The following is a 72,089-nucleotide window of genomic DNA, read 5'->3' as shown; positions in this document are numbered from 1 at the left end:
CATGAACGTATTTGTTTCAAAATATAATTATCGGTGGAATTAAAAGATAATATCAAATGATTGAATTATCAGATACATTGAATGATGATTACGAGTCCCTATTGAGAGGTCCACTTTGATTTAGGAAACCTTTCCATTTTAACGATATTCGGAAAATAATGATAAAGTAATTTTCAAGTAAGGACAATGTATTCATTAACGAGAGTTAGTCAAGAGGTTAGTGGAGATTCTTGTTAATTTTCAAAAGCATGTTTTGCAGTGATTGACTCGTGTCTCTTGGCAACTTAATTATTTAGTTTTCATAATATTAAGTAACACTTGATTCGATTGATATTTAAATATGTCATCTAGGATGTTTGGTAAACGTTGGCGCATAAACGAATTACGCCAAGTTAAGTTTTAAAGTATAAACGATACGTGTTATAATATTTTCTAAACTAATTTAAAACGAACCTTAAAATATAATTAGTTTTGAAAAACTAAATATTATATTATTACATAAATATTTTTTTTACATACAATAAGTGTAAGTTTGTATTTTAAAAGAAAATATATTCATATTTTACAAAGTAATAAAAACCTTATCATATAACGTTTAATTTAAAATAATATATTTTAATAAACAACGAGACATTGATTTATAGAAGCAAATGACCACAACACTCAAATGATTAAGATATGTTTTGAGTGATATAGTTTACTAATACTCTAAGTCTATATTTTGTGAAGGGTACAAAACACGAAACATAAAATACCAGTTTTCTCCGCGTACTAAACGTCGTTCGAAAAACTGAAAATGGGACATGAGTCGAGTGTCATTGTACAAGTCATCAAAATTAAGTTTACAAGTTAACTAGGTATGTAAATTTAATATAATATTTAATTAATTATAAAGATTAATATATATATAAATTATATTATATATTAAAAAGTGTCGGCAACGTTTAGATCATGGATATGAGCTGGACAAAGGGGCCATGCGATCCTTTGCAACCATGCGATCACAAGGTTAGGTGGGGAGGCTCCAATCCTTTAAATGTCGAACGTTTTGCATTTCTGATTCATTTTCACTTCCTCTCTCGATCTCTCTATATTTATATTTATAATTATTAATATTAATATTAATATTAATATTAATATTATTATTATTATTAAGATTATTAATATTAATCTTATTATTATTAGTATTAGTATTATTTGGAGCGATATTATTAGTATTATACATAAAATACTACGACGAGGTTCTGCTCGCGTGATTTCAAAATGAGTTTTTCGAGTGGGATAGGGCTAAGGAAATTATGGGTTATAGCTATGGAGGTGATGGGTAATGTTCGAGGGTATGGTCGTGAGATCAATCTAGTATTTATCATCTCTGTTGCGTCTACGTACTTTTCCTTCAATATTGAATCTCAATATTGATACGTGAGCATTCATGACTTAACTTTTATATATTATTAGTGTATCCCTGACTAGTGCTCTAGTAGTTATGTTTATGCATGCTTATATGATTAATTTTGTCGTTAAATAGCTTATGATAGATTATGAATTAGATACATATGCGATTGAGTTAAGGTATATGATATGCATGTCGTTGGAAAGCTGGCGAAAAATTAATAACTTTTCATTTAGAAAGTGTGTGATTTCGATGAATGGATTAAAATATATCGTCAATTGAATTATCTATAATTTTAAAGTATTATTGTTAAAATGATTATTGTTATCGTTATCGTTATCGTTATCGTCGTTATTATCGTTATTATTTTTATCATCTAATAATCAATATTATTATTATTATTATTATGATTATGATTATTATTATTATTATTAATATAATTAATATTTTTATCAAAACTATCATTTTATTATTTTTATCATCATTATTTTTATTAAAAGTATCATTAATATTAAAACTATCATTTTTATTAAAATTATCATTTTTAATAGAAATATCATTGTTATTATAAAATATCATTATTATTATCATTCTAGTATTATCATTATTAAAAATTTATCATTTTGAATAGAATTATTACTTTTATAAAATATTATTATTATTACAGTTAATATTAAAAAGTATCGTTATTATTAAGATTATCATGATTAGAATTACCATTTTATCATAATTAATATCATCATTAGTAAATATAAATATTGTTATTATTATTATTATTATTATTATTATTATTATTATTATTATTATTATTATTATTATTTTATTATTATTATTAAAAATAATTAATATTATTATTATAAAATAGTGCAACTTTACTTATTATTATTATTATCAATATTATTTTATCAAATATGTGATACAAAGATATTTTCACCATACGTAATATAATTACATTAATAGTACAAACTACTATATATTTATGATTTTGAGTAAATTATATAAATTTTATTACTTGAGAAATATAAAAATATATTTTTATCATAAATAAAATTTAATATAACTTTTTATTTATTAATAAATGGTTTGTATTATTTACTATAATAAAATCTGATAGATATATTTAAATATATAAAACGACTATATTTATGTTATACAATTTTTGGAAGTCATTTTGGTCAAGATGACTTTTGTTGACTTTTGCATATTAGTCTCGAGCATTAGGATTGTGATACACTACGACTTGACCTAAATTGTTAGACAGTTATTGACCAAATATATATATATATATATATATATATATATATATATATATATATATATATATATATATATATATATATATATATATATATATATATAATTAATATAGGTTCGTGAATCCGAGGTCAACCTTGCACTTGTTCAAAGACGTCATATGTATTTTTACTACGAAATACAGTATAGTGAGTTTCATTACTCCCTTTTATTATATTTTTGGGACTGAGAATGCATGCGCTGCTTTTATAAATATTTTACGAAATAGACACAAGTAATCGAAACTACATTCTATGGTTGGATTATCGAAATCGAATATGCCCCTTTTTAGCTTGGTAGCCTAAGAATTGGTGTTTATGATAATTGCCACCAATTGACGCGAATCCTAAAGATAGATCTATGGACCTCGACACGTCCCATTCGGGTTACGAATGCTTTAGTACTTCGATTATCATGTCCGATGAGAGTCCCGGAATGATGGGGATATTCTATATGCATCCTGTTAGTTCGGTTATCAAGCGTTCACCATATGAATGATTTTAAATTCGCGGGTTACGCATGTTATTTTGTACTCGGGTTACGTGTACAATTAAATATATGGAAATCTTGTGGTCTATTAAAATGATAAAAATGATTGTTTATGATAAAATAATGAACTCACCAACCTTTTGGTTAACACTTGAAAGCATGTTTATTCTCAGGTATTAAAGAAATCTTCCGCTGTGCATTTGCTCATTTCAAAGATATTACTTGGAGCCATTCATTGCATATTTCAAAAGACGTTGCATTCAAGTCGTTGAGTTCAATAAAGATTATTATTTAGTAAATGACAGATTAGGTCATTTATAGTTTGGATATTATGAAATGGTATGCATGCCTGTCATCTTTCGATGTAATGAAAGTTGTCTTTTAAAAACGAATGCAATGTTTGTAAAATGTATCATATAGAGGTCAAATACCTCGCAATGTATTCATATGTTATTGTATTCGTCCTTATGGATTAGGACGGGTCGTCTCATTTAAGAGGTCTCAATATATTATCGATTGTCTCGGTTTCCACTTGGGGTGTGTTCGGCGGTTATATAGTCGAATCCAAAGATGCAAAGAGTTTAAAATGAGTCCCATATTGAACATAGATGAGTTTTCAAAGGTCCAACCCTATGGACCAACGATTGCTCAAATTTTCCAGATTCACTCGATTGGAGTTAAATGGGTTATCCCTTCGAATGCTCGTCCATTGATTTTGTTAATTTAATTGCAGGTCTTTTGGTGATGTGATTTATGTTGATCCAAGCTCTACAGGGTTAAAACACACGCTGAGTCAATCTTTGCTTTGGTGGCCTATTCATCAATACGTAAAGGTGTTTACCTCTCCAAACACAATCTTGTTACATTTGTGTCCAGGAGTTTAATGAAAGAGTTACGATTGAAGCCATCTTCTAATGATTTAATTGAAGAATAAAACTCTCTTCTGAGTTGTAATGGGTACCCTGCTGCTTATGATTCTGATACAAATGAATGAAGAGAGTGAACCTGTAATTGTCATTACCAGCCCGTCACCGGCGGTGGGTTTATCTCTGGAGGAGATTACTCCATTAAAGCTACCGGAATCAGTGACTGCTCAAAAGATTGTTGAAAAAAGTTGCTGTTCAAAATAGAGATCTCCACCTTTCACTAGAGAAGGTACAAAATGCTATTTCCAACCAAAAACTCAAAAGTAAAGCTAAAACAGTTTCCATTACTCCTTTTCCTAAACTTGACAATATGCTCCAAAGTCCTGTTTCTTCTGCTTGTGTTCAAGGGTCATTTTCAGCCGATCATAATAGAAATATATTAACTTTTATGAAAAAGAATTTCCATCTCTTTCTCCTAAAAAGTCCATTAATTAAATCACTCACTGTTAATTAACATAAGAATCAATGTTTTGATAGTGGGTGTCCAAGTTTCTGTGATGTGATCCGTAAGAGAGGTGGAGATGTGAAACTTGTTAATAACTCAAATCTTGTTTCCAATCAATGTCTAAAAAACAAAACTGTTACTGGTGTACAAGATGGGCCAGATTTTAATGGTAATAAATCACCCATCTTTGATACAATCAGTGAGATTAAAGTCAGTGGAGCTATTGGTTCTTCGTCTGTTATTCCAAAGACTAATAGTCCTTATTGTTCAATTTTATGCACCTCAAATTGAGTTTGGCGGTTTCAAATTCTGGTTCATGGTACAGTGTTAAGGTTTTTTTTATGCTTCAATTGACGCTTCAAATGTAATTGATGTGGGGTTTGAGTGAGCAAATGTAATTGGTTTGGTTGTGTTGTGACTAATGCAACTTGATTGGGGTAATGGGGTTTTAACTCGACCACTTGGTAGTCTTTGACATTTTCGAATTTTAGCCCTCCATGCATAAAGTAACAGCTGAGTGATGTACTTATATTAATTTGAAAATTGTTTTGTATAATGTTATGGTTACAGAGAAAGTATTCAAGTTAATTTCTACTTACATACCTTCATGTACTTTAATCATGACTTCAATCCTTATTATATTGCAGGGCAACCGACGTATACATTGATTTGTTGATTTTGACGGCGTCCTTAAATGAAAGATAAAACGACTACAACATTTGGTATTTATTCTAACACAAATCTTTAATATAATTGAGTCACATTAACATATATATATCACTTTATTCACTTTGTATTATAACAAATAGCTTGTGTAGATGTAAGAATTAATAGCTTGTGTAGATGTAAGAATTACAAGTGAAGTAGAACAAATGGCACGGGTCGATACGGGTAAAACACAGTACATCAGCTGCGATGAAGCTGTGAAGCTTTCTTCAGGGTCTAATAAATCCTCAAAAAATGCTCATCGCTCTGTATCGGGATCACAATGTAAGTCTGTTGGAGTATGATACAAATTCAAAGCGAGCGGAAGCATTTTTAAAACTTTACAAAATCATACTCTTCCACGGATCATTGTACAAAACTTTAGCAAACAAAACAAAATTAACGAAATTAAACAAGAGAAGATTAAAATACAACCTTTGTAGCCTTTTGAAGATCGAATCTGAAAAACCCAAAGAAGAGTTCCTCTAAACGGTAGACACCCAAAGTTACAACCTTGTTTCAATCTATACCTTCTACTTAACGGATCTTTTCTTTTTCCTTATTTCCACCAAAACCGAACCCAATTATAGATCTCAAGTATTTTGGTTAAAAGAGAAAGAGAAATATCATTTTGTATGTGTGTTTTTGTGTCTCAAGTTTCTATATCTTTTCAATACCAAGATTTAGTATTATATAGAATTAAAATTGATACAATAATACATATAATACAAATATAAAGATTTGGAAAGATTTTGAAAGATTTTCAAAATCAAATCTTTATATAAAATAAGATTTACAAATCAAATCAAATCTTATTTATATCAAATCAAATCTTATATATTATATAAAATATGATTATAGTACAAATCTTTATATAAAATAAGATTTATAAATCAAATCAAATCTTATTTATATCAAATCAAATCTTATATATTATATAAAATATGATTTGCAAAATCTAATCAAATCTTTACATATTTAGATTTGTAAGTATATGTACACACATAAAAAAAAAACTTACTTAATTTATTAAACCATTAACTAATGATTAATAAATTAATTTCCGATTAGAAGGTATATCAAACAATTTACGATTGGTCTTTGTGTGTGACCGAATAGGATAAATGGACTTTTATGTTTTAATGTCATGGGCATATCTTCGGAATATATGTACCACGGTCAAACCACGGTCGAACCATAGCCAACCCGAGAACATATTTCCAACAGACTCCCACTTGCACTGACATTAATAATATTGGCTAGTCTTAAAAACACCATGTGTAACAACTAGTCTGCTACGTTACACTCCTATATTTTGATTTATATCAATCATCCTTTTGTTCTAGATATCTTTATGAACGTGTGACATGGTTAAGTGTCAATCATCATCGTTCAAGATTATATTTCCCGATAGAGATTTGTGGTGATCAAATAGACTGCTATTGCATCAATTCAGTCGTAGCATGGCCATGCATTTAATGCAGCACAAATCAACGAGGGGCCCATAGATATCGCTTCAACTTGCTATGAGAAGAAGGAACAAATTGCTTCAACTGTATAGACATCCACCACATCCCATATTGTACCTGATCTGCACCCTTATGACTGGCATTTACGCACAGCTTTAAATACAGGTCAAAGTAGAATATAGTTTGTGTCAGGATTCCTCATACATATCCACTCTAGGATAAATGATATTGCCATCTTAGAGCTTACTTGTGACTTAAAACCATGAAGTAGCATCTAAGTGTGATCATTCCAGAACCTTGAATCAACTATCAAGTTCCTCATGAATGTAGTTTCATATAAGCCTATATTACTACACTTCATAGCAGCCTTAATTCAATTCTCTCTTCCTTAGAGAATGACCGACTGTGGAAGTTTATGAAATAATATTCGTTGGAAGTTAAAACATGCAAAATGAAACATGGCAATATACAATGAAATGATCGCATCGTGCGTATAATATAATCTCAATATATTAATCATCAGATTAATTGCAACATATATTATTGCCCAATGTTTAAAGTTTCAAACTTAACATAATAAATACAATCAAACTTTATCATCAATGACACGAATGCCAATAGACATGCTATGAGCATCATGCTTAGTCTGTGGCAAAGGCTTGGTGAAAGGATCAGCCAAGTTCTTAGTCGTGTCTACTCTACTTAATAATATGTCATTTTCTGCTACAAGTTGACGGATGTAATGGTACTTTCTGAGTATATGCCGTGTGCGCTTTTGTGACCTCGGTTCTTGAGCCAAGACAACCGCACTCACATTGTCGCATAAAATCTCAACAGGATCATGGATTGTAGGAACCACTCCTAGATCCCCGATGAATTTCTTTATCCACATGGCCTCTTTAGCAGCTTCATTTACCGCTATATACTCGGCTTCTGTCATAGAATCAGCAATAGTACTTTGCTTGCCACTTCTCCATGTGACGGCTCCACCGTTCAACATAAATACAAATCCTGATTGTGAAGAGCAATCATCTCTATCTGATTGGAAACTAGCATCTGAGTATCCTTTGACGCTCAGCTCGTCATTCCCACCATAGACTAAGAACATCTATTTGGTCCTCCTAAGATTCTTTAGAATGTTCTTGACTACTATCTAATGAGCTTCACCAGGATTGGCCTGATAACGACTAGTCATGCTTAGTGCATACGACACGTCAGGTCTAGTGCATATCATCGCATACATGATCGATCCTATAACTGAAGCATATGGAGTACGACTCATGGTAGCTGACTCCAAGTCAGAATTAGGACATTGAGACTTGCTCAATATCATTCCAGGGTTCATAGGAACGCACCCTTTCTTAGAGTTATGCATACCGAATTTCTTCAGTATCTTATCTATATATGCACTTTGGTTTAGCCCAATTAATCTCCTTGACCTATCTCGATAGATCTTTATTCCCAAAATATATGATGCATCTCCTATGTCTTTCATGGAGAAACATTTCCCTAGCCAAGCTTTGACATCTTTCAGTGTCGGGATATCGTTTCCCATGAGTAATATGTCATCGACATATAGTACAAGGAAGACTACAACACTCCCACTAGACCTAACATAGACACATGGCTCATCTTCGCCTCTAATAAAACCAAATTCTTTGATATTCTCATTAAAGCAAAGATTCCAGGTACGAGAAGCTTGTTTAAGTCCATAAATGGACCTTTTAAGCTTGCACACACTATTAGGATACTTAGGATGTACATAACCCTCAGGTTGTGTCATAAACACATCCTCTGTTAGTTTACCATTAAGGAAAGCTGTTTTTACATCCATTTGCCATATCTCATAGTCATAAAATGTAGCTATGGCAAGAAGTATTCTAATGGATTTCAACATAGCTACTGGTGAAAAAGTTTCATCATAGTCTACACCATATTGTTGCGTGTAACCCTTAGCCACCAGTCTGGCTTTGAATGTGTGTACATTTCCATCCATATCGATCTTCTTCTTGAAGACCCACTTACACCCAATAGTTTTAATACCTGGTATATGATCAATCAAGATCCAGACTTGATTATCATGCATGGATTGGATCTAGTTGTCCATAGCCTCCTTCCATTTGGTAGACTCGGGGCCTGTCATCGCTTCCTGATAGGTAATAGGTTCATCAGAATCTATATTTTCGTCATCACCCTCAAATATGTGTAAACTATATTTCTTTGGTGTTCGACGCACTCTATCAGATCTACGTATGGGTGGTGGCTGTATGTCAGTTTCTCTTTCAATTGCAGGCTCGTCGACCTCTTGAGGAGAATCGGTTCCAATATCGGTTTCCATGTCGGTTGATTCTTGAATTTCTTCAAGGTCAATTTTGCTCTCACTGGTTCCTTTCGATATGAGATCCTTTTCAAGGAAGACTCCCCTTCGAGACACAAAGACTTTGTTCTCAGTAGGGTTGTAAAACAAATATCCAAAAGAATCAGTCGGGTAACCAACAAATAAACACTTTTCAGATCTGGGTTCAAGTTTATCTTGAGCTTCACGATGAACGTAAGCCTCGCAACCCCAGATTCTTAGATATGAGAGAGACACAGTTTTACCATGCCATATCTCATAAGGTGTTTTGGAAACTTTCTTGGTTGGGATGAGGTTAAGGATCCTTGCGGCAGTTTGTAGGGCGTAACCCCAAAAACTGATTGGAAGCATTGTGCGGCTCATCATGGATCGAACCATATCAAGTAATGTTCGATTCCTCCTTTCAGCCACACCATTATGTTGTGGTGTTCTAGGAGGAGCTAATTGTGAGATTATCCCACAACCCCGTAGATGATCACGAAATTCATCATTAAGATATTCACCACCTCTATCAGATCGGAGAATCTTAATTCTTTTGTTCAGTTGATTTTCTACTTCGTTTTGGTATGCCTTGAACACTCCAAAAGTTTCAGACTTTTGTTTAATTAAATAAACATAGCCATATCTACTGAAGTCATCAGTAAATGTAACAAAGTATCGTTCCTTGTGTCTAGTAGGCGATCTGAACGGACCGCACACATCAGTGTGTACCAACCCCAACAGATCCTTTGCCCGTTCACAGCTTCCTATGAAAGGTACCTTTGTCATTTTTCCTGATAAGCAAGATTCGCATTCATCATACGATATTATATCAAATGATTCTAGAATTCCATCTGACTGGAGTTTGGCTATGCGTTTCTTGTTTATGTGGCCTAAACGACAATGCCATAGATACGTTTTATCCAAAACATCTTTGGATGAATCAACATTGTAGATTAAACTATCATTTAGCTTTGCTGTGGTTTCTAAGATGCCTTTACAAGGACTAGCCTTGAAATAAAACATCCCATTTTTGTGAACAAGTATTGATCCATTATCAAAACTAAAATTAAAACCGTCATTAAATAAAGCATCAAAAGATATAATGTTTCTTGCTATTTCGGCACTGTAGCAAACATTAGATAAAACAATACATAAACCAGAATCAAAAGAAAGCTTGTATTCTCCAATCATGTCAACAGAGGCAACATTCTTATTCCCCATGATTAGATTAAGCTCCCCGGTCTTCAGCTTCCTACTTCTTGTGAGTCCCTGCACATTTGTACAAATGTGAGTACCACATCCCGTGTCCAATACCCAGGAATTAGAAATAGTAGTATTGTTTAGTTCAATCATGAACAAACCTGAAGGTACGGCGACTCCCTTAGCCCGTAGTTCATTAAGTTCCTTCAAGTACTTAGTACAATTGCGCCTCCAATGTCCTTTATCCCCACAATGAAAGCATATTGCTTTTTCAGGAGACTTGGTTTGCGGGATCTTTGAAGTAGAAGAGTTAGCAATGCTCTTAGGTTTAGGTTTGAAGTTGGACGTGCCAACCTTACCCTTGCCCTTGTTCTTGCCCTTTGCTTTGTTTTTCTTCTTCTTAATCCCACCTTCACGAATGGCTAGAACGGTAGTTGCGGGTTTAGCTTTGGCCATGTTAGCCTCAGCGGTTTTTAACATGCCATGGAGCTCCATGATTGTTTTCTCCATATTGTTCATATTATAGTTCATAATGAATCCTTCATATGCACTAGTCAGCGAGTTCAGGATAAAATCCGTTGCAAGCTCCTGACTTATGGAAAAACCAAGGCGCTCCAACCGATCTATGTACCCTTTCATTTGTAGTACATGGACACTAACACTACTTCCCATTGCCATTTTGCAAGATACGAGAGCTTTCACGGTGTCAAACCTTTCTTGCTTTGCTTGTTGTTGGAACATGTCCTTGAGTTGGTTAAGCATGTCATATGACCCTAAGCTCTCCATGCCCTTTTGGAGCTCTGGAGATATGGTCGCCAACATCAAGCATGCTACCTCATTAGACTCGGAATGCCGTTTTTCAAACTCGTCCCTAGCCGCTTGAGTAGCTCTCGATCCGGGTTCTGTCGGTACGGGTTCCTCAATAGCCCTGATCTTTCCTTCCATCCTAAGAGCAATTCTTAGGTTGCGAAGCCAGTCCATGTAGTTCAAACCCGTAAGCTTGTCCTTTTCGAGGAGCCCTTTAAGGCAGAAATTAGTGATTGATGACGGAGTAGGATTTGTGTTTGTTGCAGACATCTGTCATATTTTTATTTATAAAGTAAGCTGTATTAGTTAGTTTGATATGTTTAAACCTTGTTAAGATAATTACCCAAGTGTATTTAATATTCAAACAATTATAATTAACAAGGCTAAGATCCATATTTCACTTATGTTTACGACGGGTTCGCCGCGGATCGCCAACCATAAGCTATTTAGGTAGGTAACTATATTACCAATTTCATCCATTATGAAATTCTTAGGTTTTGCGGGATTTAGTGATAATCAATTATTTCACTTGGCATGTTTAATCCCTTCTACGCTAATCCTTCCTCGTGGCGGGTTTGCCGCAAACCACGATTTCAGATTGTAAACCGTCCGTGATAGATACACGTGAAATCCGGCCCAAGACTCTCGGGTATCGCGAAATTCACCTCACCCTTCCCAACACCCAATTAAACTCCGGCCCAAGACTCTCGGGTATCGCGAACTCTAACAGGTAGAAGGTTCGGATGTGTGTACTACTCATGGATAGCGTAAAGTTTACATTTAAAACGGGTTTTTATTTTCTTTTAGCAAAAGTAGTTTACACCATTTTAAAACATTTGCTAATTATGTATTGCGTGTTGCGTTTGTTAAACTAATTTTAACCAAACCGTTTTATATGATTATTGTCCCTTTTGTTTTTTTTTAAAAACATTTTCTAGCTAGCATGGCATAGACAAATAATAAAACAATAATAATCATGACACGCAATTATCGGTAGTATGCCTCGAGTCCTATGCATTTTTCCGGTGAGCCAACACACGGAAAAACATGGTCAACTAGGGACATAACCTTGTGTGAGAATTGACTCCCACTAAAACCGCCATCTCCATTATATGCTCGGATGGGCCGCCTTGTGAACATCGTCTTCTTGATTTCAATCTTGGTTGCATTATCTTACAAAATAACTATTCTATTTTCTATACTATTACAAATACAATATAAATAGAAAGACGACATGCAAGTCGTTTAATAAATTATTAAATTCATCCCGAATAAATAATAAATTAAATCATACAACCAAACATCCACACAAGGGTCTTATTGAGGCAAATACTACCGATTTCATACAACAATCACATACATAACAAATGGAGTGCCAACCGTCCATTTTCATATAACATGTTTCGATAAGGATTAATTTAAACAACACTTAATGGCACTTATAATATTCAATCCTTGTTTACATAACATATGTATGTAAACCCACTTCATATTTTGTAAGTATGATTTTCATGCCAAAACCATCCAAATAAACATATTAAGTGAATCAAAACATGTTGGAGATTTATTCACTTTACCAAAGCATAAAGTCTAAAATTAATAATTTTAATTTTCTCATTTCATGTAAAACATGAAAAGAATTCATGTACTTTATTTTTCTAAACATTGAATCTTTAATAGTCAACATGCAAGTTACCATTAAAATTTTCGGATTTTGGCAGATTTATACATGTAACTTTAAATGGTCATATCTTACTCATTTCTAATCCGTTTTCGATGAATTTTTTTTTCAAATTTAAGTTCTTTCAGTTAGCTTTCAAATGCAATTGGTCTCATACAATAATATTGAGTTTAAAGCCCCGAAACAGTCCATCAAATACGGACTGTCCAGGCTGAAAAAAATTTCTTAAATGAAAAAAAATGAATTTAACCCATTTTACATTTTGCCAAAATCTAAGATTCAAATTAGTATTTAGGAAACATAAAACATAAATCATGATATTTGTTTTGCATGTTTGTTATGCATGATCATCTCCAAGAATCATGCACAACGCATCCATCAAAACTAAATATCATAAGAAAAGTTTGCTAAAACTTGTACAAGATGGCTCGGATACCACTGTTAGAGTATGATACAAATTCAAAGCGAGCGGAAGCATTTTTAAAACTTTACAAAATCATACTCTTCCACGGATCATTGTACAAAACTTTAGCAAACAAAACAAAATTAACGAAATTAAACAAGAGAAGATTAAAATACAACCTTTGTAGCCTTTTGAAGATCGAATCTGAAAAACCCAAAGAAGAGTTCCTCTAAACGGTAGACACCCAAAGTTTCAACCTTGTTTCAATCTATACCTTCTACTTAACGGATCTTTTCTTTTTCCTTATTTCCACCAAAACCGAACCCAATTATAGATCTCAAGTATTTTGGTTAAAAGAGAACGAGAAATATCATTTTGTATGTGTGTTTTTGTATCTCAAGTTTCTATATCTTTTCAATACCAAGATTTGGTATTATATAGAATTAAAATTGATACAATAATACATATAATACAAATATAAAGATTTGGAAAGATTTTGAAAGATTTTCAAAATCAAATCTTTATATAAAATAAGATTTACAAATCAAATCAAATCTTATTTATATCAAATCAAATCTTATATATTATATAAAATATGATTATAGTACAAATCTTTATATAAAATAAGATTTATAAATCAAATCAAATCTTATTTATATCAAATCAAATCTTATATATTATATAAAATATGATTTGCAAAATCTAATCAAATCTCTACATATTTAGATTTGTAAGTATATGTACACACATAAAAAAAAATTACTTAATTTATTAAACCATTAACTAATGATTAATAAATTAATTTCCGATTAGAAGGTATATCAAACAATTTACGATTGGCCTTTGTGTGTGACCGAATAGGATAAATGGACTTTTATGTTTTAATGTCATGGGCATATCTTCGGAATATATGTACCACGGTCAAACCACGGTCGAACCATAGCCAACCCGAGAACATATTTCCAACAAAGTCGCCACATCAGCGGACACCTATTAAATCACCACCCCATAATCGGATTCAACAGTCAACTGGCCCTAGAGGTGAAAATCCTTCTCTAAAAAATATGACGTTATGTCAGGTACTATTTAGTCGTGTCATCTCTCTTATTAGAAAATAAAATAATTGATGATCAATTTGGTTAAAAGTTGCTGTTGTTAAACCCTTGTTAACTTGGAATAATGGAGAACACTAAAATGATGAATAATTAACTTCTCCTTTTGTTCAATAGGATGCAACATCTTATAAGTTCCTTCTTTCTATATATTTGATGTTTCTTTTTATGTGGGCTATATACGCAGGCAAAGGTTGCGTAAATGGTCAAAACGGGTTCAGCTAAACGAATTACTTTAATAAAATAACGAGAAATTTTAATTCAACATTGTATGAGTTATAAATGAAATTCGACCAACTTTCAACATGTTCATCTTTTTTTTTTTTTTTTTTTTTTTTTTGACATCAGTTTGGAATCTCTCTGGGGGGACTTAACCACCCACATGTTCATTTCCCGTAGTTGTTGCATAACCCGCCCCCAACTACTGCCCTGGAGGAAACCCGGACCAATCCAAGGGCATGGCCGGTAAAACCCCCCTCCCCGCTGCCCCCGAACGAAACGAAAGGCGACCTGGGTGGATACTTCAGGTCAAGGGATAACATTGAGTGCAATGTTGCACCACAGCGGAGTCGAACTTCTAAGAGAGGCAGACCACTACCAACTGAGCTACAAAACAGACAATTAAACCTACTAATAAACATAATAAGTTTATACTGTTATATGTATTTTAACATATAGCTAATCATGTTTTTTATTGCTTTCTTACAACTGTATTGGAAGTTTACTCACCAACTAATTATCTTTGCATTTTAGGTTTCTCAATTATTACAAAAATGTGCCATCTTTGATTTAATTGTAATTGCTAATTCAGTTATGTACACTTTTGAATTTCAGAAACGAGGTCTACCTTACGCGCATAAATTCCTGTACCTTGATCAAGAATACAAGATGCAGGTTCCCCAAGAAGCTGAAAACTTGATTTCTACTGAAGATGTACGAGTTGTAAAATAAGGTTGGTCACGATTTACGTACTGAAGATGCAAGACATATGAGAAGTTAAATATCATTTTATCAAAATTTTTATTGTGTTTTAGGATTTCGTATTATTATTTTTTATGGAAGTTATTGCTTCATTTCGATACTTTGTTTTGAAGAGTTTTGATGCTTGATTGGTGCTAGTTGAGGAATTTCATAGTTGCTTACTAGAGGTTGTGCTTTGTGTTGATACTCGGTGATTTTGGACCTTCTAGAAGCTTGTTGTGAAGTTTTTGAATGATGGATGAAGATTTAGTATTAGGCTTGAGTTTGATGGTTTTGAGTGGAGTTTGTTGAGGATGTGAAGAAGCTTGTGGTTTGTGAAAGTTTGAATGTGAAGATTGTTGAAATGACTTGAAGACAATTCCTTGAAGGTCAAAGTTGGTCAAAGTATTGGAAGTCAAAGTTCAAAGATGTGGAAGTTGATGATTGATGAAATTGTGTGAAGAAGCATTAAGGTTGAAGTGGTTTAAAGATTGTGAGGTTTTGAAGATTGACAAAAGTTATTGAGGGAATTCATTGAAGTTTGTTAAGTCATTTGGGATTGTGCTTGAAGATTGAAAGTTGAAAATGACCATGCTTGAAATTGCAAGATTGTATTAGTCAAAGTAGGTCAACATTTGTGAAGAATTGGTTAAGTTTAGGCTTACTTGAATACAAGCAAGGTTTAAGTGTGGGGGATTTGATATCGCTCGAATTACACATATTTATCCTCATGATATCTTTCTCCATTTGTTCGTTTTGAAGGATTTATCGATCTTAAGTGATAGTTTTTGGTTAGAAGATGGTTCAAGGCAAAAATAGTCCAAAGTCCAAATTTATGCAAAATATTCAAGACTTGAGCCTAAGAAATGAACCAAGTGAAGTTTTGGAGTGAAAAAGAAGTTCCAGGGTCAAAAGCGGCGCTCCTAAGGTCAAAAGCAGCGCTCCTATTTGCTAAAACGAGTATTAAAAAGTCAGTGACCAAAAGCGGCACTCTAAGCCTCAAAAGCGGCGCTTTCAGGTCAAAAGCGGGGTTCCTGTCTATTGCGGCGCACCCAAAAGCGGCGCTCCTACCCCTATTGCGGCGCTCCTGATGCTGATTCAGTCCAAAAATTCAGCCGACCTATAAAAGCATATTTAGGGTTTTTGAGTAGGAGAGCTGCACTTTTGCTGCGCTCGTGAGTTGCTCTTTAGTGAAGTTTTAGATAAATGTTATCGTTCATTTAAGTTTTTTGACTTGGTAACTGTGCCAAGTTCTTCTCACCGGTGATTCCTTTCATCCCCCATACACCACCACTTTACACCTCTTCAATCGCCTGCTTCACCTTCCACATTTATTACCTTTCCATTTTCAGCCTTTATTTTCAGATTTACACAACACAACTATGTATTTTTCCTCTAAAATTTCACCTAACAAAAGAAAGCGTAATTTTGGGTCTCCCTTAACGCTTCCTCCGGTTAACTCGTCGGCCACACTTCCACCTACTCAACCTTTAAGCTTTGGCGATTTCATTAACCCTATCCTCAACGATTCTTTCTCCGATGACGATTCTCCTCCTGGTTACTCTAGATCTGGTCACCACGGGTTCGTCAAAAATACGAATGGAGGCTACATTGCAACCTAGGTTACGAAGTCTGATACTCCTGATGATATTGGTCTGCATTGCTGTACGGTCTTTGTTGGTAGGATTGAGACAACTGTTACTAAAAAGATGATTGAATCCTTTTTCGGTAAAATCGGTACAATATTGGAAGTGAAGTTTTGGATGGCTATAAGGTACTGCTTCACACAAAAGATGTGTAGACAGCTGTTTCATCTTTAAATGGTTCCAAATATTTTGGACGACCAATTTTTGTCGGTTGGCCAATGAAGAGTAATAGAGTTCTTAATGGGCGTGATCGCTTGCTATCTCAACCCAAGTTAAGGTGCAAGATTTCTTTAAACTCGAAGGTCACCAATTTGTTGCAGTTTTCAGTGTTGTTGATCAATTATGTTTTAATTGAAGACATAAAGGTATCAAGTTTCTTTATTTTTTTCTAAATCTCATGTTGTGACGCCCCGTACCAAAACATCATGTACGGACCATCAACAACAGGATCATTACAAGGTTAAGTACTATATGCGTTTTCAAAAAGAGTTTGCATTCATAATTAAAAGTGATGTCAAACCAACATCGAAAGTTTTACAATTCAAAAGTATGCTTCACTAAGTAGAAGCAATAAATAAGTGTATGTGACCACAAAGGTCGTTACAAGTCATAATTCAAAAGTACAAATGTTTGAATACAAAGTAAAGTAGTTCATGCGTTGACAACTCTAAGCAGCGGGTGTCTACAGCACAAACTAGTACACGGCGGAAGCAACCTCAAGCACCTGAGAAATACATGCTTAAAAATGTCAACACAAAGGTTGGTAAGCTATAGTTTAAGTATAACAGTAATGTAAGTAGGCCACGAGATTTCAGTGCTACAACGAGCGTTTCAAAAGTATGTAAAAGTATATGCTTAACCGTGGGCACTTGGTAACTAACTTAACGTTTAAAATACCCCCTGAAAGTACACTTGGCGAGTGCGTATGTTTACGAAGTATTAAACACTCGTTAAATGCTAGCGCTACTAGCCCGAGTGGGGATGTCAAACCCTATGGATCCATATCTAAGATTCGCGTTCACCGGTTCATAAACCAATGATTAAACGTTACCGAGCTAAAGGGAATATTTCTGCCGTTATATAACCCACACATATATAAAGTTTAAGTACTCGTGCCTAGTATGTAAAACATAAAATCTGCATGTATTCTCAGTTCCCAAAACAAGTTAAAGTAAAAAGGGAATGCTATAACTCACAATGATAATGTAGTCGTAAAGTCGGTTCGGAAAAGGTGTGCAAGTAATCGGTCCGAAGGTCCTCAACCTAAGGCAAATAGTAATAAGTCAGTAAATCATCTTAATAGGTTTAAAAGTATGTAATTAAGGTCATAAGGGTCATCATCAATCATCATCAAACAAAAGGTAACAAGTAAGGTTCGTTCATGAACGAAGTTTAAAACAAAGGCTGACTTGGATCAGTCACCACGGCGTCACCACGGCCTCTACACAAACTGAACAGAGGTGAGACCAGTGGCTATGGCTCCGTATATGAGTCGTTTAGGTGTGGTAAAAATTCCAGAAGCTAACTCGTCTTCATTTGACCGTGGCGACGGTATAAGTGCGAGTAGGTCTGAAATTTCTGCACAACGTTAAAGGACCTAGTGACGATCGGAGGGCCATAAATCCTAAACCGTAACTCGGATGAAGACGAGTCTTATATGAAAAATTATCTACTCGAAAAGTTCTATCTAAAAATCAAGGTTAGAACAGTCCAGGTCTACTGGTCTGTTCCAGAAACATCAGATCATTAGGTATAGGATAGAAACAGTAAGTTTAAAGGGTTCCGGTGGTCTTGGTGCTTGATGTTCATCATGGTTCTCATCCTTGATGCATATAGCTTCAAGTGTACAACTCATTGATGTATCTACATCATCTTAACCAAGTCTTGACCATCATAACCCTAGTGCAAGTCTAAGACATGAAGCACAACTCACTTAAGAGTTGCATGTAGTTTGATGAACCAAAGTTACATCAAAGTCTTAGGTTTGACACTTTCATGAACTATAAGACTAATAATAAGTTACAAACTTGAAAATGAACTTATGAAATCAAGATCTTAAAATGTAGAACATAGTTCTTAGTTAGATCTTGAAGATCCAAGACTCAAAAGTCTAGATCTACCATGAGTGTACCAAGTTATAATTAAAAGTTTCATTTACATGTTCTTGAACTCTTAAAGTTAACTTTAAGTTCAAGATTAATGAGATCAAAGTTAACTAGTAACATTTGACCAAATACAACCAACAACATGAAATTAAAAGTGCAAGTAAAAGAAGTAACAAACTAATTTAAACAAGTAATTAGTTCATTGTTGTTCATACTTTAAAGATTCAAACCAAAGTTTGATCTTTAGAAAGTAAACTTTGAAGTTTATTTCATGAGCTTCAAGTATGTCTTTAATCAACACAAGAACTTTATAATCTTTGAACAAGTATTAAGTGAAGATCATAAACTAGAGAGTTTATGTCTTGTATGTTCTTGAAGATTCAAGATAAAAGAAGAATTAAACTAAGAAGTTTGATTCTTGTAAACTAGTAAGTAAATAATAACAAGTAACAAAGTAACAACAACTAATCACTACAACAATTAACAACAAAGAACAAAGATGATGATGATTTAAGGGTGATATATATATATATATATATATATATATATATATATATATATATATATATATATATATATATATATATATATATATATATATATATATATATATATATATATATATATATATATAAAAGTGGCGGTTTTAATCAAGAAAGAAGAAGGAGAAGTTGTTCATAATACTTACAAGTAAAGAGAGAAAAAAGAGAGAAAGTATTGCAAGTAGTGTGTGTTTGTTTGAATGAGAGAAATGAGAAATGAAGTAATGAGCAAAAGTGAACCAAAACACTCCATAAGGAGCATCTTGGCTGACGGTTTGGAGCTTGGGAGGGAGGAGGGATTTGTTTGTTGGTCTCTTACATGAAAAGCTTACAAAAGGTGGTTAATGAATGGGGTCTCATGGGGATAACAAGCTAACTAGATTCTTAATGGTTCAAACTAACTAGTTACTCTCTAAGTAATACTTACACTTTGAAAGAGTGGGCTAACTAAGTCCACTTAAATGGTAGGGTGGGCTCATAAGCCCAAGTCATGAGTCCATTACACTAATTCAAAGCCCAAGTTCAATAATTCACAAGTTAAACCAATTAAAGCCCAAGTAACTAACTATTAGTCTTAGTTACTTAAAATGATTAATAAAACTTAATCATGAATGCAAATAATATCTAGAAATATTATTCGTGAAGTTTCGTGTGTCACAAAGACGTTCCGGGCTCTTAAAAGTCAAGTACGGGCAATCAAGGCAACATGTAAATGTAATAACATACATTTGTATAATCACACGTATTAATAATAATAATTATTAATAAATAACGTTGGAAAAACCAGGGTCGTTACACATGTTTCTATGATCTGTAAGTTCAGTTTGTTCGGTCGCATATGGTTTTGTGGAGATTCGGCTAGTTTTATTAATCTGTTAAACAATTGTTCTGGTGAGATTTTATGGGTTCTGATTTTCGAGCTGTTAGCCAATGTGTATTTTAGGTTCGTATGGCTTGAGATTTCTGTATTTCGGTGACATGTGCGTCCAATGTAAACACAAATGTCGTGGCATGTTTAATAGGGGAGGTATTGTCGGTTGCTAAAATTACTTCGGAATTAGGTAATTTATGCTCTTCATATGTGTTTGTCAAGACGTTGAATCTAAAACACTTACATCATCTGGTTGTCGTGGATGTTCAGGATGATTTGCGCTAGGCTATCACGTTGGATAATGTTTGGGGACAATGAGATTACGGAGGTCAATACATTGAAACGTTTGTTCACCAATTCTTTCGATGAAAATTTGTTGGCGTCAACCAATCGGTTTGTGGTTTCGAATAGTGGATTGCAGTTTTCGAATGGTGCTAGTGTTACGACATATGATGCTGCTGGTACTCCTGATGTGATTCTTTCAAAGAAACAGTTTCACGTGACTCCTCCTGCTTCGATTTCGGTTAGTGGAAATGGTGTGGGTTTAAAGCAACCATGAGGAATAGATTGACATCTGAACGAGAGTCATCTCACCAAATTATAAGGCCCTGTTGAGGATAAAAAAATTGGCCAATTTTTCAAAACATATAAAACGATAATACTACTAAAAAGTTATCATCATAAATAGCAAAATAATTAAATTTTCGAGATCTGTTAATCAAAATGACTTCTGTCTTTCGGTAAATGTGTCGAAAGAAAAAAAAACTTTTTTTCGACTACAAGTTCTTTTTGTCATAGTTGGACTGATAACAAAACATGTATATATAAAGGATTTTTTCTTAAATTTTGGGCTATTTCAAATTTTTGGCCCAGTACGAATGCATATTTTGCACACCCTCTAAGACGACCCTGATTTGAACCCTTTTCTGGCAAAAATTAAAGGAGTACTACATAAGGAAGAAAGATGGGCACACTTTAAATACAACGATTCAATGGTAAAGCAATCACTCGAAGCATAATTGCAGCCGTAGAACGAAGAGTATCACAAGTACATTTCTGCACTAACTAGCTCTTTCTTGTATATATAAACCATGAAGATAACATATTGAACTATGGATAATGCATAGCTGATATCATAAAATCTTTTATATATGACCAGGGGATGAGGCTAGATGTAAGGAGTCAAAATAGGTCAGGATTGTTATCAGACGTTACGACTTTCGTGAAAATGGGCTCTCGGTTGCTAGGGCTGAGATTGAGATACACGGAGAAAAGGCAGTCGGGTCGTTTCATGTGAAAGATGTTGGTGGACACGATGCGGACCCTAGTATGGTTGAGTCAGTTAAGAAAGAAATCGAAAAGTTTGGTGGTGCGGTTTTAGTAGCAAAAGCGTCTTCTAATGGTTTATCTCATACTAATAACAATACAGAAGAAGATCATCCAAGAATGTCACTAGGGACGTTGTTCTGGTCACAACTTAACAAATTTCAAGCAAGTTTCAGAGCCAAAACTCGTAACACCATAATGACTAAAATCTCATTTTGTAAATATATACTCGAGAATTGAAGGTGTGTACTAGAATTTGTAAAAATTATTTACATCATTAGATTCAAGCTAGTTAGTTGTATAGAAAAAAATATGATACTACCTTGTATATATAAGTTTAGGCAGGGGAAACTCAAATTTGATGTTAACAAGGGTATAATTATTGTATAAGTAAGTGTAGGATTAATGTGCAAGATACAACATATAACTATATTGCCAACTTCATTTGAGCCTTCGGGGTCACACACATATACACCGATATATATATATATATATATATATATATATATATATATATATATATATATATATATATATGATGTATATATATTACTCAAGTAACAAAATAGTAAATCGAAATTATTTCATTTACTATTCATATAAATAGGAAATGAAACGAAATTAATTAATTTACTATTCACATGAAAGTGACATGATAGAAATTATTAATTATAAGTTACATAACATACTCCTAAAGTATTTGAGAAATACGACTTTTTAAAACTAAATCAAACGAAATATGATTTTATTGACTAATGAAAAGCTATTTTGTTTTGAACTCCCGTGACATGTGAAACTCAACCACTACAACTCAACTCTATTATTACAAACCTTTTTCTATATATTGATTTAATGATCACAATGATAAAAACACACACATACAACAAAGAGTTGGAGAGAGTTTCATAAGTATGCACATCTTATATCCATCTCAAAACTAGCTTTGAGAGCATAACAAAAAGTAAAAGAAAATGCAAAGTGAAATCGTATGAGGAGTATTACTTTTTTAATTGTTTCACACAATTAATCAAGGGTTGATTAATTTGTTACTTGAGTTTGGACTAGCATCCATTGACGGTCGTTTGAAGGGTAGTGTGGACTATCCTAAGAGACGGTCATATTTTTGATCGTAGGTTTCTCTCCTTCAATCAGTTTCTTCAAGGTATGTATATCGTTTACTCACTTTGTGATTACATATTTTGACAATTATTAGTGGTGTAACTGGATCTTTGGGATCGTTAATCATGTGCATGTTTTATTAAATTTAAATATATGAATATTTAATTTTGTAAATGGTTTATAAAATAATAACTAATTATTTTTAACTATCCGCTGTGTTAATCTGATTTGGTAAAAGTACACACGATTTTTCATCAGTGGTATCAGAGCCTCTTTTACACCATCTTAATTGTCGTGTGACTATTCTTTAGATTTAGCTTTGTGGTATATTGGTGAAAGTCAAAACCTTTTTAGTTTTTAAAGTCAACTCGGTTGATCTAGACTTAACCTCATGACGCACAAATATGATTGAAAGAATATCACTATTTTAAATTGTAGATTTAATTGTTATGGCTTGAATATTTATTATAATTGTTGATTGTATTATTCCATGGTTATACACATGCATTGTAAATATGGACAAGCCATATTTAAGTTTTAATAATGTAGTTATTAAAATTATGATTGCATACATAGCCCATAATGCCCCGACCTATGTGAGATTGTTGTGATTGTTGATTATGACAATATTATGTCATGTTGGTTATTTATTCTATTAGAAAGGCCATTTTGAAGCCAAAGTTGTATATATTTATTTTACAATTTCATAGTATTGTATTTAAATTTATTTAAATTTGTAAAAGTGCTAGATTAGTTGTATTTTTTAATTTTAAATAAATGTAACAAGATGAAGATTGAAGATAAAATACAACATGGAGTTTGGCTTAGAAAATGGAGGATGGATCAAGTTAACAACGATGGTGTTCGTTAAGTTTTCACTTGGTTCTTGGATCAAGTGAGAGCTATGATACTGTTCTTAGTTTGACCTCTTGATCTCATGTCGGCTAATGGGATCAAGCATAGGATTTTTGGGCTAGGCTATGTGTGTGTGAGGCATGGTTGTGTTTTATTTTCGTATTCATATATAATTGTTGATTAATATATATGCATAATGTTTTTGATGAAACCATCAAATAAAACCGGTAACGAGTTTCAAATATTAAAATTGTTGATTTTAAAAAGTTAAACTCTAACGAGTTTAAAGTTAAATAATTTTGAGACTTAAATTACATATGTTTTTTTTATGGAAACATTAAATAAAAGTCTAAATGAGTTTCAAAGATTAAAATTGATGATTTTAAAATAAGTTAAACTCTAACGAGTTTAATGTTAAATGATTTTGAAAGTCAAATAATATATATGGACGACATCTTTTAAAACTGTTTTAAAACGATACACGTTTGTGTATTTTTTATTTTTATATCCTATAAATTAAATAACAAATTAGATCACAAACATAATCGACATATACAATTGGTTAAAATGTTTTTTTTAACTAATAGTGTAGCGAATCTTGTGTGCATGCATTATTCGTTGACACAAACGTTTTCAAATACTCGTCAAAATTAGGTCATGCCATCCAATGAGCTTGCAAACACTCCTCGTTATTTTTTCTAACCTATTAAGACTACCATGAATTATAACCACGAGGTGGAATTTCTAATCTAGTAAGGCTGGCGTGAATTTTCACTGTTTCCAAATTGGACGACTTAATCGTATTCACGGTGAGACCTGAGTTCGAGGCAAGGATGGGACAAACACGCCAGTAGATAATAGTAGTTTATTGGACTACACATATCTCTAGGTCCCATAAAGAACTAAGAGTTGAACTTGTGATGCAATTGGTACTCGCTACCTACCAATAGACTCCATAACTGCTAGCTGATCAACAGATGTGGCTATGGAACCTCTATGTGGATCTTAGGCTTTCGTAAATTAATTGTTTTTAAAAATTATAAAAAAAACTTGGGTAGTTAATTTATTAAAGCTCAATATCGAAAATACTAAATTGAATCTTATTTCTGTTGTAGATGTTAAATAATCAAAACGTAAACCAAACACACTTCCTTTTTTGTTGGAGAAGGATAAACTCAATTGTTCAAACTTTCCAGACTTATAACAACCCTCACATTTCCATACTTGAATTGATTAATTTGCCCCTAGGGTTGTTATCCATACGTAATATATGATTAAATTCGACGTTGATTAAATATTTATTTTTAGTCGACACGTTTTGTTAACTAAAGTTTACACTAATTATATAAAATAGCTTTAGTTAATATTAATATTAATGTGTATTATATATAAAACTATAAGTAACATAATAATTAATTAAATGATAAGTTATTTTTATCATTTTTTATATTTTTAACTTATAAAAAAAAATAAGATTTTTTTTATAAATTAAATAATGAGCCCATGAATTTTGACTAAATATTTTCAAAGACAAAAACTTATTAAAAATATTTTTAACATGTTTTTTTTTTCAAAATTGGCACCTTTATTTTATTACATTTTTTTTTCTTTTCACCAACCATTTTTACCTATAAATACCAACCTAAAACTCATATATTTTTCACACAACCCCTAAATATTTCTCTCCAAATTTTGAAGAAATTTGAGGTACTTTCTTTTCCTTCTTTTTATTTCATTTTTTCTTTCGGTTTACATAAAATAATATATAAATTGGATTAAATAGTTATAAATCATTAAAATTAGTAAAAATAATTTTTACAGATTCTATTAATCACATATAAGTTATTAAATTCGAAATATTAATTTATTTCTTGTGCTATATATTTATTTTTATTTTTGTTTCAGTTAGTATATATATACTATAAATCAATAAAAATTAGTATATGTACTTAAAAACTGGAAAAAATATTTTCATAACTTTAAATTAACATAAAAAGAATATTAGAATTGAAATAAAAATTTATTTACTATTTTATATATATATTCTATATTTTAATCAAAACCGCTATATATATATATATATATATATATATATATATATATATATATATATATATATATATATATATATATATATATATAGATAAAATAGATATAAATGATATAAAATACTAAGATCAGTAAGTATTGTATAAAAATTAGTTGAAACTGTTAAGGAACATGTGAAAATGATTTTTAAAATTTTTAGAATATTATTTATATTTAATTACGAATTACTTATTAATTAAACACAAAAACTATGAAAAATTCGTAATAAAATATTAAACAGTAATAAAAATAATTATATAATTTTTTTTGAGATTACTATACTTTTATAAATAAGTGAAAATTATAAAAATTAAATAAATGGGTGGATTAGTATTTAAATAGAATTTACTTTTGCATTATTCTAAACTGAGAGAAATAATAAAGAAAATACAAAATAAATACAAACGTGTATTAAATGTATTTTTATAAAATTTTTATATGATTAGTAGCATCACTAGATACTATAAAAAAATATAAAAATTAATTTTAAATTGTTTTTCCTATTTACTTAATTATAGGCCGATTAGAATGGTTAAATAATTAAAAAATATTAAATAAATAATATTTTGATATAAAATTTGATTTAATAATTTTTATAATATTTTTACAGATTATAGAACCTGTAAAAATATAAAATTATTTATTTAGGTCGATTTGATATTTATTACCTAATTAACTTTGATTTAATCTAAACCGAGAACATATGCAAAAAAAAATGGAAATAAATATAAAAACTTAGAAAAATTATTTTTTTAAATGTTTCTACTGATTCATATACCTAACTAGAGTTATAAAAATTATGAACATAATTTTTTAGGTGACTAATGGAATTAATCAACAAATTAAATCGTATATGTATATAATTCGGCTAAACTAATTAAATACATATAAATACATTAATATTATATTGTTACTATTATTATAAAACATCAAAATAATACTTATAATAACTAATTAATTCCTTTCCCTATTATACATACATATACTTTATTAATTCATAAAATACAATAATATATATAATAATAAACCTAAACTTATATACACTTAAATAAATAATAAAGATAATCGAATTACTAATACGATAACAATAAACTTATTAACATCATATTATTAATACATAAACATGTCGTATTTCTATACTCACATAATGGGTGAAGGTTATGATCAAAAGATAACGTATGACTTATACGAACTCACCGCTATTTACGGTAAAGTGGATGATGTCTAGGTTGCCATAATGTGTAACGACCCGGAAATTTCCGACCAAATTTAAACTCTAATCTCTAAATGGTTCCGACACGATAAGCAAAAACCCTAAAGTTGACCCGCACTTTTTCGATCGTTCTATACTTATAAGATTAATATTTACATAAATTAAACCTTACCAACATGATAAGCAATCCAAATTGTTGAAACTTATGTTTTCGAAAAGAGTTTTACACAACGTTTGACCGTCTAGTTTGACCGATGATATCACAAACTATACAATATATGATAATTATACGTTTGTGTATATATATGTATATATACATATTTAACATGATCTAAGAATGTTTTAATATCTCATTTTGTATTAATAACAATAAGTTATAAGTATATTTTGAAACTACTAACTTAAGTTTTCAAAACGATAACCATACGTAACGTTATTTGACTTAAATACTTATGACCTATAATGTTTATACATATATCGTATAAGTAATATATTTAATCACTTTTAAAGACTTAAATACATAAAACAATATAAGTATATTTACAAAAGATAGCTATATTTGAATCCTCGTTCCGTTTTCTCAAAGATTTCTATACGTATACCTAGGGTATATGTACCCGTATCATACGCAGCTTCTAGATGTATTTACTATTGGTATATACCAATAAAAATCTGCTCCTTAGCAGCCTTAAATGATTAAGAAACATGTGGAACCAACCATTTGTCAAGTAGAATGAATTATTTAGCAAGAAAACAAAGTTAGGTATTTTTTTTTTCCTTTATAACCTAAAAACGTTTTTATGCATGCACACCATTTCTTCACCCCATTTTCTTATACTTACACTTCCATTTCTCTCTCAAAATACTCTTAACTTCATACTTGATCATCTCCAAGCATTTTCCCCATCATTTAGCTTCAAAAACCTTACTTAAACACCATAAGAAAACCATACAAAAACACTTCAAGAAATCCTTCCAAGAACACAAACTTACTTCCAATCTTTCATCCAATTCCATCACCCTTTTGGTTCTAGCTTTTTACTCCTCTTTTACAGAAACCTTGTCCAAGGAACTTGAGGTAGTATCTATGTTCATAACCTTATTCGATTCATATATATATAGCTATCATATTTTGTGGTATACAATTTTAACAACAAGAACATAGTTTGAAAGTTTTCAAACTTGTTTGCAAACTAAATAGATCCTTCTAACTTAACTTTTAAAATACTTCAAGACCTGTAATATAACTTAAATATATGCTAACTTAACAAGGTATAACTTGGTTTTTCAAAGAATATCTTAAAAACTGTTTTTACGACGTCGGAGTGTAACCAGGGACTGTTTTGGGTTGGATAATTAAAAACTATCTTAAACTTTGAATTGGAGGTTTATGTTCTGGAAAAATGATTTTTACTATAAATACATAGAAATTTCATGATTTAATTCAAAGTATAAGTATTTTTAGAAAAATGGTCATTAAGTGTTATTTTTTTGTAACAAAAATGTTTAACTTCATAAGTTTCACTAAAGTTTCACCTATGCCGTGTGATTTTGAATACAAACCAAGGTATTTTCAGTTCATAGTCTTAAAGAGGGACTCGATCCAAGGAGATGGCAAGTTGAATCAACGAAAACGGATTTGTAACGAAGAAACTATGACCGAAACAAAATTGGTTATCCTAGACTTGTTTAACTTCGGGATTAATTGGGAAAAATTAAATAAATCACATATTTCTAAGATAACATGATATTTTATATATATGTACTTATAATTCAATTTTATATGGTTCAGGATCACCCGTAAACAACACGAGAAGATTAATCATAAGATCCCATGTTTGTACGCAACACGTCATTTGACAACACCGGTACTTTATGTACGCAACACGTCATTTGACAACACCGGTACCGTGGGTCAAGATTAATCTCGACCAATACATATACGATGGGGTTTTATTTATTTCGTTGGGGGTTTTATTTATTTCATTGCGGGTATATTAAACATCTAAAAATGAACCATTAAAATTGAATTACTAACAACGAGCTGCTAACTACGGACTAAGGAATTATTCAAAGTATTAAAAGTATAACTAGTATATATATGTGACGTTTGTTTAAAAAGAAAAGGTATTGATATATTATATATGGATAGGTTCGTGATATCAACCGGAGACCAAGTCAAATTATATATATCTTCAAGACGAAAGTGAGTATATAGTCCCACTTTTAAACTCTAAATATTTCGGGATGAGAATACATGTATTTTATGTTTTACGTTATGGACACAAGTAACTGAAAAATATATTCTACGTTGAGTTGTACCACTGGCATACTTCCCTGTAGCTTGGTAACTAATATTTACAGCGGTATTGTAAACGCGAATCCTGTTGATAGATCTATCGGGCCTGACAACCCCAACCGGACTGGACGACCAGTATTCAACGGTTGCACAGTACTTCGTTTCGTGACTACACTTGGTACAGTGTAGTAAGATTTCATATTAAAGGGAATATGCGACGTGATTAATTGTTAAGTATGGTTACCAAGTGCTCAACCACTTAGAATATTTTTATTAAAATGTTTATATATGAAATCTTGTGGTCTATATTTATATCGCTGTCGACATTAAACCTATATCTCACCAACTTTATGTTGACATTTTAAAGCATGTTATTCTCAGGTATGAATTATGTCTTCCGCTGTGCATTATCTCGTACTAAGGATACTACTTGAGGCCATTAAGGACTTATATCATAAGGCGTTGCATTCGAGTCATTGAAGTTCATAGAGACTATTATTAAGTAAATGGCGGTTTAGGTCATTTGAATATTATGAAATGTCAGGCGAATATGTCAATTATGGATGTAACTATAGATTGTCTTTTAAGAATAAATGCAACGTTTGTAAGATGTATCATATAGAGGGCAAGTACCTCGCAATGTTATCAACTATTGTAATTCGTTTGTAATCAATATGGACAACGTCCGGATGATTAGTTTCGGATCCTTTCAGTTGGTATCAGAGCGTTGGTCTTAGCGAACCAGGCCTTGCATTAGTGTGTCTAACTAGTAGTTGTTAGGATACATTAAGTGAGTCTGGACTTTGACCGTGTCTGCCTGTCAAAAGTTTTGCTTATCAATCCTAGTCAGAAATCATCTGCTTATCATTCTTAGGGAACTGCCTGCTTATCATTCTTAAGTCTAGACACGTCTTACTGCATTTAGTGCATCGATAGTGTATAGACAAAATTCATATCCTAGCGTATCTGTTACTATAGACATTGCCTGACGTATTTCAAAGATTCTCCGTAATTCATGGGATTTTGATATTATATATACATATGTAAATTATGTATTGAAGAGTACCAAACCCAACTCCTATAATCTATTCCAAACCAAAAATTCATTTCTCCGACCATACAAGATGGATTTTTCATCCAGCTCAAATTCCTCCGACTTCGATAGCTTCGCCGATATGGATTTCCATTCAAGCTCCGAGAACAGCGTTACCGGAATGGATCAACCAATTTCCCATCATCTATTCTGGATAAATTGGGGATGGGTTCGTAATATACTAAATTTCTGGAGGCAAGAAGAAGGTGATCCATTCCATCCACCAAATTGTCCTCTTAACGATGAACCTGAAGCACTTACCGGCGAACCTATTCGAAACACCATTTTCTCGCTCATTTCTAGAGTATCTCGTCATGATTACATACTATCCCATATTTCAAATCTTGTTCATTCGCTCGTTCCAACCGTCAATCATCCCGGTATAATAGAAGAAGTCAACGAACTCCGTGCTCGGGTAGTGGTTTTGGAGAATATGGTGCGAAGGTTACAAACACCAACAGCAGCACCAGCAGCATAATCCGTACTACCGTCGTCAACGCCGACAGTACCTTTATCACCCCAATCACAACCGCGCCTTAAATCTCAACATCACAATCTGTATCTCGAATATCAACATCACACGACTCAATATCTGTACTTCGAGTATGATCTTCGTTCTATATATCGTTCTACATCGATTATCTTCGCTTTACGTATCGTATGACGATTATGTAATTTCTAAAGTCTTAGAGATTATGTAACCTAGAATTAACGATAAATCAAATGAGTTTAATATCTTATTGACTCATTAAATCTATGATTATCTCTGAAGAAAATATATATGCAAGTATATTTTCATAAAGATAGTAATTAAAAATTCCTTCGTACAAACTATTAATGATGAAAATATTTTAACGGGTGGGTAGTACCCGAGGAATATTTAGAATTCACATTAATAAGTTATATTGTACATTCTTGAATCTGATTCAACGGTTATCTATTATCTTACTTACAACCACCGATATTCGTATCCGCTCACCCCAGAATAACCATTTTCAATCAAATTTCATATTCGGATTTTGACCTACCAGAATCCAACAAGTGGCATAAAGAAGAAAACATTGGACAAAATAAAAAAAAAATTGTTAGAAACACACGATTTAACTAATTAAAAATCTATTAAGGATTCCACGCTAACTGTTCCGGCTAACTCTGGACAATTAAAATGAATTAAAATGTTGATTGTAACATATGAAGCTAAACAATTCTTCAAGCTTGCCACTTGATTTTATCTTAAACCTCATTCGTAACTTGACGATTACAATTCGCATTCAAATCCTTTCATGATTCCTGAAAACACCTCGACCGAGAAGTTGAACCCGCCGCACCTTGCCTACGGAATGAAGATTTATACATACAGTTATACACCTGAAGAACTCTCGAACCCAAATTCATAATTTAACACATAACGTATTGAATCCTTTGCCATTTATTAGCAAGAACAACCCTACAATTCCTTTTCAAGAAGCTAATTTTGTCACAGCTCCACTTCGACTTTTCAGTAAGATTATTTCTATTATAATCATGATATTTATACCTTGTCCTTTCGCCGTCATTACCGGAAAACCTTTTATATCCCTCGACAACATCAACAGGTGCACCAGCAGATCGTTATCCTTTTGGCGAAATCAACAATCAGTATTTTGAAAATCTCGCGGAACTTCTTCCATCATATCTATAATGTCTATCCCTAAGAATTTCATAATCTGAACGTGAAGTTTCTGAAAAACACCCGGGACTATGAAATAGTTCTTGAAATGCTAACGAAGCAGCAAAAACTGTAAACGACTTTAACGGTCAAAAGTTTGATGACAAAGAATAGTAAGGTGGTAAAGCTGAAAAAAAAAAAGTTTGGAACTAGAAAACGGATGAAGCAAAGTATGAAAGAGGCTGTGGATAAATCACAGGGACTGAACCTGCTCTCAAAGAATACAAACGATTCCGTACCTGCTGAAACCGTCAGTAAGAACCCTACTCTTTATTCAAAACCTTGCCCGGATGATATTTTTCATCATCATCTTATCTTAGATATTATAAGATATCTTCATATCATTCGTTATACATATTTTTCATATTTCTGGAGATATTTTTACAACTATTCCTATCTGCGATCATTTATCTCTCCGTAACATCTGCGTTACAATATAAAAGAAACTGTGTTAATTTCTAAATTCTGAAACCTCCGAGATTAAAATATAAATGATTTGAAGTAGTGTTGGGAACTGATGCATGAATTAGTATAATATAATGAAACTTGATCAACTTCATTATATTACAGTAAGTCATGTTAAGTTTCTAATGGAATGTGATGATTCACAGTACCGTCATCATGTGCCATGTTACACGGCTCTTACATTCTATCAAGTCTCCAAACATATTAGAACGTATCACCTTGATAGTTCTATTTTTCCGGAATATTCGAGTAATTTAACGAATCAAGATCGTGCCATTACAATTTCATTCTAAAACCAATAGCTAGGTTCATTCCAAATTTCCTACCTACGAATTTCGAACCATTGTTCGCTTGGCTCGAGGACAGGAAGAAGAAACGAAGGGACAAAACCTCAGAATAGAAATAGGAACATAAACCACAGCAAATAAGAGAGAGCATTAACTGTGGATGACAATGATTTTAAGGGACGGGAGTAGGAACATCGAAATATAAGGGAAGGTATAAAACCTAACAACAACCCCGAAACTACAAACCGTGCATATCAATACGTATTGCAACGTAAAGGCACGGGAGAATTAAAAACATTATAATTCCAAGGAAAGGATAAAAGAGAATAGATTCTTCTGGTGATAGATGAAAAAGAAGAATGAAAGATATGAAAGTTAGAAATATAACAAGGATTAGAATGGGATGGAGCATATTAGCGAATGTCTTAAAGTAGGAACTAAAGAGAAAGAATAGAAGATGTGGGAAGAAAGAAAGGGAAGGAGGTAAATTTATAGTGAAATATTCGACAAAGAAATCAAAACAGATTGCCGCGTTAAATCAAAGAAGATCCTGATCGCCGCAAAACTAAATCGTATTACATAAGATTTTCTTTAAAACCCTTAAATCCCGGAAATCGATCATAATCACGTCATCGGTTACAACAATTCTATATTTACTCATTTCACTCTTTTGTGATAGCTTCGCTCGTGCGTCTCACATAACCGAATCGTTTTATCTAAATCTTTCAATAATGATAAAATTTCATTATTACCTCATATTCGTCATGAAAACATTCCTATTGTTATTTATGACAACCTCTACCAAATTTTGAGGACGAAATTTCTTTAACGGGTGGGTACTGTAACGACCCGGAAATTTCCGACCAAATTTAAACTCTAATCTCTAAATGGTTCCGACACGATAAGCAAAAACCCTAAAGTTGACCCGCACTTTTTCGATCGTTCTATACTTATAAGATTAATATTTACATAAATTAAACCTTACCAACATGATAAGCAATCCAAATTGTTGAGACTTATGTTTTCGAAAAGAGTTTTACACAACGTTTGACCGTCTAGTTTGACCGATGATATCACAAACTATACAATATATGATAATTATACGTTTGTGTATATATATGTATATATACATATTTAACATGATCTAAGAATGTTTTAATATCTCATTTTGTATTAATAACAATAAGTTATAAGTATATTTTGAAACTACTAACTTAAGTTTTCAAAACGATAACCATACGTAACGTTATTTGACTTAAATACTTATGACCTATAATGTTTATACATATATCGTATAAGTAATGTATTTAATCACTTTTAAAGACTTAAATACATAAAACAATATAAGTATATTTACAAAAGATAGCTATATTTGAATCCTCGTTCCGTTTTCTCAAAGATTTCTATACGTATACCTAGGGTATATGTACCCGTATCATACGCAGCTTCTAGATGTATTTACTATTGGTATATACCAATAAAAATCTGCTCCTTAGCAGCCTTAAATGATTAAGAAACATGTGGAACCAACCATTTGTCAAGTAGAATGAATTATTTAGCAAGAAAACAAAGTTAGGTATTTTTTTTTTCCTTTATAACCTAAAAACGTTTTTATGCATGCACACCATTTCTTCACCCCATTTTCTTATACTTACACTTCCATTTCTCTCTCAAAATACTCTTAACTTCATACTTGATCATCTCCAAGCATTTTCCCCATCATTTAGCTTCAAAAACCTTACTTAAACACCATAAGAAAACCATACAAAAACACTTCAAGAAATCCTTCCAAGAACACAAACTTACTTCCAATCTTTCATCCAATTCCATCACCCTTTTGGTTCTAGCTTTTTACTCCTCTTTTACAGAAACCTTGTCCAAGGAACTTGAGGTAGTATCTATGTTCATAACCTTATTCGATTCATATATATATAGCTATCATATTTTGTGGTATACAATTTTAACAACAAGAACATAGTTTGAAAGTTTTCAAACTTGTTTGCAAACTAAATAGATCCTTCTAACTTAACTTTTAAAATACTTCAAGACCTGTAATATAACTTAAATATATGCTAACTTAACAAGGTATAACTTGGTTTTTCAAAGAATATCTTAAAAACTGTTTTTACGACGTCGGAGTGTAACCAGGGACTGTTTTGGGTTGGATAATTAAAAACTATCTTAAACTTTGAATTGGAGGTTTATGTTCTGGAAAAATGATTTTTACTATAAATACATAGAAATTTCATGATTTAATTCAAAGTATAAGTATTTTTAGAAAAATGGTCATTAAGTGTTATTTTTTTGTAACAAAAATGTTTAACTTCATAAGTTTCACTAAAGTTTCACCTATGCCGTGTGATTTTGAATACAAACCAAGGTATTTTCAGTTCATAGTCTTAAAGAGGGACTCGATCCAAGGAGATGGCAAGTTGAATCAACGAAAACGGATTTGTAACGAAGAAACTATGACCGAAACAAAATTGGTTATCCTAGACTTGTTTAACTTCGGGATTAATTGGGAAAAATTAAATAAATCACATATTTCTAAGATAACATGATATTTTATATATATGTACTTATAATTCAATTTTATATGGTTCAGGATCACCCGTAAACAACACGAGAAGATTAATCATAAGATCCCATGTTTGTACGCAACACGTCATTTGACAACACCGGTACTTTATGTACGCAACACGTCATTTGACAACACCGGTACCGTGGGTCAAGATTAATCTCGACCAATACATATACGATGGGGTTTTATTTATTTCGTTGGGGGTTTTATTTATTTCATTGCGGGTATATTAAACATCTAAAAATGAACCATTAAAATTGAATTACTAACAACGAGCTGCTAACTACGGACTAAGGAATTATTCAAAGTATTAAAAGTATAACTAGTATATATATGTGACGTTTGTTTAAAAAGAAAAGGTATTGATATATTATATATGGATAGGTTCGTGATATCAACCGGAGACCAAGTCAAATTATATATATCTTCAAGACGAAAGTGAGTATATAGTCCCACTTTTAAACTCTAAATATTTCGGGATGAGAATACATGTATTTTATGTTTTACGTTATGGACACAAGTAACTGAAAAATATATTCTACGTTGAGTTGTACCACTGGCATACTTCCCTGTAGCTTGGTAACTAATATTTACAGCGGTATTGTAAACGCGAATCCTGTTGATAGATCTATCGGGCCTGACAACCCCAACCGGACTGGACGACCAGTATTCAACGGTTGCACAGTACTTCGTTTCGTGACTACACTTGGTACAGTGTAGTAAGATTTCATATTAAAGGGAATATGCGACGTGATTAATTGTTAAGTATGGTTACCAAGTGCTCAACCACTTAGAATATTTTTATTAAAATGTTTATATATGAAATCTTGTGGTCTATATTTATATCGCTGTCGACATTAAACCTATATCTCACCAACTTTATGTTGACATTTTAAAGCATGTTATTCTCAGGTATGAATTAAGTCTTCCGCTGTGCATTATCTCGTACTAAGGATACTACTTGAGGCCATTAAGGACTTATATCATAAGGCGTTGCATTCGAGTCATTGAAGTTCATAGAGACTATTATTAAGTAAATGGCGGTTTAGGTCATTTGAATATTATGAAATGTCAGGCGAATATGTCAATTATGGATGTAACTATAGATTGTCTTTTAAGAATAAATGCAACGTTTGTAAGATGTATCATATAGAGGGCAAGTACCTCGCAATGTTATCAACTATTGTAATTTGTTTGTAATCAATATGGACAACGTCCGGATGATTAGTTTCGGATCCTTTCATAATGGGAATAAGGTTTTGGATTAAACGAAAGGTTGTAGACTTATAGTCCAACTGAAAGTTTCCGACCCCCGGTTACATCTGGTCATCCTGACTTACTTAATAGCAACGAAGTTTGGACAAAGATGTACAACGTCTTAATGTGGAGGATTATAACCCAAACTTTCTAATACTATAAACCTGCTTTAAATGGAAACTTTTCAAAAGTATATACTCTTACTATAAATTGTCACTATTAATATAATCTTTATATTAATAAACATACTTTTTGTCTGTTAGAACATAACTGACTAAACGTCATATCACTAGGTTGAGATCTCCGTTACTTACTTCCGTCATTTCTTTTCTTTGTGGATTATCTTCAACTGTTATTTAAGGTGAACTTCATAGCCCCACTTTTTACTATTTCATAACTGTTTTACAACTTTTAGAGTGAGACACATGCTTGCTTTATAACTGTTTTACGCTTAGACACAAGTACTAAATTGTTAACTATGCTATCATGCTTTGATTCATGCTAAATCCCTACTGTAATATCGTTAATTACTACGTTTAAATGCAAACTTAATTATTATGAGTAGGCCTATTGAGAGTAACGTCTCTAACCATTCGACCGTTGGTCTTTGGTTACATAATAATGATTCCACGACACTGACAGTACAAGGTGTCATAGGGTAAATTATTTAGTAGCGATATTACAAACTGAAACAACACTTTTAGATTGATATATCTATATTGATCAACTTTAAACTAAATCTTGTGGTCTAAAACTTTGGATATTATTTATAAACCTATGAATTTCACTCAACTTTTTTGGTTGACACTTTAAGCATGTTTTGTCTCAGGTGATGATTGAGCTAGCTGCTACTTGCTTCTAGATGATTGATGTATGCTTTGCTGCTTGTATGGAGTCCATCATTCATATTTATCATGTTATTTAGACATTTCCCATTTACTGTACTCTTATGATGTAAAACTTTGAATAATGCTTCCGCTGTTTATTTAATAAATAAAACGTCTCATTTAGAGTCGTTCTCGCGTATACACTTGTGTTATGATATTAGTTAGTCACAGTTACCCCGGTTCTATTTAGGGGGGTGTGACAGATTGGTATCAGAGCAGGATTGTTATAGAGAACCAGGATTACATTTTATGTGTGCCTTATGTGCTAGTTAGGGTACCTTAGCAATCTTTAGGAATATAACCTTTCATGCCTTAGTTTTAAGTGCTTTTCCCTTATATCTTACCTCGTGCTTTTATGTCATCCTTAGAATTATTCTAGTTCTCTTTCCTTCTTTCTTTTAGGATGCCTAACCATAATCCGATCATCATCTCTGACTCCGAAACTGAAGGATCAGTCAAACGTAATCCGATCATCATCTCTGATTCTGAAACTGAAGGATCAGGCAACTCACTAACTTACGCACATGCTACTCCACTTGCATCTCCAGTTTATGTTCCGACTACACTGCCTGCATCACCAGTCTATATGCACGCTACTCCACCATATTCACCACCTGCTGGAGAATCCCAAATTGATGCTGACTATGATGAGGATGATGATGAAGAAGAAATCATGGAGGAAATTATTGAAGAAGAAGAAGAATCTGAACCCGAGAAGGAGTCTGAGCCCACTGTTGTCTTAGCTCTCTCTCAAAAGAGGAAGGAAACTAAGACACCTATTGTTGAAACCCCTAGTCCCTCCAAGAGACTTAAACACAACTAACTTAGTTATATAAAAAAAAAGTCAAGTGTTTTTCATATAAAGGCTTTGCTTACTCATCATTTTCTGTGTAATAAGGATAATTTATCCATTCATTATTAATAAAAGTCAAGTGTTTTTTTTAAAAAATCTTGTCTTATCTCACTATATCTATATGTGTGTGTTGTGTGATTATTATGAATCATAATTTCAAACTTATATTTATAGCACCATAACTCTTCAATTAATACTTTATTTATGTATTGAAGAAAATGACTGGTGGTGCGCAAACAAACGACAACAACACTATTTCCAACATCACTCTCTCTGCCAAGCAATTTCAGATACTTTTAGCTGCCGCCCAGGGCAACCACAGCAATGGCAACAACGGTCAACAGAATCTCCCCAAAACTTGTTCATACAAGGATTTCTCAAACTGCAAACCTCCAAGCTATAAAGGAACTGAGGGACCGGTTGAACTAACTCGGTGGTTCGAAAAACTTGAATCTATTTTCTGGATGTGCAATTGTACCGATGTTGATCGCGTTAAGTTTGCTACAGGATCTTTATCTGGCGGTGCACTGACTTGGTGGACCGCATACTCTCAAACTGTGGGACTTGATGCTGCAAATGCCATTCCATGGACTGTCCTAAAAAGAATGATGACGGACAAGTATTGTCCGAGAAATCAGGTTCAGAAAATGGAAAGTGAGTTCTGGGAACTCAAGGTGAAGGGTACTGACATTGAGGCTTATACCAACCGTTTCTTAGAGTTGGCTACATTGTGCCCCGACATGGTACCTACAGAACACAAGAAGATTGAATGTTATGTTGAAGGTCTACCTGATGAGATTCAGGGTAATGTGATAGCTGCTGGTAAGGAGACCGTCAATGGTGTGATATTGATGGCTCAAAATTTGGTAATGGCGAAAAGAAGGAAGCTTGCCACTAATAAGCAAACTGAAGTAAAAGATGCTGATAATAAAAGGAAGTTTGAGCCTGCTCAGAGTTCGGGTCAGGGTTCAAACAAAAGGGTTAGTGATGCTACAAAAAGTGGTTATATTGGAACAAAGCCGTTATGTAATCGCTGTGATAAGCATCATCATGGGAGGTGCACTGTTGAGTGCAGTAGGTGTAAGAAAATTGGCCACTTAGCCAAGAATTGTAAGGTTGTGCTGCCTGCAACCAACACTCCAGCTGCAAAGACTAATCCAACCGTGCCTACTTGTTACGGTTGTGGGGAAGTTGGGCATTTCAGAAACCAGTGCCCTAAGAACAAGACTGCAACAGCGGGTAATGCTAAGGGTAGAGCATTTTTCATGACTACCGAAGAGGCTCGTGAGGAAGATGAAGTTATAACTGGTACGTTCCTTGTTAACAATTGCTATGCTACTGTTTTATTCGATTCCGGTGCTGATAGAAGTTATGTGTCTACTGAATTTTGTGCCTTATTCACTGAAAAACCACAAGCCTTAGAAATCAAGCGCCTTGTAGAAGTAGCAAACGGTAAGGTTATGAAAGTAGACAACATTTATAAAAATTGTGATCTGATTCTAGCCGATAAAAACTTTAAGATCGACTTACTGCCAGTCGAATTAGGAAGCTTTGATGTAGTTGTAGGGATGGATTGGCTAACCCCGTTGAGAGCTGCAATCATGTGTTATGATAAAGCCATTAATATTCCTCTTGAGAATGGTGAAACCCTAATCATACAAGGAGAAAAGAGTGGTTCTAAACTTAATATCATCTCTTGTATCAAAACTCGTAGATACCTGATGAAGGGGTATCAAGCCACCTTGTCTAATGTTAAGGAAGTCGAATCGGAAGAGAAACGAATTGAAGATGTTCCGGTGGTTAGAGAATTTCCTGAAGTTTTTCCTGAAGAACTCCCTGGTCTTCCACCTCAAAGACAAGTCAAGTTTCAAATCGATCTAACTCCCAGTGCTGCACCTATTGCAAAGGAACCATATCGACTAGCTCCATCCGAAATGAAAGAATTATCCATCCAACTACAAGAACTCTTAGAGAAAGGATTCATTTGTCCTAGCTCATCTCCATGGGGAGCACCTGTTCTTTTTGTTAAGAAGAAAGATGGCACGTTGAGAATGTGTATTGATTACCGAGAACTCAACAAGTTAACTATCAAGAACCGTTATCCACTTCTGCGTATTGATGACCTATTTGACCAACTGCAAGGGTCAAGTATCTATTCGAAGATTAACCTTAGGTCAGGGTATCATCAGCTGAGGGTCAAGGAAACTGATGTTCCCAAGACTGCCTTTCGAACTCGTTACGGACATTACGAATTTCTTGTTATGCCTTTTGGTTTAACAAATGCACCTGCTGTATTCATGGATCTTATGAACCGTGTATGCAAACCTTATCTTGACAAATTCATGATTGTTTTCATCGACGATATCTTAATCTATTCCAAGGAAGAGCAAGAGCATGAACAACATCTACGTTTGATTTTAGAGCTCTTGAAGAGACAACAACTGTATGCCAAGTTCTCCAAGTGTGAATTCTGGTTACGAACAGTTCAATTTCTTGGACATGTGGTTAATAGTGAAGGAATACATGTCGATCCAGCAAAAATCACTGCTATTCAGAACTGGGAAGTGCCTAAGAATGCGAAGCATATTCGCCAATTTTTAGGACTTGCTGGTTATTACCGAAGATTTATCGAAGGATTTTCTATTCTGGCGAAACCTCTTACTAAGTTAACTCACAAGGGGAAGAAGTTTGAATGGTCTGAAGAACAAGAATCTGCATTTTAAGATTTTAAAGGAGAAATTGACCACAGCCCCGATTCTATCTTTACCTGAAGGAGACGAGGATTTCATAGTTTATTGTGATGCCTCGAATCAAGGTTTCGGTTGTGTATTGATGCAACGTCAAAAAGTTATTGCATATGCATCTAGATAACTTAAGAAACATGATAAGAATTATACCACACATGACCTGGAGTTAGGAGCTGTGGTATTCGCTTTGAAGATATGGAGACATTACCTTTACGGAATTAAATTCACGGTGTTTACCGATCATAAAAGTCTTCAACATATCTTCGATCAGAAACAACTAAACATGAGGCAACGTCGATGGGTTGAACTACTAAACGACTATGATTGTGAGCTTAAGTACCATCCCGGTAAGGGGAATGTTGTTGCCGATGCTCTCAGTCGAAAGGAACGTAATAAACCTATTCGAGTACGAGCTTTAAACATGGTTATTTAGACTAATCTTACAACTCGAATCCGCGAAGCACAACTTGAAGCATTGAAGGAAGAAAGTGTCCAACTCGAGAGACTAAAAGGTCTTGAAAACCAACTTGAACTCAAGGGAAACTGAACACGGTATTTTAATAACCGAATCTGGGTCCCAACCTTTGGAAATCTTCGAGAACTAGTCTTGGATGAAGCACATAAGACTAGGTATTCTATTCACCTAGGCTCTAGTAAAATGTATCACGATGTGAAAGAGTTTTATTGGTGGCCTAATCTGAAATTTGATATTGCTGAGTATGTAAGCAAGTGTCTTACTTGTTTGAAAGTTAAGGCCAAGCATCAAAAGCCATCTGGTTTACTTCAAAAGCCAAATATACTGCAGTGGAAGTGGGAATGTATCACTATGGACTTTATTACTAAATTGCCCAAGACTTCTAGTGGCAATGATACTATTTGGGTCATAGTGGATCGCCTTACTAAATCTGCACACTTTTTACCAATCAAGGAAACCGACAAGATGGAGAAATTGTCACAACTTTACATCAAAGAGATTGTCTCACGACATGGAGTCCCTATTTCTATCATTTCTGATCGCGATAGTCGATTCTCTTCTAGATTCTGGAAAACTTTACAATCTGCTCTTAGAACTCAACTCGACATGAGTACCGCTTATCATCCGCAAACTGATGGTCAAACTGAATGAACCATTTAAACATTGGAAGATATGCTTCGTGCTTGTGTTATCAACTTCGGCAAAGTTTGGGACAGGCATCTGCCCTTGGCTGAATTCTCTTACAACAACAGTTACCACTCAAGTATTAAGGTTGCACCTTTTGAAGCCTTATACGGAAGAAAATGTAGATCACCCCTATGTTGGGATGAACTAGAGGACAGACAGTTAACTGGTCCTGAAATCATACATGAAACTACTGAAAAGATCGTACAGATTAAGAAACGATTGGAAACTTCCCGCAGCCGACAGAAGAGCTATGCTGATAATCGTCGAAAGGATTTGGAATTCCAAGTTGGTGATAAAGCCATGTTGAAAGTATCCCCTTGGAAAGGCGTCGTTCGTTTTGGTAAACGAAGCAAACTAAGTCCGCGTTTTGTTGGGCCTTTCAAGATTACTGAGGGAATTGGTCCCGTGGCGTATCGATTAGAACTACCTGCTGAGCTTAGTAGTGTACACGACGTATTTCATATCTCGAACCTGAAAAAGTGTCTTGTTGATGACACACTTGTTATTCCTTTGGATGATCTCCGCATTGATGATAAAATGCACTTCAACGAAGAACCTATAGAAGTTATGGATAGTGAGATTAAACGCTTGAAACAAAGCAACATTCCCATTGTTAAGATCCGTTGGAATTCACGGCGTGGCCCCGAGTGTACCTGGGAACGTAAAGACCAAATGAAACGGAAATATCCCCACCTCTTCTCAACCGCCGATGCATCCGAGAAGTCTAATTGAAACTTCGGGACGAAGTTTTCTTTAACGGGGAGGTACTATAACAACCCTCACATTTCCATACTTGAATTGATTAATTTGCCCCTAGGGTTGTTATCCATACGTAATATATGATTAAATTCGACGTTGATTAAATATTTATTTTTAGTCGACACGTTTTGTTAACTAAAGTTTACACTAATTATATAAAATAGCTTTAGTTAATATTAATATTAATGTGTATTATATATAAAACTATAAGTAACATAATAATTAATTAAATGATAAGTTAGTTTTATCATTTTTTTATATTTTTAACTTATAAAAAAATAAGATTTTTTTTATAAATTAAATAATGAGCCCATGAATTTTGACTAAATATTTTTAAAGACAAAAACTTATTAAAAACATTTTTAACATGTTTTTTTTTCAAAATTGGCACCTTTATTTTATTATATTTTTTTTTTCTTTTCACCAACCATTTTTACCTATAAATACCAACCTAAAACTCATATATTTTTCACACAACCCCTAAATATTTCTCTCCAAATTTTGAAGAAATTTGTGGTACTTTCTTTTCCTTCTTTTTATTTCATTTTTTCTTTCGGTTTACATAAAATAATATATAAATCAGATTAAATAGTTATAAATCATTAAAATTAGTAAAAATAATTTTTACAGCTTCTATTAATCACATATAAGTTATTAAATTAGAAATATTAATTTATATCTTGTGCTATATATTTATTTTTATTTTTGTTTCGGTTAGTATATATATACTATAAATCAATAAAAATTAGTATATGTACTTAAAAACTGGAAAAAATATTTTCATAACTTTAAATTAATATAAAAAGAATATTAGAATTGAAATAAAAATTTATTTACTATTATATATATACATATATTCTATATTTTAACCAAATATATATAGATAAAATAGATATAAATGATATAAAATATTAAGATCAGTAAGTATTGTATAAAAATTAGTTAGAACTGTTAAGGAACATGTGAAAATGATTTTTAGAATTTTTAGAATATTATTTATATTTAATTACGAATTACTTATTAATTAAACACAAAAACTATGAAAAATTCGTAATAAAATATTAAACAGTAATAAAAATAATTATAATTTTTTTGGGATTACTATACTTTTATAAACAAGCAAAAATTATAAAAATTAAATAAATGGGTCGATTAGTATTTAAATAGAATTTACTTTTGCATTATTCTAAACCGAGAGAAATAATAAAGAAAATACAAAATAAATACAAACGTGTATTAAATCTATTTTTATAAAAAATTTATATGATTAGTAGCATCACTAGATACTGTAAAAAAATATAAATACATATAAATACATTAATATTATATTGTTACTATTATTATAAAACATCAAAATAATACTTATAATAACTAATTAATTCCTTTCCCTATTATACATACATATACTTTATTAATTCATAAAATACAATAATATATATAATAATAAACCTAAACTTATATACACTTAAATAAATAATAAAGATAATCGAATTACTAATACGATAACAATAAACTTATTAATATCATATTATCAATATATAAACATGTCGTATTTCTATACTCACATAATGGGTGAAGGTTATGATCAAAAGATAACGTATGACTTATACGAACTCACCGCTATTTACGGTAAAGTGGATGATGTCTAGGTTGCCATAATGGGAATAAGGTTTTGGATTAAACGAAAGGTTGTAGACTTATAGTCCAACTGAAAGTTCCTGACCCCCGGTTACATCTGGTCATCCCGACTTACTTAATAGCAACGAAGTTTGGACAAAGAGATACAACGTCTTAATGTGGAGGATTATAACCCAAACTTTCTAAAACTATAAACCTGCTTTAAATGGAAACTTTTCAAAAGTAGAAACTCTTACTATAAATTGTCACTATTAATATAATCTTTATATTAATAAACATACTTTTTGTCTGTTAGAACATAACTGACTAAACGTCATATCTATAGGTTGAGATCTCCGTTACTTACTTCCATCATTTCTTTTCTTTGTGGATTATCTTCAACTGCTATTTAAGGTGAACTTCATAGCCCCACTTTTTACGGTTTCATAACTGTTTTACAACTTTTGGAGTGAGACACATGCTTGCTTTATAACTGTTTTATGCTTAGACACAAGTACTAAATTGTTAACTATGCTGTCATGCTTTGATTCATGCTAAATCCCTACTGTAATATCGTTAATTACTATGTTTAAATGCAAACTTAATTATTGTGAGTAGGCCTATTGAGAGTAACGTCTCTAACCATTCGACCGTTGGTCTTTGGTTACATAATAATGATTCCACGACACTGACAGTACAAGGTGTCATAGGGTAAATTGTTTAGTAGCGATATTACAAACTACAGCAACACTTTTAGATTGATATATCTATATTGATGAACTTTAAACTAAATCTTGTGGTCTAAAACTTTGGATATTATTTGTAAACCTATGAATTTCACTCAACTTTTTTGGTTGACACTTTAAGCATGTTTTGTCTCAGTGATGATTGAGCTAGCTGCTACTTGCTTCTAGATGATTGATGTATGCTTTGCTGCTTGTATGGAGTCCATCATTCATATTTATCATGTTATTTAGACATTTCCCATTTACTGTACTCTTATGATGTAAAACTTTGAATAATGCTTCCGCTGTTTATTTAATAAATAAAACGTCTCATTTAGAGTCGTTCTCGCTTATACACTTGTGTTATGATATTAGTTAGTCACAGTTACCCCCGGTTCCATTTAGGGGGGGGGGGGGGTGTGTGTGACAAGACTGGCATTTAATCTGAGAACTGTTCTCAAACATAAATGGAAGTTGAACAAAATTTAGACCCATATCCTTTCTTCCTGTTGTGGTAGTTGCTGCTGCTCAGCAAAATGATTATCAAATGGTGTTCGATGATCAGGAAGAAATAGGATTGAAGGGTGAAAAAGAATAAGTCGAATACTTTATGGAAGAAAAATGACAAATCATTTGCTAGGAAAAATATTCCACCTTCCAAGAAGGAAAGCTCAACAAAAGACGCCGAATGTTTCCATTGTGGAAAGGTTGGCAATTAGAGAAGGAAGTTGTCCTATCTTCCAATCTGAGCTAAGAAAAGGCAACGCTGGTGAGACTAGCAAATCAGGTATATTTCATATATAGTTATATACTTCTTCTAGAGATTCCTAGATCTTTGTTAACTGGTTGTGGCCTTCACACCTGTAACAATATGAAGGGAATGAGAAGAAGTAACAGACTGAAGAAAGATACACTGGATTTGCAAGTAGGTAAGAGGGATAAAGCTTTTGTTAAAGCTATTGGTACCTCTGAACTTACTTCTCTAAGTGGTATTATTGCTTTGTTGGAACAATAGCATTATGCTCTCAATACTGCGAGCGACATAGTTTGAAAGATGTTAGTTTTGAACTTGCATTTACACACTTAGGTATTTCAGTTTCTAAAGATAATATATTTATCTTAATACCTATCCACGTAGTGGTATTTTTGAAATTGATATGCATAGTGTAATTTCAAATGAGAATTCTGTGTATACCTACATCGCCAAAGTCTTCAAGCAAGACTTGAATAAGACCTATCTATGACATTGTCTTATTGGTCATATAAACAAACATTGCATTTCAAAACTCCAATCTAATGGACTTTTGGAATCAATTAACTCCGAGTCATTTAATGTATGCGAGTCATGTTTATGTGAAAAGATAACAAATGTTTCTTTCTCCGATTTAGGTAAAAGACTAAAGATCTTTTAGGACTAATACATACTGTTGTATGTAGCCCTTTAAGAACAATGTATAGATTTAGTTAATTTTACTTCATTACATTTACTGATGAGTACAGTAGCTATGATTATGTTTACTTGCTGAAACATAAACATAAAGCTATTTTAACATTCAAAAGTATTCCAAAATGAAGTAGATAATCAGCTTGGAAAGAACATTAAAGCACTTTGCTCCGATGGAGTAAGTAAGTTTATGAGTCAAGAGTTTTTTGGACCACCTAAAGAATTGTGGGATTGCCTCATAGTTCACTCTACCATACACACCACAACACGATGGTGTGTCTGAGTAAGAGGAATCGAACTTTACTTGATATAGTTTGATTTATGATGAGTCTGATTTATCTACTACCGTCTTTTAGGGATATGCATGAGAGTCTGCTGCAGGCATACTCAATATGATTCCAATTATGAAGGTAGAAAATACACCATATGAGTTATGCAATGGGAAGAATCCCAAGTTGTCTTATCTGAAAGACTGGGGTTGTAAAGCGTACGTGAAGCATGACACTTTAAACAAATTAGAACCCAGAACTATCTAATGTTACTTTGTACGATACATAAAGGAAACAATGGGTTACTACTTTTACTACCAAGCTGAAGAAAACGTGTTTTCTGCTCGGTCTGCTGAATTCCTAGAAAGAGATCTTCTCTTACAAGAAGTCAGTGGGAGTAAAGTAGATCTTAAAGAAATTCAAGTACTTTAAAGTAACATACCTTCAGTAAGCACTAGCAATCCACACGTTGAAACTGAGCGCACTGTTGGTGAGTCAGAACTTGTTACACCTTGATATGGCCGAAACAGACGGTTTTATCTGCGTGGTGTCGTTAGGCCGCGACGCGTCAGAGTCAGCTACCGCGAGGGCGAGTAATGGTTTTATTATTTATATTTAGCTGGGGTTCCTAGCTATAACTCACCTACTTGTCTTCCTTTTAACGAGTAAGTGGTAAATATAACTCAGGTACGTATTTTTGTATGTTTGCTCAGTAATGTGGGACAAAAGTGCCTATATAGTTAACCCTAGTGACAAGAATTGATAGGTTAAGATTAACTAAATAGAATAGCAATTTGACTATAAAAGTAAAGATAGATAGGTATGAAGAATAGAATCCTGAAGGGGAATTATTACAAGAGTTTAACTTCCTAGGATAAACACTAAACCTCAATCAACTGGGCTGTGAACCTAACTGATTTGTCACTAAGAGTTTAGGCCTTGAAGATTCTGACTAAGATGGATATCCCTACTCCCAACATTAACCTAAAGGGTTTAAACGACCTTATGGATAGAATCCTAGGTACATGAACAAAGTGGTATACCCAATAAAGGAAAGTCTCAGCTTTTCTTAATCCTAGTTGGTCTAACTAAAGCAATATCCTACCACTTAATCACTATGCTATGCCTTAACATTAACAGATGTGCAATCTTAGATATTCTAAGGTACTGCTAACTGGGATAGAAGTCTCTCCTTTTGTGATCACTTATCCAACCCCGAATCATCTTACAATATCTCAAGAACATTGCTTCTGATGCGAATCATGCTTTTGAGTAAGCTAGTGTTCACTGAACTCTCTATTGCTAACTCTAATCACAACCTAAATGGGCAGCTCTTCTATAACGAATACGTGATTATTCGTACGTAGGTACTATATCCCTATTGTGATGTTAAGCACACATAACTACTTACCTTGTATCCTAGGGTTGATCAGGTCCTAATACTAGGTTATAGCCACGTGAATAAGCAGAAAAGGGTGATCCGTAATTTAAACTTCTAACCCGTCAAGGTTTCAGCATAACAATATGATAAGTCTCAGATAAAATATTCAACATATGATAAACAATTGTAACAGATAGATAATCATGCAAAGTGAAAGCAACTCAAGATAATAACTTTATTAAATTAAGGAAAGCCTTCACTATTTACAGACGAGATCTGGACCATTACAAGTGCTGACAACCTCTAGACCACTCCTATTACAATCTTCGGCGTTCGCCTCCGGGTACTTAATTTCCCGCTCGGAGGTGAGAAGGCCTTGAAAGCTCTAGTGGGAGAAAGTGTATTGTAGTGAGAAAGTGAAGAGAGGTGTGTGGAAATTAGATGACAAAAAGCCCTTTAAATAGACTAGGAAATTGCCAGAATACGGCTGGCAGGCCGTATGGCAGGCCGTATGGTGGCCCGTATTTGGCAGCCCGTTTGATTTGCAGCCCGTTTCTTGGGGGCGTTTGCTGGGCCGTTTGGCAGGCCGTACCCCATACTGGCAGGCCGTATGGCAGCCCGTATGGCAGGCCGTTTCTGGTGCTGGTCAGGCTTTGATTTACTGGATCGTAACTTGATTTCTTGTCTTTCACCATTTTCGCTCTAGAATCTTCGTTTTAGCTCCGTTTCTCTTGGTTGTTTTTGCATCGTCTTCATAATTACTTTATCTACAAATTCAACCAAAAAAGTGATTATTTTGCCGACAAAGTTTTGAACTTTATGCTTTTTGGGACTCAATATCGGGGGTAAAAACATGACTTTTTAGTCGATATCAAATATCCCACACTTAGACTTTGCTTGTCCTCAAGCAAACTTCTGAACTTAAAACAGCGAGGACTTTAATTCGTAGTGATCAAGTTGATTTATTCCGCAAGATGGAAGAGCGGAAACTTAGTTTTTATTCTTTTTGCTATTCTCGAATCTTTTTCCGCAAGCATGAGAGTAGGTTACATAACTGAGGCTATCTCACTCGGGTCACTCATTTCACTAAAGTGTTTAGGGTGTCCTATAGTTCTAAGAAATGAAGTCACTCTTAGCCAGTCATGCTTACATTCTTCGTCATAGGCTTGATCAAGACTCAAATCTCCATCACTTATTTGCGAAAATTTTCTCAGCTTGAATTGTGAAGAGATGGGGATTTGCAAATTTCTAGAGTGCGAAGGGTTTTGATAGATAGGAGTTTCTTTTGGAAAGATCGATTTTAATAATCCTTTCAGCTTTTTGTCTGGAATTTCTTGGTGAGCATCCTTCTTTTTGACTGCCAGGAGTTTCTTTCCTCGAATCTTTTCTGGTTCTGCTCCTTTTCTCAGAACCTTTATTCATAGAGACTTTGCTCTCTCTCTCTCTCTCTCTCTCTCTCTCTCTCTTTTTTAATTTTTTGAAAGCATCTTTTGCTTTTTCTTCGAGGTCTCCTTTTGGCGATCTTCTTTGATAATTTGCTTGGATGCTCGCATTTTTTTCGTGCGATTTTGTAGAGGGTTTTCCCGAAAAAGAATGATTTAGTCAGGATTTATTTATTTATGAAGCGGATAGAGTAAATAAGAAAAGGTGAATGGATTTGTGGAGTGAAAATGGAAACGGAGGTGTGTAGCGGAGGTTGTGTCTCCACGAATAGCTGAGGTTTTAACTTAGTCATCCTCGTCAAAATGTGTGATTCCGAAATGTAGATCAAGAGCAAGTTCTGATTCCGAGATGTTAACATCGGCGCACTCAACAGAAATATAGTGAAGAACTAAAAATGACTGCTTATAAAGCCTTATTTGGGGGTGCCTCACAACAATTATAGCAGGTCGAATTGCGCCTTTCGTTATGCAATGCTCTATTGGAAAATTGATTTTGATTTTCGCAAAAAGTTTTCAACCATGTTTTACCCCTTTTTGTCTATTTTGTAGCAAAAACTTTTTGATCTTTTATAGAATTTTATCATCCTTAGTGTTTTATAATTCGGAAAGTTTTAAATTTTGTGAAAAACTCGAGGATTTTACAAGAATCGTTATGTGAAACATTTGCTATCCCACACTTTAAAATAACATTGTCCTCAATGTTAAGGATACGGAGTATCCCACACTTTAGGTTTTAAAAGAGGTGTTGTGTTATTAAAATTTTATGTTGGTGGGGTTGCCAATCCCATACTTAGTTTTTAAAGTGGTATAGTATTTTGCATACATTCTATTGAAAAGGTGACAAAGACGTAGTACTCCCCTATGGTTTCAGGACGTGTAGTAGGATGGCGTGCTGATTATGGATTCTTCAATTCTTGTGTCGACATCATCCTCGTTCAAAGCGTCCTTGCTCCAAGTTATGTTTCCATCTCGTATGGTCTCGATCATCGTTTGTTTTGTGACGTTTTATTCATGCAATATTTATTCTAAAAGAAACCATACATACTAAAACATAAAGATAGTTATTCCCGGAACCGGGTGTACAAAAATAAGATAATGTAGCATAAGTGATAATATTAATGTTCCAAAATAAACATGATTACGGCTGAGGTGGTGGGTACGGAGGAGAATAGATTACGCTGGTGCGGGGCCTGGCTGGGTTTCTTAATCTAGACTGACCCTCGCTGGTCATTTCCTCGTTCGTGGCAAACTGATTTGCCAACTCCTCTGTGTTCATGCCCGAGGATATTCTAAACTCTATTTCGTCCGATCGCGCAATTAACCCAGTAAGTGATGATGTGCTCGTGTAAAGCATCGGCCCTGTCTGCCAACCCATTCCTTCCTGTAAATCTCTGCCCCTACCCCACTGCTGGTTAACATCCATACCATCAATACCCAGTACAATCCCCGCAGTCGTCTGTCGGTGCAATGCTTGATCCCATACCGACTCCTGAGCCTCAGTAGATGTGTTAATGTTAACGTTCATGAGGTCGGTGTTGAACAGGGTGTCGACAAAACTCCCGACCTCGGTGTTCTATGGAGGTAGTGGTGGAGGTGTAGACGTGATAACTGTACACTGCGTGTAGTGATGTGCAGGTGGAGGTGGAGGTCCTGAAAACTGGTGGCTTGGGCCTACTCCCCTGGGATCACGGTAGGATTCTAGTACTGGGTACTCATGAGGGTATGGCGGAATGTGGAGCTGTATGCCTTCATAGTGAGCAAAATGATCCAAATTCTACAGAATCGCATGTTGGGCAAACCAACTCTCGTGCCCGGGTAGATCCCCCATGTGGTACTGGTATGGCGGATACCGTGGCCGATCACCCTCCCCGACTGATGAGTGCCGGCGGGTGTCAGTGGGCCGTCCATGTGCTGTGGGATCATCCTCATCCCTTGGTTCCTGAGAACCTCGCTGCCCACTACCGTCCCATGTCCTCGTATCAGGTCTGAATCCCTGTACTCTCACCCCTGGCACTGTTCGATCTTCAGAACCAGGTATTTCTGGGTTCGCCTAAATGATTAACTGCTCACCCTCAACGCGAATGTAATTCCAGTAGCTCAACAGCTTATACCCTATTTCCTCTGACATGGCCCCGATCCTATAGTTAAACCGTTCTATGCTTCCCAAAACACGCATTCCTCGAAGCAGCTTAGTAACAACGCCCCCTAAAACTGGCACAACCGTTCTTGTCGAATTCTTCTCATTAGTGAGAGCCTGAGCCAGGAGATGTGATATTTTCATATTTTGGTTATGTATCATGGCGTGCATCAGGCGCATGTCGCCAATCGTAACAGCACCGCCATGTTTGGCCTTAGGGTGGAGGGTTTTGGTGATTAGGTGGTGGAGGATTCGGTGTACGGGGTTGGTGAATTTGGATGCCTTTTTACCCGATTGTCATGGCCCATTATCAGTGGTGTACTCTTGCCAGAAAGCTTGGTGATTTATGTTATTCAAGGTGGTATATCCCCTCTTGAATATCGACCGGGTGAGCTGCGACGATTTATACAACTCTAAGTGTTTCGCAAACCGTGTGCGAGTCAGGTGATATGTGTCATTTTGGTGTCGGAAATGGATACACTCCTGTTCATTATAATCTTCCTGATCAACATCCGAATCGAAACTCCAGGTAGCCATAAATTCTGCATACGTCTCATTGTATGTCGCCTCATTTAACTCAAACAAATGTTGCCATGCCCGGTGTGTTCTACCCTCTGCTTGAAAGGTCAAGATTGCTCTGAGCTCATCGGCCCATCCACATTATTCCAAGATCGTCCAATTGATATATTTGTTACCCGCTTTAGGCCGATTGATCCAAACTCTCATAAACGGCTCAATATCAGCCGGGTTTTCTTGCCCGCAAAGATAATGGGGCAATTCATACTCATTTGGTAAACGATTAGCCATCTGCAAAAATCAAGTAACATAGGTTATGTTCCAAAAATTAAGACTTATAATCCAAAAATGCATATATTTTTCGAAAAAAATTCAAAATGAGGGCTTTAAAAATGGCATTTTCCAAAATCTGTTATAGTCAAATATAGTCCAAATTACCACAAACAACATTTAAACGAACTATAAACTTACTTTTAAACAAAATTCAAAGTGTACCCGTGATTATAATAAATATCGCTAAAAATTAATAATTATAGCAAGTTAGTCGTAATAAGCAATTTTGAACCAAATGTGATAATTTTTAAGCATACAATGATTCTAATGACTATTTTTGATTACCTTAAATATTTTTAATCACCAAACTCGAGCTATAACATCCTAAAGTCAAAGATTAAAGCCGTTTGACCGAAAAATATTCATTTTGTTCAAAACGTACAAAATAAGGAAAATCAAAGAGTAAGCTACATTTTCACGAGCAAATCAATGATATCCTCATTTGAACTAGTTTTAAGGCAATCCTGAGTTTTAAAAACGTTTTAACTATAGGAAAAACCGTAGTCCTAATTACGTGTAGTTTGACCAAAATATCAAAATTAAGCAAACAAGCCTACTTTGTTCTAAAATCAATTTCTAAACATTCCTAATGTATCACTAAGCCTAACTAAGCTAGCAAAACATCAAATTTCCAAAAATTTTACCATATTCTACCCTAAAACCTCAACTAGTGAATCGAGAGCCAAAAACTATCCAAAATGCCTCAATCAAGTCTAAAAACTAATACAAAGTAATCACATTATCTATCTAAACATAAAAGAATCCAAAATTGGGTCACAAACAAAGTTTTTCTAAAAAGTCAAAAATTTGACTCTAGGAGAGAATTCGAATTTTAACCAAGAAAGAGTACCTTTTATGCCAAATTGACGATGGAATCGAGTTTAGAAGGCTAGAGAGAACAAGATTTGAGCTTTGAATCGTCGATTTTGGTTGAGTTTTGAGGTTGTGATGGTGGTGCTTGGGCCGTCGGTCGAGAGAGAGCAGGGAGGAGGATACGAAAAAAAATAAAAGGGAAAGAAAAGAAGAAAGGAAAGAAAAAGGAAAAAAAAAGTGGCTCGTGTGGCTCGCGGGCTTATTTTCCCGACCCGACTTGACAATTTTTAATTTTTTAAGATTTTAAAATTTTAAAGGGTTTTAAGAAAAGATAAATAAAATTTTATCTCGGATTTTAATCCGGTTATTTTTATATAACTAACTAAAATAAGTAGAGAAAAGACAAATAAACAGAGTAAAATGAAAATATATTATTTTTATTAAAAACACAAATTACACAGGTTCTACAACTAAATTCCAGAAATGACGTGGAAAGAAAAACCTTCTTTGACCATCCAGAGTAAATCAGCGGAGTGTACTGAAAATATTTCGAAATCACTTAACATCTTGCACTCGCGCTTCTGTAAATCTTCGATATCGTCCATAAGTTTAACCTAAGCTCTTTTAACTTTCTTAGTGTTTGAAATTCCATCCCTTGGCCCAGTATCTCTATAATTAAGTTCGAAAAGAAGTTTTGACACCGTGTCTTGAAATAAAAGATCTTCCGCGCAGTCAGGATCACCGATAGTAAATTTAAAGTTTGTAGATATTTCCCGAATGATCTTCCTTTGCGGAGTTGTAAATGGAAATTTTGACATAGTGAGGATTTGCACGAGTTCTAAATATATTTCCTTTCTTTTTGAGAAGAAATTCTGATATATATTCTTTCCTCAGTAGTATCCAAAAAAGCTTCAATTAATATTTTAATGAGAAATGAGGCTGGATCAAAGTAAAAGAAATCTTGGTTTCCATATTTTGAAATAGGGTTAGGTTGCTTGCTTTCAATCCAAAATTCTAATTCAGAGATCACTGCCGAGACATAACGGTTTATGTGAATTGGAGAAACTTCCTTATTGGTGAAGTGAGGGAGAAAACTGACGAATGACTCTAAACTGAATTTGAAATTAATTTCTGCATCCCGATACTTGATGAAAAGGTCATCCCCACATTCTTTTAACAGTTTGTGAAGAGAACGAGTCTAAGAACGCAGTTCTTTTAACAGATTAATTTGAAATGTTGAAAACTGGAAGTCTGAGGAATAGAGGTGCCTAATGAATTCTCTATAGACGTCTAACCTTCTGCTAGGATTTAACAGATTTCCAATAAACGAAGCTTTTGTTTTATCAGGGTTTCGTATCTCTTTAGGATTAAATTCGAACAAGTCTAGATAATTGAAAATAGTTGGATATTCTTCCCGTAGTTCATCTTCTATAATCAGGAGTTCGTTAAGACTGAGCCTCCCTTTTGGATCATGAAGAGGGTCGAATCCTGGTTCATTTGAGTAAAACTTATCCAAAAGCAATGAAATCTCAAAGTCAGATGAAATTATCCGGCTTCTTGGACTACAAGGATCAAGAACTAAGTCTTGATGAGACTCATCAGGGTTTAGATTTGTTTTAGGTTTATAAAGAAAAACTTCGCCAGTTTCCAAAGTTGTAGGAGAGCAACTGCCATTCGCACTTTCTTCGTAGTCGGTTAAGTTTGAACTGGAAACTACAGAAATTAAAAACATAATTAATATTTTGTTTTTATAATTTGAAAATGGTTTACTATAATGGCGACTTTAAATCCTATACCGACAAACTCTCTGCTTGTTAAGCATGTGTGATTCTTGTCAATTTATCTTTGAAGCAAGTGGCCAGGCAGACAACAGAGACGCAGGATCCTTTTGGTTCCAATATAATTGAAGACTGTTCTGAAAATCCAACAACCAAGTTCGTGTATTGTCTTTCTTAGACACCACTCAAGAATCTCAGATATCTTAATAGAATCAATGGTTACCTTAACAGACAGAAAATAAGATCTGTCACACCCCCCAAAATTGTAGTGACCCGAACTTTTCCATGTTTATATATATATTAAATGAAATTGTTATTTACATGATTAAGTGTTTCCAACATGTTAAGCAATCAAATTTGTTAAGACTTGATTAATTGAAATATGCTTCATATAGACAATTGACCACCCAAGTTGACCGATGATTCACGAACGTTAAAACTTGTAAAAACTATATGATGACATATATATGGATATATATATAGTTAACATGATACTATGATAAGTAAACATATCATTAAGTATATTAACAATGAACTACATATGTAAAAACAAGACTACTAACTTAATGATTTAAAACCTGGAAACACGAAAAACACCGTAAAACCGGATTTACGCCGTCGTAGTAACACCGCGGGCTGTTTTGGGTTAGTTAATTAAAAACTATGATAAACTTTGATTTAAAAGTTGTTATTCTGAGAAAATGATTTTTATTATGAACATGAAACTATATCCAAAAATTATGGTTAAACTCAAAGTGGAAGTATGTTTTCTAAAATGGTCATCTAGACGTCGTTATTTCGACTGAAATGACTACCTTTACAAAAACGACTTGTAACTTATTTTTCCGACTATAAACCTATACTTTTTCTGTTTAGATTCATAAAATAGAGTTCAATATGAAACCATAGCAATTTGATTCACTCAAAACGGATTTAAAATGAAGAAGTTATGGGTAAAACAAGATTGGATAATTTTTCTCATTTTAGCTACGTGAAAATTGGTAACAAATCTATTCCAACCATAACTTAATCAACTTGTATTGTATATTATGTAATCTTAAGATACCATAGACACGTATACAATGTTTCGACCTATCATGTCGACACATCTATATATATTTCGGAACAACCATAGACACTCTATATGTGAATGTTGGAGTTAGCTATACAGGGTTGAGGTTGATTCCAAAATATATATAGTTTGAGTTGTGATTAATACTGAGATACGTATACACTGGGTCGTGGATTGATTCAAGATAATATTTATCGATTTATTTCTGTACATCTAACTGTGGACAACTAGTTGTAGGTTACTAACGAGGACAGCTGACTTAATAAACTTAAAACATCAAAATATATTAAAAGTGTTGTAAATATATTTTGAACATACTTTGATATATATGTGTATATTGTTATAGGTTCGTGAATCAACCAGTGGCCAAGTCTTACTTCCCGACGAAGTAAAAATCTGTGAAAGTGAGTTATAGTCCCACTTTTAAAATCTAATATTTTTGGGATGAGAATACATGCAGGTTTTATAAATGATTTACAAAATAGACACAAGTACGTGAAACTACATTCTATGGTTGAATTAACGAAATCAAATATGTCCCTTTTTATTAAGTCTGGTAATCTAAGAATTAGGGAACAGACACCCTAATTGACGCGAATCCTAAAGATAGATCTATTGGGCCTAACAAACCCCATCCAAAGTACCGGATGCTTTAGTACTTTGAAATTTATATCATATCCGAAGGGTGTCCCGGAATGATGGGGATATTCTTATATATGCATCTTGTTAATGTTGGTTACCAGGTGTTCACCATATGAATGATTTTTATCTCTATGTATGGGATGTGTATTGAAATATGAAATCTTGTGGTCTATTGTTACGATTTGATATATATAGGTTAAACCTATAACTCACCAACATTTTTGTTGACGTTTAAAGTATGTTTATTCTCAGGTGAATACTAAGAGCTTCCGCTGTTGCATACTAAAATAAGGACAAGATTTGGAGTCCATGTTTGTATGATATTGTGTAAAAACTGCATTCAAAAAACTGATTTCGATGTAACATATTTGTATTGTAAACCATTATGTAATGGTCGTGTGTAAACAGGATATTTTAGATTATCATTATTTGATAATCTACGTAACGCTTTTTAAACCTTTATTTATGAAATAAAGGTTATGGTTTGTTTTAAAAATGAATGCAGTCTCTGAAAAATGTCTCATATAGAGGTTAAAACCTCGCAACGAAATCAATTAATATGGAACGTTTTTAATCAATAAGAACGGGACATTTCAGTTGGTATCCGAGTGTTGGTCTTAGAGAACCAGAATTTTGCATTAGTGTGTCTTATCGAGTTTGTTAGGATGCATTAGTGAGTCTGGACTTCGACCGTGTTTACTTGAAAAATGATTGCTTAACAAATTTTGTTGGAAACTATATATTTTTAACATGTGAATATTATGTGATATATTATTCTTTTAACACGTTTGATATTATGTGATAGATGTCTACCTATAGAACAAGTTCCATTGACTCACCTAATAATAATGAAGAGTCAAATGTAAATTGGAATGATTCGTGGACTGATTCACAAGTTCCCGAAGAGGAACCGGAAGAAGAGTCGGAACCGGAAGAAGAATCGGAACCGGAAGAAGAATCGGAACCGGATGAAGAAATAGAACCGGTGGGGGAAATAATAAAATGGTTAAGTAAAAAAAAATCCTCAACCAACCGACCAAGGTTAATTATAGTCAATGGTGCTTCCGCCAAGGAAGCAAAATATTAGGAGGATTACCAATTCTCCGATGAATCAGATTCCGACGAGAATTCCGATGATGTTATAGAAATTACCCCAAATGAATTTAAAAAGGCAAAAGAAAATAATAAGGGAAAGGGCATAAAAATAGAGAAATCTAATTCCAACCCCGATGAACTTTATATGTATCGTCAACCCCCGAAGTCCTTAAGTTGTAACAATGACCCGGGAACCTCTAAACCACCAGGTTTTTCTAAACCAATGTGGAAAATGACTGCTCGTATTAGGGGAACATCATATATCCCTAGAAACTTGGCAAAACGAACCAAAACCGAAGAAGAAGAAACAAGCGAGTCGGAATAAGATAGTTGTATTCGTGTGGTGTAATATATGTAATATAGTGTGCTTATGCTTTAAGATATATGTAAAAATTGCTTGTATTAATAAGTATTTTTTTTTTATGAATCTAACTCTTGTCTATTTTACAGTATAAAAACACAAAATGGATAGACAACCCAATATTTTAAGAGACCTACCCGGAGACATGATTGATGAAATCTTGTCTAGAGTCGTTCAGAATTCTTCGGCACAACTATTTAAGGCAAGATCAGTTTGTAAGACATTCGAAGAACGTTCCAAGAATGCCTTGGTTTATAAAAGGCTTTCGTTCGAAAGATGGGGGATATCACATTGGGAAATCCATAAGTTACGATGTGTTTACTTTGACGCATATATTGCGGGGAACCCAAATGCTATTTTACGCAATGGGTTAAGAAATTATTTTGACTCAATATATCCAAATATTGGACTTCGTGATTTAGAAAAAGCGGCTAACATGCAACATAAAGAAGCATGTTATGCTTACGGATTAGTAATGTTCGCTTCTCACCAAAGTGAGAACAAGAACATCGGGCTACAACTATTAAACAAAACGTTCCCACAAGTGACGGAGTCGGTAATTGGGGTAAGAAATGAGGTTTTTAGATTGTTACGGGAATGTTGGACATTACGTAACCCTCGTCCCTTTGACGACGTTACAACACGCTGTCTTATCAACGGCCATAACGGTTATGTTCCACAAGACCAAGGATGGGAAGTAATCATAGTAAAACCAGAATGCATGACTTGTTTCTGGACGTATGAATTACGTGTCTTTATTGCCTTTGCTGAACGACTTGTGTACTAGCTAGAATTATCTTCACAACCATCTTGTATCAAATTTATTGTGTACTATATTTCATGCTATATGTAAAATAAGCGGTATTGTAAGTTTGTAAAATATTGTGTAAAAGTTTGAACGCGAAATATTATTATAATCAGTTTTTCATATAGAATTGTAGTAGTTGAATTGTATATTAGCTACTAAGTATGAACTTAACGGGTAGGTACTACCCGAATTTAAACTTATAAAACGCTAATATGAAGAAAAAGCTTTTATAAATGAGTTCATATTATGCTACGAAATACTATTAACTACTCTTAATATTCTGTATGATTAACTTGTTCCATTTGACTATTTTGAAGGAAATGGCACCGACTACTCGACACACCGTGAATATGAATGAAGAGGAATTCCGTACTTTTCTAGCTTCAAACATAGCCGCAGTACAGGCTACGCTACATACCAACAATAACCTTGGATCTAGCAGTACAGGAAATCGTGTAGGATGCACCTACAAAGAATTCACTGCCTGCAAACCTTTGGAATTTGATGGAACCGAAGGACCGATCGGATTGAAACGGTGGACCGAGAAGGTCGAATCGGTGTTTGCCATAAGTAAGTGTACTGAAGAGGACAAAGTGAAGTACGCTACGCATACCTTCACAGGTTCTGCGTTAACATGGTGGAATACCTATCTAGAGCAAGTGGGACAAGACGATGCGTACGCACTACCGTGGTCAGCATTCAAGCACTTGAAGAACGAGAAGTACCGTCCCAGAACCGAGGTCAATAAGCTCAAGACAGAACTTAGAGGGTTACGAACCCAAGGATTTGATATTACCACGTACGAAAGACGATTCACAGAATTGTGCCTATTGTGTCCGGGAGCATTCGAAGATGAGGAAGAGAAGATCGACGCGTTTGTGAAAGGATTACCGGAAAGAATCCAAGAAGATATAAGTTCACACGAGCCCGCCTCCATACAACAGGCATGTAGAATGGCTCACAAACTAGTGAACCAGATTGAAGAAAGAATTAAAGAACAGACTGCTGAAGAGGCCAATGTGAAGCAAGTCAAAAGAAAGTGGGAGGAAAACGGTGATAAGAATCACCAATACAACAACAACAACAGCAATTACAACAATAATCGCAACAATTATCCCAACAATCGCAACATCAATCGCAACTACAACAAACGGCCCAACAACAACAACAACAACAGCAACTATAACAATCATCCCAACAACAATAATAACCGCAACAACAACAACAATCAGAAGCAGCTATGCTAAAGGTGTGAAAAGTATCACTCGGGGTTCTGCACCAAATTTTGCAACAAGTGTAAAAGAAATGGTCATAGCGCGGTGAAGTGTGAGGTCTACGGACCAGGGGTTAATAGAACGAAAGGAACAAATGGTGTCGGAACGAGTAATGGTGGAGCAAGTAGTGTCGGAGCAAGTTATGCCAATGTAGTTTGTTATAAATGTGGAAAACCGGGCCACATTATTAGAAATTGCCCGAACCAGGAGAACACGAATGGACAAGGCCGCGGAAGAGTTTTCAATATTAATGCGGCAGAGGCACAGGAAGACCCGGAGCTTGTTACGGGTACGTTTCTTATTAACAATAAATCTGCTTACGTTTTATTTGATTCGGGTGCGGATAGAAGCTATATGAGTAGAGATTTTTGTGCTAAATTAAGTTGTCCATTGACGCATTTGGATAGTAAATTTTTACTCGAATTAGCAAATGGTAAATTAATTTCAGCAGATAATATATGTCGGAATCGAGAAATTAAACTGGTTAGCGAAACATTTAAGATTGATTTGATACCAGTAGAGTTAGGGAGTTTTGATGTGATAATCGGTATGGACTGGTTGAAAGAAATGAAAGCAGAGATCGTTTGTTACAAAAATGCAATTCGCATTATACGAGAAAAAGGAAAACCCTTAATGGTGTACGGAGAAAAGGGCAACACGAAGCTACATCTTATTAGTAATTTGAAGGCACAAAAACTAATAAGAAAAGGTTGCTATGCTGTTCTAGCACACGTCGAGAAAGTACAAACTGAAGAAAAGAGCATCAATGATGTTCCCATTGCAAAAGAATTTCCCGATGTATTTTCGAAAGAATTACCGGGATTACCCCCACATCGATCCGTTGAATTTCAAATAGATCTTGTACCAGGAGCTGCACCAATAGCTCGTGCTCCTTACAGACTCGCACCCAGTAAGATGAAAGAACTGCAAAGACAATTACAAGAACTTTTAGAGCGTGGTTTCATTCGACCAAGCACATCACCGTGGGGAGCTCCTGTTTTGTTTGTCAAGAAGAAAGATGGTACATTCAGGTTGTGTATCGACTACCGAGAGTTGAACAAACTTACCATCAAGAACCGCTACCCACTACCGAGAATCGAAGACTTATTTGATCAACTACAAGGCTCGTCTGTTTATTCAAAGATTGACTTACGTTCCGGGTATCATCAAATGCGGGTGAAAGAAGATGATATTCCAAAGACTGCTTTCAGAACACGTTACGGTCATTACGAGTTTATGGTCATGCCGTTTGGTTTAACTAATGCACCAGCTGTGTTCATGGACCTTATGAACCGAGTGTGTGGACCATACCTTGACAAGTTTGTCATTGTTTTCATTGATGACATACTTATTTACTCAAAGAATGACCAAGAACACGGTGAACATTTGAGAAAGGTGTTAGAAGTATTGAGGAAGGAAGAATTGTACGCTAAGTTTTCAAAGTGTGCATTTTGGTTGGAAGAAGTTCAATTCCTCGGTCACATAGTGAACATAGAAGGTATTAAGGTGGATCCGGCAAAGATAGAAACTGTTGAAAAGTGGGAAACCCCGAAAACTCCGAAACACATACGCCAGTTTTTAGGACTAGCTGGTTACTACAGAAGGTTCATCCAAGACTTTTCTAGAATAGCAAAACCCTTGACTGCATTAACGCAAAAAGGGAAGAAATTTGAATGGAATGATGAACAAGAGAAAGCGTTTCAGTTATTGAAGAAAAAGCTAACTACGGCACCTATATTGTCATTGCCTGAAGGGAATGATGATTTTGTGATTTATTGTGACGCATCAAAGCAAGGTCTCGGTTGTGTATTAATGCAACGAACGAAGGTGATTGCTTATGCGTCTAGACAATTGAAGATTCACGAACAAAATTATACGACGCATGATTTGGAATTAGGCGCGGTTGTTTTTGCATTAAAGACTTGGAGGCACTACTTATATGGGGTCAAAAGTATTATATATACCGACCACAAAAGTCTTCAACACATATTTAATCAGAAACAACTGAATATGAGGCAGCGTAGGTGGATTGAATTGTTGAATGATTACGACTTTGAGATTCGTTACCACCCGGGGAAGGCAAATGTGGTAGCTGATGCCTTGAACAGGAAGGACAGAGAACCCATTCGAGTAAAATCTATGAATATAATGATTCATAATAACCTTACTACTCAAATAAAGGAGGCGCAACAAGGAGTTTTAAAAGAGGAAAATTTAAAGGATGAAATACCCAAAGGATCGGAGCAGCATCTTAATATTCGGGAAGACGGAACCCGGTATAGGGCTGAAAGGATTTGGGTACCAAAATTTGGAGATATGAGAGAAATGGTAATTAGAGAAGCTCATAAAACCAGATACTCAATACATCCTGGAACGGGAAAGATGTACAAGGATCTCAAGAAACATTTTTGGTGGCCGGGTATGAAAGCCGATGTTGCTAAATACGTAGGAGAATGTTTGACGTGTTCTAAGGTCAAAGCTGAGCATCAGAAACCATCAGGTCTACTTCAACAACCCGAAATCCCAGAATGGAAATGGGAAAACATTACCATGGATTTCATCACTAAATTGCCAAGGACTGCAAGTGGTTTTGATACTATTTGGGTAATAGTTGATCGTCTCATCAAATCAGCACACTTCCTGCCAATAAGAGAAGATGACAAGATGGAGAAGTTAGCACGACTGTATTTGAAGGAAGTCGTCTCCAGACATGGAATACCAATCTCTATTATCTCTGATAGGGATGGCAGATTTATTTCAAGATTCTGGCAGACATTACAGCAAGCATTAGGAACTCGTCTAGACATGAGTACTGCCTATCATATACAAACTGATGGGCAGAGCGAAAGGACGATACAAATGCTTGAAGACATGCTACAGGCATGTGTTATTGATTTCAGAAACAGTTGGGATCGACATCTACCGTTAGCAGAATTTTCCTACAACAATAGCTACCATTCAAGCATTGAGATGGCGCCGTTTGAAGCACTTTATGGTAGAAAGTGCAGGTCTCCGATTTGTTGGAGTGAAGTGGGGGATAGACAGATTACGGGTCCGGAGATAATACAAGAAACTACCGAGAAGATCATCCAAATTCAACAACGGTTGAAAACCGCCCAAAGTCGACAAAAGAGCTACGCTGACATTAAAAGAAAAGATATAGAATTTGAAATTGGAGAGATGGTCATGCTTAAAGTTACACCTTGGAAAGGCGTTGTTCGATTTTGTAAACGAGGAAAATTAAATCCAAGGTATATTGGACCATTCAAGATTATTGATCGTGTCGGACCAGTAGCTTACCGACTTGAGTTACCTCAACAACTCGCGGCTGTACATAACACTTTCCACGTCTCGAATTTGAAGAAATGTTTTGCTAAAGAAGATCTCACTATTCCATTAGATGAAATCCAAATCAATGAAAAACTTCAATTTATCGAAGAACCCGTCGAAATAATGGATCGTGAGGTTAAAAGACTTAAGCAAAACAAGATACCAATTGTTAAGGTTTGATGGAATGCTCGTAGAGGACCCGAGTTCACCTGGGAACGAGAAGATCAGATGAAGAAGAAATACCCGCATTTATTTCCAGAAGATACGTCAACACCTCCAACTGCTTAAAATTTCGGGACGAAATTTATTTAACGGGTAGGTACTGTAGTGACCCGAACTTTTCCATGTTTATATATATATATATATTAAATGAAATTGTTATTTACATGATTAAGTGTTTCCAACATGTTAAGCAATCAAACTTGTTAAGACTTGATTAATTGAAATATGTTTCATATAGACAATTGACCACCCAAGTTGACCGATGATTCACGAACGTTAAAACTTGTAAAAACTATATGATGACATATATATGGATATATATATAGTTAACATGATACTATGATAAGTAAACATATCATTAAGTATATTAACAATGAACTACATATGTAAAAATAAGACTACTAACTTAATGATTTAAAACCCGGAAACACGAAAAACACCGTAAAACCGGATTTACGCCGTCGTAGTAACACAGCGGGCTGTTTTGGGTTAGTTAATTAAAAACTATGATAAACTTTGATTTAAAAGTTGTTATTCTGAGAAAATGATTTTTATTATGAACATGAAACTATATCCAAAAATTATGGTTAAACTCAAAGTGGAAGTATGTTTTCTAAAATGGTCATCTAGACGTCGTTCTTTCGACTGAAATGACTACCTTTACAAAAACGACTTGTAACTTATTTTTCCGACTATAAACCTATACTTTTTCTGTTTAGATTCATAAAATAGAGTTCAATATGAAACCATAGCAATTTGATTCACTCAAAACGGATTTAAAATGAAGAAGTTATGGGTAAACCAAGATTGGATAATTTTTCTCATTTTAGCTACGTGAAAATTGGTAACAAATCTATTCCAACCATAACTTAATCAACTTGTATTGTATATTATGTAATCTTGAGATACCATAGACACGTATACAATGTTTCGACCTATCATGTCGACACATCTATATATATTTCGGAACAACCATAGACACTCTATATGTGAATGTTGGAGTTAGCTATATAGGGTTGAGGTTGATTCCAAAATATATATAGTTTGAGTTGTGATCAATACTGAGATACGTATACACTGGGTCGTGGATTGATTCAAGATAATATTTATCGATTTATTTCTGTACATCTAACTGTGGACAACTAGTTGTAGGTTACTAACGAGGACAGCTGACTTAATAAACTTAAAACATCAAAATATATTAAAAGTGTTGTAAATATATTTTGAACATACTTTGATATATATGTATATATTGTTATAGGTTCGTGAATCAACCAGTGGCCAAGTCTTACTTCCCGACAAAGTAAAAATCTGTGAAAGTGAGTTATAGTCGCACTTTTAAAATCTAATATTTTTGGGATGAGAATACATGCAGGTTTTATAAATGATTTACAAAATAGACACAAGTACGTGAAACTACATTCTATGGTTGAATTATCGAAATCAAATATGCCCCTGTTTATTAAGTCTGGTAATCTAAGAATTAGGGAACAGACACCCTAATTGACGCGAATCCTAAAGATAGATCTATTGGGCCTAACAAACCCCATCCAAAGTACCGGATGCTTTAGTACTTTGAAATTTATATCATATCCGAAGGGTGTCCCGGAATGATGGGGATATTCTTATATATGCATCTTGTTAATGTCGGTTACCAGGTGTTCACCATATGAATGATTTTTATCTCTATGTATGGGATGTGTATTGAAATATGAAATCTTGTGGTCTATTGTTACGATTTGATATATATAGGTTAAACCTATAACTCACCAACATTTTTGTTGACGTTTAAAGCATGTTTATTCTCAGGTGAATACTAAGAGCTTTCGTTGTTGCATACTAAAATAAGGACAAGATTTGGAGTCCATGTTTGTATGATATTGTGTAAAAACTGCATTCAAAAAACTGATTTCGATGTAACATATTTGTATTGTAAACCATTATGTAATGGTCGTGTGTAAACAGGATATTTTAGATTATCATTATTTGATAATCTACGTAACGCTTTTTAAACCTTTATTTATGAAATAAAGGTTATGGTTTGTTTTAAAAATGAATGCAGTCTTTGAAAAACGTCTCATATAGAGGTTAAAACCTCGCAATGAAATCAATTAATATGGAACGTTTTTAATCAATAAGAACGGGACATTTCAAAAATGGACCAGGGGTAATTGTGACCAATCATATCATAACACAGTTGTATAAATGAGAACGACTCTATATGAGACTTTTTAAATAAAACCTTTGTTAATAAAACAGCGGAAGCAGTAATACATGTTTACATTATTCTTAAAACGTAAAATAAATGTTTATGAACTAAAATATAATATGCGATGTGGACTCCATGCAAGCATCAAATCTATAATCACAAAGTTGCAAACAGCTAGTTCAATCATCACCTGAGACAAAACATGCTTAAAGTGTCAACCAAAAAAGTTGAGTGAAATTCACAGGTTTATAAATAATATCCAAAGTTTTAGACCACAAGATTTAGTTTAAAGTTGATTGATATAGAAATATCAATCTAAAAGTGTTTCTGCATTTTGTAATATCGCTACTAAACAAGTTTACCCTATGACACCTTGTACTGTCAGTGTCGTGGAATCATTATTATGTAACCAAAGACCAACGGTCGAATGGTTAGAGACGTTACTCTCAATAGGCCTACTCACAATAATTAAGTTTGCATTTAAACGTAGCAATTAACGATATTACGGTAGGGATTTAGCATGAATCAAAGCATGACAGCATAGTTAACAATTTAGTACTTGTGTCTAAGCGTAAAACAGTTATAAAGCAAGCATGTGTCTCACTCCAAAAGTTATAAATAGTTAAGTAAACAGTAAAAGTGGGGCTATGAAGTTCACCTTAGTAGCACAAAAGAGTATTCCACGAAAGAATTGAACGGAAGGACGTCACCGAGATCTCAACCTAGAGATAGAACGTATGATCAGACATTGCCTAACAGACAATAGTATATAGTACTATATTGATAGTAATGGTTCACTAAAAAATTTTCATTTTCGGAAGGTTACTATTTATGGAAAGTTTCCACTTATAGTAATTTTCCAATTTTAGAAAGTTCGGGTTAATCTTTAGCAAGACGTTGTATAACTTTACTCAAACTTTGTTGCTATCAAATAAGTCAGGAATGACCAGATGTAACCGGGGACCCAGGACTCTTGACCAGAATCTAAATCATGGCATTCGAGATTCACAAGCTTACCCATAAATGGCAACCTAGACATCATTCACTTACGACCGTGAGTAGCGATGAAGTTCACATGAATTGTACATTATCTTTGATTAACCTTCACTTTAGGTTTATATGTTATTATATATGTTATATTATATTTATTAATGTATTAACAATTTGATTATCTTATATTATATACTATAAGTTATTATTATTATTAAATTAATATAGTTATAAAATAAGTGTTTATTAATAATGTATTGTTATTAACTTACATTATAAGCATTATACTTTATTATATAGTATACTTAGTTATTAACCGTAAGTTATAATAATAATATTAATTTAGTATATGTAATATACTTATGTTAATCGAAAATCATACTAATATATGTTAATTCGAATATTAATTCATCAAATATTATATTTATAATTTTTATAAACTTAGTTAATTATACAATTCATTCGGATATTTTATAAAAAAAATTTTATCAAGTTTTTGTATTTATTTCCCACTTTTCTTTATATATATACTCGGTTTATATTAATCAAATTTAATTAGGTAATAAATATTAAATCGACCTAAATAAATAATTTTATATTTTTTACAGGTTATATATTATGTAAAAAAGTTATAAAAATTATTAAATCAAATTTTATATCAAAATATTATTTATTTAATGTTTTCTAATTATTTAACCATTGTAATCGGCCTATAATTAAATAAAGAGGAAAAATAATTTAAAATTAATTTTTATATTTTTTTACAAGTATCTAGTGATGCTACTAATCATATAAAAATTTTATAAAAATATTTAATACACGTTTGTATTTATTTTGTGTTTTCTTTATTATTTCTCTCGGTTTAGAATAATACAAAAGTAAATTCTTTTTAAATAATAATCGTCCCATTTATTTAATTTTTATAATTTTTGCTTGTTTATAAAAGTATAATAATCTCAAAAAAAATTATAATTATTTTTATTACTGTTTAATATTTTATTACGAATTTTATATTGTTTTTATGTTTAAATACTACATAATTCGTATTTAATTATAAATAATCGTCCATAAATTATCAAAATTATTTTTATACATCATAATACTTATAATACTAATTATAACATGTAAAAATAATTTATATATATTAAATTCAAATTTTTAAAGAATATACAAAAAATAAAAGCAATTCGATAAAAAATATAAAAAATACCTCAATTACTTTTCCAAGTTTGTGAGAGAGTTTTTCCAAAGATTTGATACAAGTTTTTATGAAATGGAAGTGGGTATTTATAAAAAAAAAATGGTTGGTGAAAAAAAAATAAATAAAATAAAGGTGCCAATTTTGACAAAAAATAAAAACATGTTAAAAATGTTTTTAATAAGTTTTTTTTTTTGAAAATATTTAGTCAAAATTCATGGACTCATTATTTAATTTATAAAAAAATCTCTTTTTTTATAAGCTATATATATATATATATATATATATATATATATATATATATATATATATATATATATATATATATATATATATATATATATATATATATATATATATATATATATATATATATATATATATATATATATATATATATATATAATGATTAAAATAACTTATCATTTAATTAATAATTATGTTTCATATAGTTTTAAATATAATACACATTAATATTAATATTAACTAAAGTTATTTTATATAATTAGTGTAAACTTTAGTTAACAAAAAGTGTCGACTAAAAATAAATATTTGATCAATGTCAAATTTAATTATATATTACGTATGGATAACAACCCTATAGTCAAATTAGTCAATTCAGGTATGAAAATATGAGGGTTGTTATAGTACCTACCCGTTAAAAGAAATTTCGTCCCGAAATTTAGTTGTTGCCATTAATCGGTGTTGTTCGTACATAGACGAGGATATTTACGTTTTATTTGGTTTTCACGTTCCCAGGTATGCTCGGGGCCTTGCGTGAATTCCAACGGATAGAATATTGTTCTGTTTCAAGAATTAAAATCATACAAACCATAATTTCTACAAGTTCTTCTACGAAGTGAATTTTATTATTAATGCGGAGATCATTCAAAATGATGATGTTATACAAGTCATTTCAGTAAATTGGATATATAAAATGTGTTATGAATAATATCGATCTCATTTAAACCTTGAGCGTTTATGCCACCACGCCAGGGTAGACAAAATAGAGAGGAGTTCATGAAAATCATAATCGTGAAATTTGATAGAGATTGTCATTCTTTACAACAAGAATGATGTTTATGAGTTGAAAATATTATTTTATCAACATTGAGTAATATGGATAAAACGATTCGATTATAGGAAGAGTATAAATGAAGTTATCTTAAAAGTTTGAAATAAGGAAATATCAGTTTGCCTTAACTTTTGACATAATTAAAGGTGATTTCTAGAATTCAAGGGATTTAAAGGAAATCTTTATAATCTGTATAAGATTTGATTCTCCGGTAATTAAGGAAATTAAAATTGCCTTGATTGTTGTGTCTAGAATTTTGCTATAAATTAGTTTCTTCTGTTTCATTATCTTCACCACTTCTATACTTTCTTTCTCGATTCATACTTCCAAAGATTGTGAAAATACTCCATCCAGTTCTTATCCTGGATATTTTTCTGACTATCGTTTCTGTCATTCTTCTTTTTCATTTACCCCAGAGGAATCTGTTTACTTCTACAATTACCTTAGGGTTATAGTGTTTTTAATTCTCCCGTGTCTTTATGTTGCTATACGCATTGATATACACGATTTGTAATTTCCGTGTTGTTATCGGGCTTTATATTTTCCCTTATATGTCGGAGCTCTTTACCTTTTTATTCTGCTCTCGACTCTAAGTTAAGCGAGTAATGGTCTAGAATTTGTAGGTATGAAGTTTCGAATGATCATAATTTATAAAGTAGAAAGGAAAGGTAATAGCACGATTTGATTTGTCAAATTACCAGAATATTCGGAAAAGACCGAATCATCAAGAAAAATATTTTCTTGATATGTTTAGAGGTTAAATAGAATGTAAGAGTCGTGTAACATGGCGAATGGTGATTTATACAGTCTATGAATTATCATCTTCCATTAAAAATTTAGCATGACTTACTGTAATATAATCACGTTGGCCTGACGTCATTATATTATACTAACTCATGCTTCAATTTCCAACATTTCTTCAAAACATTTATAATTTAAACTTGAATGTTACTGAATATAGAAACTAAAATAGTTTCCTTTATAAAGATATCGTAAAGAGATACTTAATTGTGGACAAGAATCGTTATTAAAATATCTTCATAAATATAGAGGATATTTATAACGACATTTTGGAATTTCTAAGTTCCAAGGTTGATGAAGAAAAATTTTCCGCAAACTTTTAACATAACTTCGGAGCAAGATATTCTCTAAAGATTTCATCGGATCCAGAATTACCTGGATTCTTTGAATATAGGGTTTGGTCCCTGTATTTGTCCTTGGTCTCCTCCATAGTTAGCGCAATCCATTTTTCAGTTCCAAATTTTCTTTTGAACTTTTCCAACGTACCATTCTTTATTATCAAACTTTTGACCATTGAGACCATCTACAATTTTGCTGTTTCCTCTACATTTAATGCAGCCATATTTGATTCATCGGTTATCAATCCGAGATGGTTTCAAGAAATTTCTTTTTAGATGATTAAACACTGATTGTAATCGTCAACGGATCTAATGGTTGATGAATAGGCGTTGTTGATTTCAAAAGAAATGAACGATAATTTCGGTGGTTTGATGTGATAATTCATCATAGAATACGAATGAATATAATTCATGAATGTAGTGATTTTTTTAGAAGGATAACACCTGCTAAAGCTTTACTTGGATTCTGATATGTCAAAATTAGAATAGATAATTGAATTTGTATGAAGATGGTTGTTCTTTTTAGTGAACAGATACATATATCTTGTGGATGTATAGTTACTGATTATTGAATCAGAATTTGTAGAATGTACGGTGTAACATATTAATGTGAAATCTAAATATTTCTCAGGTATTACCTACCCGTTAAAATATTTTCACAATTAACAGTTTGTACAAAAGAATTACAATCTTTATGAAGATATACGTTCATATATGTATTCTTCAGATAGGTTTAATGAGTAATATAATATTAAACTCATTTAAATTACTGTTGAAACGAGAGTAAATAATCTCCAAAATCTTAGAGATTTCATAATTGTCGCGAAATATTTCGCTAATGAAGTTATGATTCAATAGTTCATCGTTCATTGTTATAGATATACCTTGGTGTATGATGTTGGTGCTCGTGTAATCCTTGTGAAATTCACAAGACACGAATAATGTTTTTCTAAAAAGTTTCGAGTATATCAAAAATGGAAGTATACAATCAATCTTGTATTTGAGTAATACACTTGGTTTATTATGAAACGGAGTTTATTGTGTTGAAGCAGTGATTAACGATTGTTAAGTCGTTAACAAAGGATATACATCATAGCATATTGTGATATGAATTAACCAAGTAGTACATACTAGT

The 72,089-nt window shown here is 33.3% G+C and overlaps 1 protein-coding gene across 1 annotated transcript; it reads left to right on the top strand.

Annotated features, from left to right (window-relative positions):
• The first annotated feature begins 38,634 nt into the window (after positions 1–38,634).
• LOC139849034 (uncharacterized) lies at positions 38,635–41,710 on the top strand. Its single transcript, XM_071838711.1, has 3 exons — positions 38,635–39,724; positions 39,920–40,431; positions 41,597–41,710. Exons 1-3 carry the CDS (start codon positions 38,635–38,637, stop codon positions 41,708–41,710), a joined length of 1,716 nt encoding a protein of 571 aa, XP_071694812.1.
• Positions 41,711–72,089: the final 30,379 nt, after the last annotated feature.

Source organism: Rutidosis leptorrhynchoides, chromosome 5, assembly GCF_046630445.1.
Source record: "Rutidosis leptorrhynchoides isolate AG116_Rl617_1_P2 chromosome 5, CSIRO_AGI_Rlap_v1, whole genome shotgun sequence".
Classification (NCBI taxonomy): domain Eukaryota; kingdom Viridiplantae; phylum Streptophyta; class Magnoliopsida; order Asterales; family Asteraceae; genus Rutidosis; species Rutidosis leptorrhynchoides.
The sequence above is the reverse complement of the archived record's forward strand: the minus strand, read 5'-3'. Positions and strand labels throughout refer to the sequence as shown.

Excerpts from the sequence above, each read along its gene's own strand:
- LOC139849034 (XM_071838711.1), top strand. The coding sequence starts at position 38,635 with ATGACTGGTGGTGCGCAAACAAACGACAACAACACTATTTCCAACATC. Across the intron at positions 39,725-39,919 it reads GGAAGATGAAGTTATAACTG|CCGATAAAAACTTTAAGATC; the intron begins GTACGTTCCTTG and ends ATCTGATTCTAG. Across the intron at positions 40,432-41,596 it reads CATCTCCATGGGGAGCACCT|ACTAATCTTACAACTCGAAT; the intron begins GTTCTTTTTGTT and ends ATGGTTATTTAG.